Source organism: Cervus canadensis, chromosome 4 (assembly GCF_019320065.1).
Source record: "Cervus canadensis isolate Bull #8, Minnesota chromosome 4, ASM1932006v1, whole genome shotgun sequence".
Taxonomy (NCBI): domain Eukaryota; kingdom Metazoa; phylum Chordata; class Mammalia; order Artiodactyla; family Cervidae; genus Cervus; species Cervus canadensis.
The window spans coordinates 86,574,623-86,645,441 of NC_057389.1; the positions used below are offsets into that span (position 1 = coordinate 86,574,623).

Here is a 70,819-nt window from a genome sequence, read left to right on the forward strand (position 1 = left end):
CAGCACTGGTGCTCCAGGCTGGGCCCCCAGTCCCACTGGCTGACCCTCCCACCACCACCAGATGCACCCCCAAACCAAGGGCGGCAAGACCAGGACCCAGAAAGGATGTTTCCCTTCATGGGCTCAGTCCTCGTCACACCCACGCCCTGTGAAATGGACCCACACCCTATGAAATGAGAGTCTTGCCTGTAGACGTCAAGACGGGGACACAGTGGATGTCTCCTCACACCTTTGCTGCCCCTCACTTCGAGGCTGGTTTGAAATAGAATCCCATGCACCTCATCAGACCTATGGGGTTGGGGGCGGCGGTTCTGTGTTTTCAACAGAATGCCTGCCCAGGTGGTCTGCACATCTGAGGGGCGGTGCAACCTGGACATTGCTCCCCTGATCCCAGTCTGGCCCCTCTGCCGAGATAAGCCAAGTTAAGCACCTTACCTGTTCACATCACCAGTTCTCACCTTGACCCTGGGCCACATCTAGGGACAACTGTCACAACTGGGGGGTGCTCTTCACACCTAGAGGGTGGGGCAGGGAAGCTGCTCACCCCGCCCCACCCGCACAGAGAATGACCTGATCCCAACTGTAGAGAGTTTTCCTTTAAGATAAATTAAGTCTGTGTAATTATTTTGAGAAACTCTACTCTGGGGGACTGTGCAAAGGTCCTGGGGCAGATTTTTGACAACAGATCCTGAGAGCCAGTCAACCAGCTGGGAAGTATCTCAGCCCCAGATTCCCCATCAGGCTCTGTTCCCACCCTCACTGTCTTTTAAGTAACAGCCCAGACCAAGGACCTCCTACCACGGAGCCAATGTGACCAGCTTTCCTCTGCTGATAATAAAATCAAAGTCAGCCTCAAGCATTCCAGGTGCCCTCAGGCACACAGTCTTGGTTTTCTCTGCCATGACCTGTTCCCTGATATGGCTGATGTGTGTCAGGGAATAAACGCCAGGGGTGAAGATTGATCAGGAGGTGGGATGCTAGTGGTAAAGAATTCGCCTGCCAGTGCAGAGATGCAATAGATGAGGATTTGACCCCTGGATCAGGAAGATTCCCTTGAAGAAGGAAATGGCTACCCACTCTACTAGTATTGCCTGGAGAATTCCATGGACAGAGGAACCTGGTGGGCTACAGTCCATGCAGATCACTAAGAGTGGGACACAACTGATCACACACACAGTTGTTGAATTTTAGGTCGTGGAGATCAGACTCAAGTTAGACTGGGCTCTTCCCTACCCCTTGTCCACCGTGGGAGAAAGAGGTTGAGGAAAGTGCCTCTTTGACTCGCAAGAGAGCTGGTGGGGTTTTATTTTTATTCTTTCAAATGACTCTCCCAGCACATCAGAGGGCCACAGGGCTTCAGCATCCTGTCTCCATGGAGACAGAGCCTATCTCCAGCCCAGCTCCACCAGCTCAGCCTGGGGCTGAGCCGAGAACCAGGGGCTGTGCAAGGCCAAGGGGTGGGGTGTTCTAGAAGGACGCTGGACCCCTCACCCAGGCTCTGCTCCTCCCTCAATCTTGTCTTGGGCTGGCTGCTGGTATCAGGCAGGGTAACAGCCATTTATTGAATGCTAAAGGTGCTCCCGGTTTTATGCTGAGCCTCACCTATTAGCATCACTGAATCCATGCCAGGGGCTTCACCCTCTTTAGTCCTAACTTGGCAAATAAGGAAACGAGCTTGGCTGTCTAAAGCATGGGGAAGAACCTGTGGGATTGTGGGAAGCATGTGGATTCATATCCTAGCAGTCTCAGTGTGTGACCTTGCCCAAGTGATTCGACCTCTCTGGGCCTCAGTTTCCCCCTCTGTAAAGTGGGTATAGCAACAGTACCCACCCTTATGCTTGCTATGAGGGTGACCTCTCCTGAGGAGCAAACTTTAAGGATAGAGAAAATAAAGAATATCTTAATACAATAGTTTTCAAAAACTAAAAATAATGCTGAAAAAAATCCATGATGAACAAAAAGGTCAACATTTTAAACAGAATCAGAATTACTGATTTTTCCTTTGGCTCATCACAACACTATGACTGATCCTGTTTTTGTTTCAAAATAAAAAAAAGAAATAGGGACTTCGCTGATCGTCCAATGGTTAAGACTCCATGCTTCCACTGCAGGGGCATGAGTTTGATCCCCGATCAGGGGACTAAGACCCCACATGCTACGTGACCAAAAAATAAATTGTAAAAAAAAAAAAAAAGAAAAGAAGCCTTCTGTATTAAGAAAAAAACACAAAAAACAAAGGAAATAAAATAAGGTCAGTAGACTGACCCCCAGTGGCTGTGTGGTGCTTTTTATCTTACAACCTCTGACCCCAGTTCCTCCAACCCTGCCTCAGGGCCTTTGCATCTGCCTTTTCATTCTTAGCTTAAAGTCCATCCTCTCTAAGCCTTCCTTGAATTTGCCTCCTAAAGCCATCTCTCCATTTCTGTTTCCTCCATTGCATTGAACACAGTCTAAAGTATCTGGTTTAGGGGCTTCCCTGGTGGTCCAATAGTTAAGACTCTGCAGAGGGCTATCCCTGGTTGGGAAACTAAGAGCCCACATGCCTTGCAGCATGGCTAGTGATAGTGAAGTATCTGGTTTGTTTGTCTGTACTCATCCCAGGCATTGTGCTGTGGATTGAGTTAACCACTTAGCACAGAGCCTGGTGTTGGAAAGAGAACAAAGTGACTTATCAGTAAGCAAATAAATATATAATGATGTGAAGAACTGACTCATTTGAAAAGACCCTAATGCTGGGAAAGATTGAAGGCAGGAGGAGAAGGGGATGACAGAGGATGAGATGGTTGGATGGCATCACTGACTTGATGCACATGAGTTTGAATAAGCTCCAGGAGTTGGTGATGGACAGGGAAGCCTGGCGTGCTGCAGTCCATGGGGTCGCAAAGAGTTATATACAAGTGAGTGACTGAACTGAACTGAACATAACATATTAGAATTAAATTAACTAAATTATCATGAGTATAAATGCTATGGAAGAAAAAGGAAGTCTGAGAAAAGAAGTAATGGTGGCTAAACGATTTTAGATCAGGTAGACGCAGAAAGTGACGGGAGATGGAAGGAGCAGACCGTGTACCATTTGGGGGAAGGGCTTTCCAGGCACAGTGGTGCAAGGGCCCTGAGGCAGCCCCACACCTCATGTGTTGGAGGAACAGTGAAGTGGTGCGTGTGTCTGGAGCAGACTGAGCAAGGGAGAGAGAAGGTGGAAGGGAGGGCAGGGAGGTGCTGCAGGAAAGACTCAGGCGTTATTTATTTATTTTTAAGACTCAGGCTTTAATTTGGAGACATCTTTGGATATTTTTTTCATTGAATTGTTGTTGATTTACAGTCTGTGTTAGGTTCAGGTGTACTGCAAAGTGGCTGTGTACATCTGTATATGTACGTATTCTTTTTCACATTCTTTTCCATTATAAATTGTTACAAAATACTGAATATACATAGTTCCCTTACTATAGAGTAAGTTCTTGTTATCTATTTTATATATCTACTAATTATATATATAAATATAATATATATCTATATAGATATAATATAGATATATATCTACTAATATAAATAATATACTATGTAATATATCTACTAATATAGATAATATAATTTATTGTATCTACTAATCCCAAACTCCTAACTTATACCCCCCTTCCCTTTTGGTAACCGTAAATTTGTTTCCTACATCTGTGAGTCTATTTGTTTTGTAAATAAGTTCATTTGCCTCATTTTGTTTCGATTCCACATATAAGTGATATCATGTAATATTTGTTTTTCTCTGCCTGACTTACTTCACTTAGTATAATAATCTCTAGGTCCATCCATGTTGCTGCAAATGGCATTGTTTCATTCTTTTTTATGGCTGAGTAGTATTCTGGGGTATGTGTGTGTGTGTGTGTGTGTGTGTGTGAGTGTGTGTATACACGCAAACATACCACATCTTCTTTATCCATTCGTCTGTTGATGGACATTTAGTTTGCTTCCATTTCTTGGCTATTGTAAATAGTGCTGCTATGTATCTTTGGAATGCATGTATCTTTTCAAATTCAAGTTTTCTCCAAATATATGCCCAAGAATGGGATTGCTGGATCATATGATAGGTCTATTTTCAGCTTCTTGAGGAACCTCCATACTGTTCTCCATAGTGACTGCTCCAATTTACATTCCCACCAACAGTGTAGGAGGGGTCCCTTCTTTCCACACCCTCTCTACCATTTATTATTTGTAGGCTTTATGATGATGGCCAGTGATGATAACCTCCTTGTGGTTTTGATGGAGAGTTTTAGCAGGAGTGGCGTGATGCCCATAGAGCACTTGGCCCAAATGCATCCATTTCTTTCTAAATATTTTGAACAGTATGTGCACGTGGCAAGTGTGACCAAAAGTGTTGCTGAGGATATAACACAATGATCGCTCTTTCTACTCCATAAGTTACAAACTTAAAAGTGCTGAGCATAGTATTATCAAAATGCTCTTTCTTGTTGTTGTTATTTTTATTATTATTAATGTTATTATTCTGTCTGCTTAAACATTCCATGGACAGTCCTGTAAAAGCCAAGTGAGCGCCCTATAGAACGGTGTGCTACTTTTTGTGTTTTTCCTGGTGTTATCAGTGGGAAGACCTTGAGCCACCTCGAAGCCCGGTCGGTCCTGCCTAAAGATTTGCCGTCACCCACCCAGAAGGCAGGGGTTACGAACCCGCTGGCCTCAGTTTACCGGCCGGGACTGGGCGGCCAGGCGGGATGCCGGATGTGTGGGATGCAGGATGATCCAAGTGTGATTCGGGATAGACGATGCGCGTGGGGGCGCCGCCGCGGCGAGGCGCGCTCTGGCCGCCAGGGGCCGCTGCGGAGCCGCCCTTTTGTGGTCCTGATGCTGGCGCGAGCGGGCGCGCGGAGGAGGGAGGAGGGCGCGGGGACCGGGCGGGAGGGAGGCGGGAGGCGGTGTCCGTCTCTCCAGCTGCGAGTCCGCCCGCCGCCCGCCGCCGCCGCCGCCGCCGGCTCGGTCCCGCGCCCGCCGCCCGCCTTCGCCCGCCATGGCACGCCTGACGGAGAGCGAGGCGCGCCGGCAGCAGCAGCAGCTCCTGCAGCCGCGGCCCTCGCCCGTGGGCAGCAGCGGGCCCGAGCCCCCCGGGGGGCAGCCCGACGGCACGAAGGACCTGGACGCCATCAAGCTCTTCGTGGGCCAGATCCCGCGCAACCTGGACGAGAAGGACCTCAAGCCACTCTTCGAGCAGTTCGGCCGCATCTATGAGCTCACGGTGCTCAAAGACCCCTACACGGGCATGCACAAAGGTGGGCGCCCGGCTCGCTCCCCTCCCCTCTCCTCTCCTCCCTCGGCCTCCCCACCCCACCTTCCGGCATCTTCTCCCCGCCACCAACCTTCCTCTCCTCACCTCCTCCCTCCGCTTGCCTCTGCCACGGCATCATTTCTCCCCCCCCCAACCCCGTTCTACCCACCCCCTCCTCCCCCCTCTGGGGGTGCAGCTGACAGATCCGAGCTGGCCCCCTCCCCTCCTCCGCCCCCACTCCCTCCCTCCCCACCTTCCGGCATTCTCTCTCTCTGTCTCTCTCCCTCTCCCTCTCTCTCTCTTCTCTTCCCTTTTCTCTCCTCTCTCATCTCCCCCTACCTCCCATCCTGCCCCCCCAGCATCCTTCCCTCTCTCCCTCTCCCTCTCATTCCCTCTAGACCCCCACCCCTCCCTCCCTCCCTCACCCACTCTTTCTTGCCCCTTTGCTGGGAAGCTGCCTAAACACAGCCACCCTCCCTGTGCCTCCCCCCCCCCCCATTCATTCGGCCTCCCCAGGCCCCGTCGGGGAAGTTTGCACCACTGGATTTCATTGCCTTGGTCATTTTCACAAAGCCAGGCCGGCGGGGCAGGTCCAGCCGGCCGCGGGGGACACGGATGCTCAGGATCTCGGGCTAATCGGTAACTACAAAGAAAGCGGGTGCGGGGGTGGGGGTGCAGGCAGCTAAGCCAGTCATGGGGAGCCCCGGCCTCTTGGGTGGTTCAAAGGCTACCGTGTGCCCCCCCCCACCATGCCCAAACCCTCTCTGTTTGGATCAGCATCCCCCCCATTTCTCTATGCACCCCCCCTCAACACCCAGACTGCCGCCTCCACCTTTGGCTCAAGTTAAAACTGGCCAAGCCTGTTAGCAGTGTGTTGAGGGCTGAGGCCAAAGACGATGAGCCTGGACTGTCCATCTGGCAGAGCCGAGATCCTGGGGTGGACGGGGAGGTGTGGGCGACCTGTGAGCCCAGCAGAGGAGGCAGGTTGGGTGGGAAGGCCTGCCCGCCTCCCTGCCACCTGATTCTCTATTGGCATGCTGAAAGGGAGTGCTGGGGACTCTGGCCCCAGCCCTGGGCTCTGATCATGGCACAGTGTCTGGATTGGGGTGGCCCTGGCAGTTCTTCTGGCAGGGGATGGGGACTGGGGGGTGGGGATGGTGAAGACTTTGTGCTGACACCCCCGGTGAGACCCTGGAGGGGCCTTGGGGTTGGATCAGGGCCCGTGACCTATTTCAGACCGCATTCATCCCTGTCTTCCTCTCTGTGTGGCAGGCATGGTAAGCATGAATATGTGTTTGTTGAATGAATGAATGAATGAATGAATAATGAACAAGTGAATGAATCAATGAATGATGGGTTGGGACAGGCCATAGGGAGGATCTGGTGGTTTGGAGTCCAGGCCTGCCACTTCAGCTAGCCCCTCCAGCTGGTACCAAGGGGGAGGAAAGCAGCTCCTCCCATCCCCCATCTCTTTCAAATCCAACCATCACCAAAAAAAAAAAAAAAAAAAAACTGGGCCTGGAAAATCTAACCGCTCCCTGTGGCCTAGGAGGGCAGAGGGCTTGTGCTCACCCACGAGTCAGGCTGAGGGGTCCACGGCTGTGTGAGTGGTCTTTCCACAACCCAAACCCCTGGTGTGTCCGAAGGGCTCATTTCTAGAAAGATTCTGATGGGGGTGGTGTCCACATGCCCCCCCCCTCCCCAAACGTTGAATGAAAAGCTGCTGGTGAGCTCTGGGTCTCAGAGACATATGGGGCGTGGGGGGATGGAGCCGCCCGGTGGTCCTCCCCTCTTTTCTCATTTTTATATCTCTCCTGGAGAACCCTACCGCCCCCACAGCACGCAAGGATAAGGGAGAGACTGTGGCTGGATTTTCACTGACCTGAGAGCCTCAGTTTACCTGTTGTCGACAAAACAGGGTCTCATGAATGTGTTTTTTTTTTTTTCTGGCTGGAGAATGTTAGGACTGGGGGTGCCTCAGGGTGTTTCCCGTTTGCAGTCTTTCCTTGGAGGGTGAAAATTAAGAAGCTGGGTGTCCATGACATCCACTTTGCAGGAGCCCTAGGCAGGTTAGAGCCCCGGATATAGGGCCTGGGGGTAATGGGGTGGAGGGCCTTCTCCCCATATCCACCTGCCCACCCCAGTACCCTCAGGACACCAATGGAGGCCCCTCCTTATCCCACCTGTGCTGGGCCTGGTAGGACCTTATCTGTGTGAGGGAGTTGAGGGGGTGTTGAAGGTGGGAGTTGATTCAAGGGCCAGCAGCTGGGCTGGCGGCCTGTTGTGGGGGTGCTTATCTGTATGACTGGCCGGTGGCTGTCCCTCTCTGGGCCTCAGCCAACGGGAAGTGGAATGATGCGTGGGGAACTGTGGCGTGGTGGGGAGGTCCAGGCACCTCCTGCCAACACTCATCTGGTTTTGTTTCTGGGGAACCTGCAGGGTGCCTACTGAGGGTGCTGGCTGAGAGCCCAGGGGTGGGAGTGTGGACCTCTGGTTGTGGAGAGAAATCCTCAGAGAGCCTTGGGGGCCCCTGGAGGCTGGGCACCAGGGGAGCTGAGAACACCGATTGTGGTCCCCATGGCCCCTGCACCCAGCAGGAGAACGGACATCCAGTATTGCCTTATTCCCATGATCACCATCTCATCCTTAATTTTCACACTGGGGGGCCTGGTTGATCACTGCTGATGGGATCGTGACTCCCACAGGCTTGTGAGCATCTGTGCATTTCATGTGGAAGGGAAACTGAGGCCAGAGGGGCAAATACTGGGTCCTAAGGACTAACCAGAGCTGCCCTTCACCCAGCTGTCACACACCTGTCTCCCACCCAGGCCAAAGAAGCAGAAGTGTATCTGCGGGATGAGGGAGTGACAAGCCAAGGCGGGATCCCCCCTTCCCCAGGGGTGGTGTTGGGGAAGGGAAGGGAGGGGGCAGGGCTATGACATCTGAAAGCCACGGCCAGGGGTGAGGTGGGGGCACCCCCATTCCTAAGGGTCTGTGCAGGGGGCCTCCCTGCTGGGACCAAGAGAAAGGCAGGGGAGAAGTGGAGGTTTCTCTGGAAGAGGGCAGACCTGTGGGTGCTGGCTGTTTTTGTTTTTAAGATAGAGAGATGGAGACAGAGACAGGTGGAGAGATGGCAGGAGCAGAGGAGAGAGATACACACAGAGACGCGGGGGGTGGGGGGCGCTGACGCAGCCTCCCCCCACCCCCACCCACAGGGGAAGGCAGAGAGAGGGCGGGAGTTGGGGAGAGAGTTGGGGGGCAGGGAGGCCGCGAGACCGCTTCCCCCAACTCAGATCTGCGCCTCATCCAGAGAAAGGCCTTGCCTGGTGCCCCCAGCCCAGCCAGGGGCTCAGGCCAGGAATTAGGGGGGCTCCCACTGATCAGGGTCCAGTCATCGCCCCCTCCAGCCACCTGCTGGGGGGACGGGCCCCCTCTGGGACCCTCCCTCGGAGAGGGCTGTGTGCACGTGCCCTCCCTTCCTCCCAGGTGCCTGGTGTGGCTCGGGCCCTCTCTCGCGCGATCGGCTTGAATATTAATACCCGCCCTGCCCGGGGCAGGCGCCCGCGATCGCTTCGTCCGCTGCCGCCGCCGCGCGGCCCCCTTTATGGTAATCGTATATGCATTTGCATGTTAATGACAATATTTGTCTTAAAGCGGAGGTTGTGAAGGGGGCCGGTGAGGGTGGGGGGGTCGGGTAGGGGCCTGCAGTTTCCATGGGAGCACCAGCTGCTCGGCTGGCGGTTGGGGGGTGACGGGGGGTGGGGGGAGAGGGTGGAGCACGCCGAGCTCCAGGCATGAAATTCCCTGTGTGACGTGCCAGCCCCAGGGAGATGGCGGGCTGGGCTGCCGGCAGGCGCTGCCCGGTGGGGAGGAACGAAGGGAGGGGACAGCGGCGGGTGGGCAGGGAGGGGGTCGGGGGCAAGCCACCAGGACTGGCTGTGTGGCTTCGAGCTGGGCACGCCTCCCTCCAGGCCTCAGTTTCCCCAACCACTCCATCCTCAGGGGGGTTAACAGGCTTTTATGAGGCCCCGGGGGCCTTATGGGTGACCATGACATCGTTTCTGCTTTCCGTTAGGCAGAGTGTATTGGTTGAGCGCCTGTTGTGTGCGCGTCTGAGATTCCAGGCAACAGGAATTCCTGGGGGGCATGATGGAGTCAACAGGCTGTGAAGCCACCTACTAATAGAACCAGTATTTCTTCCAGACCCAGGATACAGTGTCGGGCAAAATAGAGAAAAATTCTCTCCCAGACTCCTGCCACCCCCAGATCTCATTTGGTGGTGGTGTGTGTGTGGTGGGAGGGGGAGGGCACACAGTGAGGAACCGGAAGTTCCAAGGCATTGATGTCAGGGCTGAGATGGTGTATGCATATCTGCAGGGGCAACCCAGAGGAGGCCCCAGCCGACGCAGGTGTGGAGACCAGGAGGGCTTCCTGGAGGAGGCAGCTGATAAGGGAGAGCAGTTAGGATGTCTGGTTTCTCTGCATCTTCTCGGCTACGGAAACTCGGGCAGCTGCCTTCAACTCTTCAAGGCTCAGTGTTGTCATCTGTAAAAGAGTCGTGAGACCAGCGGAGCCTCCCATCTTGAGGAGAGTTAAGGGAGATGAGGGCCAGAATAGTGGTTAAAGCTCTTGACACAGGGCTGGGCGCGGAGTCTATGCTTGTTACACTACTAAGCTGAGACCTGAAGGATCTGTTGATGGGGAAAGGTCATCCTGGCAGAGCTTGTGCAAAGACCCTCCAGGTTGGGAGTGGATGGAGTTTTGCCTTGGTAGGGTAACAGCAGAGGGTCCTGGGAGCCCCCATGGTTCCCTTTTGATGACATTTGCTCTCTCTTTAAACACTGATATTGGCTGATGAGACCCTGGCCATTAAGAGCAGTCAGTAGGACCATACTCATTCATTTAGCCAACACTTCCTGAAAGCCTTCTGGGGCCTTGTGCTAGGCAAAAGAGATCTGAGACCCCCCTAATGAGCAGAGCTACACACTGTCACCTATAGCTGGAATGGTCAGGGTGTTTCAATGGGAAGGGATGCAATGTTGAGAGAACTGGATAGGGAGCTGAAGGCTCTGCCTAGGGAATCCAGCTGGGTGGAGGAGGGGGATTAGAACTGGGGCTCTTAAGGGTGAATAGGAACTTGCCAGGTGGAGAAAGTGTTTCATGTATTTATTCACAGAAGCACTGTCTATGTTATGAGCCCTATGGTGGATGTGAAACACAACAGTGAGTCAGCCAGGTGAATGTCTCTGTCCTCGTGGATGTGGGCAGAGGGAACTGGGTTTGCAAAGGCCTGGAGGTTTGAAGGAGCACAGCTGGAGTCAAGGAGGAATTAGGTGAGGCATGGTAGTTGAGGCCAGGGAGTCAACCTTGAGGTCATGGACTCAACCCTGTGGGGCCTCTTATGTTGGACTGAGCTTGGCTCTTTACTGAGGACACTGGGGAGCCATGGAAGAATTAGAGCAGAGGAGGATCTCAGACCTGTGTGGAAAGAGAGCTTCATGTCCTGTTAACTGTCATTGCTCCCATCAGCCTCTTTCCAGCCTCCCAGCCTTATCTGTGATATGCACACTTCTCACACACCTGGGTGGATACAACAGAAGCTTCCCCTTGGGGTGAGGCTCACAGTGTGGAATGAAAGGGACACAAATAAACAGACACATGCTTAGGTCACAGTGGTTCTTAGAGAACCAGGTCCCGCCCCCCCCCGACATGGATAGACAGGGAATTGGGGCTCAGAGACAGGCGACACCCACACCCAAGTCACACAGCAAATAGTCAGGTGTCACACCTCCCAGCCTGAGACTTGACCCACCTTGGAAGAGAAATAAGGGAAGTAGAGAAAGAGATGTGATTGTGGAGATGTAGACTCAAGGTGAAAGCCATCCAGGGTTGCTCATTCTCCTTGGATTGAAGGTGACCAGAGCCAGAGGAAGGGGCTGCTAGGTTTGGAAGACATTTACCTAGCAATAGTCCTGTTGATCTGGGGCCATGGTGATCATCACTGACGTGTAAGTTCTGCAAGGATAGGGACTGTGTCCTGTTCACCATTTTGAAGTAGAGCATGTGGATGAACGAAGGCCTAAGGGAAGGAGAGGATGAGAGGGTGAGGGGGTGCTTGGGTGTGGTGGGGGGTAGCCTGGCCAACAGATGATATGTAGATGGCTGCAGGCATGAATGGATGGATGGTGATGACTTGGTGGGTGGATAATTGGATTGCTGGATGCGAGAGTGGGTAGGTGGATGAAAGGCTGAATGGATTGATAGATATCTAGGTGTATGAATGGGTGGATGAATAGATGGATGGAGGAATGGATGGATGGATAGATAGATGGAAAGATGGTTGGGTAGACAGATGATGGAGGAATAGAAGCATAGAGGAATGGACTAGGTGAGTGGATGGATGGGTGGGAGGATGGAGAAATGGATGGATGCATGGAGATGGGTGAATGGATGGAGGAATGCGTGAGTAGATGGGTGGAGGCATGGGTGAGTGGATGGATTGGTGGATACCTCCTCAACATTTACTACCTTCCTCCCCAGCAGGTGAATGGGAATGACCATCAGCTTTGCAGCCCAAGAGGCTTTGTTTCTATTCCTGACTCTACTTTTCATTTCTGTTTGATCTTGGACAAACTGCCTTATCTTTCCTGAGCCTTAGCATCCTTGTAAAAGAGAAGAAGTATCAAGAGTTCTCTTACAGAGTAGTTGTAAGAATTAGCATTAATTTGTAGAACGCAAATAATGACATGGTTAATGCAATCCCTGTCAATAGCATCTTGCACATCATCGGTGTTAATAAATGGTCTGGTAGCCAGACAGTTAACAGCTGTCTGTCCAGTCTCTGGGGTGTGCCAGGCATTGTGCCTGGTTTGGGAGGACACAAATCAGTCTGGGGGAAAAGAGGGATTGACACTAAATGAGCAAACAGGTAAGACTTGGGTAGGAGCAAGTTGCTATGGAGGAAGTAAAGAAGGATGTGTCTTGAAGGGTGACAACTTACTGCGGGTGACCAAAGATGTCAGGAAGCAACATCTGGGATGAGCCTTGCATGGCAGATGAGAAAGCTGTTGTTCTAAAGCCAAGAGAAAGGCATTCCAGGAAGTGGACATGGCGTGTGCAAAGGTCCTGAGGTCAGAATGAGTTTGCAGTGTTGGGAGAACGGGGTTGGAGCAGAGTGAGCCAGCAGGAGAGAGGGAGGAGGGGAGGGCAGGGAGGGGACTTTGAGCTTTTACAGGTAGGTTGGCGGGAGCCCTGGAGGGCTGTGGATAGGGAAAGGTCAGGGTCCCTTAGGGAGCTCTGAATCTGGGGAAAGTGGGTCCTCCATTTTCAACGTGGGGAAACTAAGGGACAAAGAGTCCCAGAACGTGGCTGGACATTTCTGCCACCACAGTTGAGCTCAGCTCCTCTGAGGGGCTTCTGAAAGGTGGCAAGTTGCCTGGAGGTGCCCTGAGGGTAGATTATGTGAGCTCCCTCACCAGTCCTCTCGCTTTCCCCAGCAGCCTTTGGGGGTGGAGTTCCCCACACCTGAGAGGTGAGAAGAGGGCACTCATCACATCCTTGTCCCCGACTCTCTGCTAGGAGGAGGGACCTGAGGAGTCATTCTCACCCCAGCTAGGGGTCTCCAGAGCAACGTGATATATGTGGGAAGTGCAGGCTCAGAGAGGGGAGAGCACCTACCCAAGGACACACAACAAGTTCATCACAGCAGTGTCTGTGCTGGAAGGGATTTGTCGTCATCTAGAGCTACCCCATATGGTTAGGCAGGGCTGCAATGTGCTGTGAGAAAGTGGACAGGACGCTGAGCAGTCCTAAGAGTGGTGATGTGTAGTGATTTAAAAAGTCAAATCGTCATCTCTTGGTGGGATCCAATAGGGAGGGACCTGGTGAAGTGGGCCTCACCCAGGGCGATCCTTAACCAGGGAACACTGGGCACCGTCTGGGGATATCTGTGGGGGTCATGACTGAGGGGGCTCCTGGCTGTGGGTGGGGCCAGGGGTGCTGCTCCATCCCCACAGTGCCCAGGACAGCACCCCCCCACAGGATGACCCAGCCTGGATGTCCGCAGTGCCGAGGGGGACCCTGATCTAGGATCACACTAACTTTCTGGCCTGAGCAGTTGGCGGTCAGCGTGGTGTCATGGAGACAAGCCTGCAGTGTGTCAGAACAGGACCTTGGAGTCACCCTGACTCTCCCTGTCTCACACCTCTGCTCCCCTATCCCTCCCTCCTGATGGCTCTGCCTTCTAAACCTCTCCAGTCCACTCATGTCTCCCCACTTCTCTGTCTGCCCCATCATCACCCTCTGGACTAGCTTAGTCTCCTCTCCCCTGGTCTCCCAGCTCCCACCCTCACCCGCCACAGTCTGAACTTCTCCCAGCAAGCTGAAGCTCCCTGTGAGCACCTGAGTCAGGCCCCACCCCTCCTCTGCTCACAGTCCTCCAGGGCTCCCACCTGCCTGGGGGTAAAACCCCAAGTCCTCCCCATAGCCCACAAAGCCCTTTATAACCTGCCCCTCCCCTCCTCCCTCTCTTTCCCTCTCTCACTCTGCTCCAGACACACAAGCTCCTTGCTGTTCCTTCAGTACACCAGGAATGGTCCTGCCCCAGGGCCTTTGCACAGGCTGTGGCTGCTGTCTGGACCACACTTCCTCCCTCGTCCTCTGCAAACCCCACCTTCTCAGTGAAGTCACCCTGCGGACCTAATTTATAATCTCAGTCACTCTCCAACACTCCACATCCCTCTTCCCTGAATCCTTTTTTTTTTTTTCCTCTGTGAAAATGAAAGCTTCTGATGTAATGTAGAGCTTATTTATTTTATTTGTGTTTCTCTCCTCCCAGTAGACTAGAAGCCCTATTAAGATGAGGTATTTTTGCCTTTTGAGTTCACTGCTATGTCTCCAGTGCCCAGAACAGTGAGTGCCTGAAACTCAGCAGGTGGATGTGTGGATGCACGGATGTATGGGTGGATGGAGAGATAGCTTGACATGTGGGTGGATGGATGAATGGGTAAATGAGTGAATGATGGATGGATACATGAATGGATGATAAATGAACAGATAGATGGATGGGTGAATGGATGGATAGATAAGGATGGACAGATGGATGGATGGATGGGTGGATGATGTGGATAGGTGGATGGACCAGTGAATGGTGGATGGACAGGTGGATACCTGGATGGACAGGCAGATGGATACCTGGATGTACAGGCAGATGGTTGGTGGGTGGATAGACAGATGAATGGTTGGACGGATAGGTGAATGGGTGGATGGACAGGTGGATAGGTGGATGGACAGGTGGATAAGTGAATGGATGGATAGACAGGTGAATGGGTGGATGGATGGGTGGGTGCCCTGATGGAGTAACCATTGGTGCAGCAATGGTGACTATATCCGTGGGAGGAGTTGACATGGGCACAGGCCGAAGGTCATAGGTGCAGATGAACCCTGAGAAGCCCTGTTTGTAATGTGGAAACAGAGGAAGAGGCAGCAACAGAGGCTAGGAGCATCAGCCAGGGAGACAGGAGGTCGGGCTAGAACAGCGTGCCTGATGAAGCATGAGGCCTGGGTCCTAGGTCTTGCCCTCCCAGACAGGAGCCAGTGAGTTCATAAGTGGAGGGAGGGGCAGTGAACAGGGGGGTGGGGTCTATCAGCCCCTCTGTTCCCAGTGAAGTGGAGGACAGCTTCAGGATGAGAGGATGGAGGAGGAGGTGGAGAGGGCGGCCAGGGGCAGGGGTGGTGGAGAGGTGGCCCCACAGCAGAAGAGAGTGTAGCCTATAGTGCTAAATGGATGATGTTGTGATTTTATGGATGAGAAAGTGAAGGCTCAGTGAGGTTAAGTGGCTGGCCCTAGAGCACACAGCAGGAAGGCAATGGGCAGGATTGGATCCCACCTTTAATCACCAGATTAGAGCTGAATTTAAAGAACTAGAATCAGGGGTGCCAGTGTGTGGTGAGGGGGTGGGATCAAAAGGGTTTGAGATGAGGGGTTCGCACAGTTGGTTATGGCTGGGGAGGGGAGATGTTGGTGATCAGAGAGAAACAGATCTTTCCTGCCTCTGTTTTCCCAGCACACCTGGCGCATGATTGGTGCTTGGGACTGACCCCATGCTGGGCATGGTGGGGGAGGGGAGGCAGGAAGACAAATCAAATGGGGTCGTTGCCCACAAGGTGGTCTTGATATTAGCAGGTCATCTTGGAAGCAAAATCATTCATTTTGCAGTCAGTATTTACTGAGCACCTACCGTGTGCCTGACACTATTTAGGTACTAGGGACTCAAAACTGAACACCCCCCCCCCAATCCTCTTGGAGTGACATTTCAGTAGGGGAGAAACAAGAGAAAAAAGTGTGACATTTGAGATGGTTCTAAGGGCACTGGAAAATATAGAACGGGGCGGGTGGGGGGGCATGTTTGAGGACTGTCATTTGAAATGGAATGCTCCAAGGAGGTTTCACTGGGGGAGGTGACATTTGAGCCAAGACCTTAAGTAAGTAACAGAGTAAACCGTGCAGAGATCAGAGGGAAAATACATCCCAGAACAGCTCGTGCAAAGACCCTGGGGCAGGACCATTCCTGGTGTGTGGAGGAACAGTCAGGAGGCCTGTGTGTCTGGAGCAGAGTGAGCGAGGGGGAGAGAGGAAGGAGGGGAGGGCAGGGAGAGGAAGGAGCTAGTTGTGCAGGGCCTTGTGGAAGGACTTGGTCTTTTACCCCAGGGAGGTGGGAACCCTGGAGGGCTGTGGGCGAAGGAGGGGCGGGGCCTGACTCAGGCGCTCACAGGCGCCCTCTCGTGGCTTCTCTGGGGAGGACAGAATGTGGGGACGAGGGCGGAGCCGGGGACCATAGGGGAAGGAGAAATGAGCGGTCCAGGTGGGGCTGGACAAGGATGGAGACCATGTACAGTGGCCAAATTCTTACTGGGCATGAGCTGTGTATTGGGCCCAACGCTGAGCACTGGGGACACATCGGTGACATGGACACTCTCAGTCGCCAACCCTCCTGCCCCGGCATCAGCCAGGGATGGGGAGATTTCCTGGAGGAAGAGTGACTCAGCTGGGACCTGCAGGTTGAGGAGAAATGAGCCAGATAAAGATGAGGGTGAGGGTGAGGGTGTGTGGGCCAAGGAAATGGCAAATTCAAAGGCAGGTCAGCGAGAGGCCAGGTGTGGGGTGTATCCAGGGTGGGTGCAGACAGGGACAGCACCAGTGTCCATCGGGATCAGTCCCTAGACCTGTCAAGCTCCCTGGGAAGTGACAAAAATCCCAGACTTATGCCTGAACATGAGAGCTATGAGTAGTAAAAAGGAAAAGGATTGTTTTTCCTTTTATTTATTTTTTGAGTTTATTTTGTGTTTTCTTGGCGGGGTTTTGTTTTGTGTGTTTCTTGGTCACACTGCATGGCTTGTGGAATCTTAGTTCCCTGACTAGGGTTTGAACCCAGGCCCTCCACAGCGAGAGCACAGTCTTAGCCACTGGACTTCCAGGGAATTCCCTGTTTTCATCTTTAAAACAATTGTTTTTTAGTTCATTAGATCAGTGTATTAAGCTCCCAAGACCTAAATCATCTCCAGTGCTGTGGAATTTTCTGGGACTCAGAAGCCCTTTAGCCACCCCCAGTTTGCCTTTAGTAGCAGGGGGTGTTTCCGACTCGCTGTGTGACATCAAGAAAGTGGCTCAGCATCTCTGGGCACGGGTTTGCTCACCTGTAACATGAGGATACAAGTAGTGTGAAGCTCCAGGGATCATAGGGGAGGGGCTTCAGCACAGAGCTTGGCTCCATGTACACAGCTGGTACACCTTCCTGGGCCACTTGGGGGGTTTTTTAGTCAGTCCTGGAGGGTCCTTTCCATAAAGACCTGCAAACCCTCAGATTCAGCAGGGCCCAAACTGGGTTCCGCATCTTCCTTCCAAACTGCTTCTCCTCCCGGGTTCCCATCTGTACTGGTTTGCTGGGGTGGCCATTACAAATGACCACAGATTCTCAGCCCTAAAAGGCAGAAGTCTGAGATCAAAGCTTTGCTCCCTCTGGAGGCTCAGGAAGGGTCCCTCTGGCCTCTTCCAGCTTCTGGAGGCTCCATGCTTCCCTTGGCTTGTGTCTGCATCTGTCCAGTCTCTGCTTTTGTCTTCCCCTGTCCTTCCATCTGTCTCTCCTCTTCTGTCTTGAATAAAGATGCTTGGCATTGGATTGGAGTCTACTTGGTTGTCCAAAATGACCTCATGTCAAGATCCTTGATTACATCTGCAAAGACCCTTTTTCCAGATCAGGTCCCATTCACAGGTTCCTGGAGTGGATGTATCTTTTCTAGGGGGATCACTATTGAGTGCCTGAAGATGCTCCTCATCTTCTGGGATTCCCCCAGCCCTGTATCCCTCACTCTGTCTCCCAGGCTGATGACACACAGGGAGGTGTGTCCATCTCTGTCTCTACCCAGCCTGGGAGCCTTAGCATCACCCATCAGTCAAAGTGTTGTCCCCAGAGCCCCAGCTGAATAGAGACCTGTTGCCGTGGAGGGACCATGGCCACTTCTGCTCCCTTTCTCAGAGAGGAGCATCTCCAGGGCTGGAGAGAGGAGCATCCCTGTGGGCTGGGGGAAGAGCCGTTTGTCATGGGTCATGCAGATATGGGCTTAAGTCCCAGCCCTGTCATTTCTGTGGATGACCTGGGCCACTGGGAACTTCAGTCTCCTCATCTATAAGGTGGACACTCTTCTCCCCACCATCGAAGGCTCTGTGGGGTCACCCTGGGTCTCCACTTTTAGGAAGCCTGTATCATTAATGATTCAGTTTATTCATGCATCAAACAATTGGTGTCTAGATTGTTCATGGCCCACAAGGGTCTTTACATGGAAACACTTAAGCCCACCTTTGTCTTGAAGTATGAAAGGTTTGAAGTGAGTTTTAAGATGGTGGTGGAATTGGGTGCCTCTGCCACTCTGTACTCCAGGGACCAAAACCCTAGAGGTGCAGTGGATGGGAGGGGAGCCCACGGCATCAGATATTCCTGGCTTCAAATTCCATCCCCACCCCTTACCTGCTGTGCAATTATAAGCAAGTCACTTTACCTCCTGAGCCTCAATTCCTCCATACTGTGCATCACATCCACCCCCCACAGGATTCCTGCAGAGAAAAGAGGGGTGTGAAGTAAAGTACCCAGGACAGCGACCGCCCTAAGGCCTCAGTGAATTGGCTGTTTACTGCTACTATTATCATTATCTTATAATAATGGGGGATATTGTGGTGCAGAAGGGTTAGGACTGGGGTTAAACTTCAAAGGTTAAAATCCCACCTCTGTGTGACTTTGGGCAGACAACTCAATGTGTCTGGTGTTTCAGTTTCCTCATCTTAAAATGAGGAGAAAGATAGATACAATGGTATCAATTCTTTGGGGCTAGGCTGAGTGTTCAAAGGGTTCATATGAGTGATGTCCCTGTAAGATGCTTGGCGCTCACTGGACTTCAATTATTACTATCATGTTACAACTTTGATTCGTGAAATCCCAAAAGCTCTGATCTTGGAGCAGAGAACAGAGGATCTTGGTGAGAGGAGGGATCCTCAGGATTTCCCAGCAAAGAAATTTCCTCTCTGGGGATCTGCTGCTTGCTTAATCCCAGTGACAGGGAGCTCCCTCCCTACAAAGAGCACATGATGAGATGGATCAGTTGGTAGACACCTTTCATACATTGAGAAATTCTCTTGTTTCCCAAAGATACCCCCCCCCCCATTAGTCCCTGCTCCATGATGTCAAGAGGTCAACCTTTGTCCAGACTTTGAAAATAGGGGTGGGTGTGGAGGAAATCATAGGGTTGAGCCTTTTGGGCAATTGGTTCTTGGAGGTGGGGCTGCCTTCTTGACTCTCCCCACCTCTACAGACCCCAGGACTTGGCCAGCATGGGGCTTGGGGTGTGTTTTGCTGAATTCCTGGCCCTGCTCTTATCATGGGGCTTCCCTAGTGGCTCAGATGGTAAAGAATCTGTCTACAATGCAGGAGACCCCGGCTCTATCCCTGGGTGAGGAAGATCCCCTGGAGAAGGAAATGGCAACCCACTCCAGTATTCTTGTCTGGGAAATCTCATGGACAGGGGAGCCTGGTGGTCTACAGTCCACGGGGTCACAAAAGAGTCGGACATGACTGAGAGACTAACATACACACTTTTATCGTGGACAAGTCTGGTGTGTGGGGTGAGGGTAACCAGAGCTGGAATCTCTGAGAAGAGGCTCACTCAGTGTGGGCATTGGCTGGGCTGAGAGTTCCCTGGGAGGGTCGCTCTAGGACTAGGACACAGCAAACCAGACCCCCAACCCCCAACTGAAATGTGCTCCATGGCCTCTTCACTATTGGGTCCAGCCCCAGATTATCTCAGAAAGGTGAGACTATTTTAAGATTCCTTTCAGGGCAAGGAAGGCAAGGGCCTGTGGTCCTTCCCATAGGCCCTAGGAAAAATTTTTGGAAAAGATGCAAATTCCAGGTAGTTGTATCCAAGTGGTTAGCACACAGTTCACGGTGCCTCTGATGTTCACTCTGTGACCCTGAGCAAGTCACTTCTCCTCTTGGTACTGCAACCCCTCATCTGCAGAACAAGGACGATGCTAACAGCTCCTTTGTGGGGTTGTTGTGAGGATTAAATGAATCAATATTGAGAATAAGCTTATTAGCATTAAAAACTAGGGAGATTTAGGGACTTTCCTGGTGGCCCAGTGGTTAAAACCCCACGCTTCCAATGTAAGGGGCCTGAGTTTTATCTTTGGTCAGGGAACCAGGATCCCACATGCTGTGCAGTGTGGCAAATAATAATAATAAAGAAAAAAATCTAAGGAGCTTTATTAACATCATCAGAGGTCTGTATTCATTGGGAACTGTATTGTTAGGGCTGCCGAAATAATGTGCTTAAAAAACAGAAATGTATTTTCTCACAGTCCTAGAGGCCAGAAGTCTGAGATCAAGGTGTTGTTGGCAGGGCCAGCTCCTTCTGAGGCTGTGACTGGGTATCTGATCCAAATCTCCGAGCTTCCAGTGGTGCTGGAAATCCTTGCTGTTCTTTGGCTTGTCAATATATCATCCGGATTTCTGCCTTCATTCTCACATGCCATTCTCCCTGTGTGCCTGTCTCTGGATCAAAGTTTTCCCCCTTTATAAGGGCACCAGTCCTATTGGATTAGGGTCCATCCTACTTCCAGTATGACCTCACCTTAACTACTATATCTGCAATGAAATAAGATCACGTTCTGGGGTCCTGGAGATTAGGAGAATGAGTTGAGTTGATGGAGAAGGGAAACAATTCAGCCCTAATAGAAACTGAAAGTCAGGGCTCTGTTTATCAAGAAATGGGTAAATATGACACATTTTCACCAGTTAGAAAAAGAAGCTAAGAGGCTGGAAAGAGATAGGGCCAAGAAAACAAGGAGACATTTCAGTACCAGGGACAGCAGCTCGCGTGTTTTTCTTTTCTTTTTCTTTTTTTGGTTGCTGTTTTTTTCCCTCTATCTGGCTGCAAGCCTTCCAGACAGACCCACAGGCTGGCAGAAGGTTGTTCAGGGGTTATACCTACCCTCCTAGAGCCAGCACACTCTGTCTTCTGAATATAGGGCTTCACAGGCAAGAAAAGACCCAAGGAGAAAGGGTTTTGCCTCTCTTTTACACCTCCCAATTTCTTTCCTGCCATGCCTAATGTCTCTCAGGCATTATGGCTGTTTTCTTAGTGCCTCTGCATTCCTTGAAGACCCTGGAGATTCAATTCAGAAAATAGAAACTCCAAAAAAAAAAAAAAAGAAAAGAAAAAGAAAAAAAGCAGGAAGACATGTGTTGGGAGAAGATATGGGCATTAAATATAACCAAAAAAGGATAAGCACACACAATATATAAAGAGGGTGTGTTTGTAATATCTCCCATTACAAATTTTTATTCTGGTAACATATGCATACCAAAATCTGCCATCTTGACCATTTCTAAGTCCACAGCTCAGTGGTACTGAGCACATTCATATTGTTGTACAACCATCCCCACCATCCAGAACTTTCTCATCTTCCCAAACTGAAACTCTGTCCTCATGAAACACTGACTTCCCATCCCCTCCCCCAGCCCCTGGCCCCACCATCTACTTCCTTCTCTCTATGGATCTGACTCCTCTAGGATCTCGTTTGAGTGGAATCATACTGTATTTGTCCTTCTGTGTCTGGCTTATTTCACTGAGCATCATGTCTGCAGGGTTCATTCATGTTGTAGCAGGTGTCAGAATCTCCTTTCTTCGTGGTCCTTGTATAGATGGACAGCGTTTTGTTATCCATTCATCTGTTGATGGGTATTTGGGTTGTTTCCACCTTTTGGCTGTCCTCAATAATGCTGCCACGAGCACAAGTGTGCAAATATCTTTTCGAGTCCCTGCTTTCAATTCTTTGGGGATATATACCCAGAAGTGGAATTGCTGGATCATATGGTAATTCTATGTTTAACTTTTTTGAGGAACTGCCAAACTGTTCCCCACAGCCGCTGCACCATTTTTACATTCCCAACACAGTTTTTTAAAAAATGAGTGTTAGAAGCTGTCCTCAGCTCTGCCTGGTGCCCCTTCCCCAGGGCCCCAGGGCACCTCTCAGGCCTGGGTCAGAGACTCCTCCCCACCACCAGGCCCAGCTGGTGGGAGCAGCCGGTGAAGTGAGCGCAGCCCAGCAGGACGCAGCTTTAATTAACTCCAGCCTGGGGCGAAAGTGATGCCCCCAGAGCTGTTCCCAGGGGCTCTGCACAGGGAGTCCCCGTCGGCGGAAGCTGAGAGACCATGGGAAGGGAGCTGGGGGTGGAGGACCCAGGACTCGACAGCATGAGAGCAGCCACCGATGGTGTCATTTCAGTCCGTGAAACTGAAGTCCCCAGGGGTTAGAGAGGCAAACCCAGCTCTGAGGCCTGGATCCCTGTGTCCATCCCAAATAATCTGCCTGCATCTCACACCCCGCAAAATATTTTAAAATATCTTTAATCTCATTGGCCTTTCTCTGGGCGCCTCCCTCTGCTCAGTTCTCTTCCGTCTCTGTCTTTCAATCTTTCTTGTCTCTATGGCTCTCATGCCTCGCACCCTCAGGACGTCTTCCAATCACACCCCAGCTCTGGACCACTTTAGAGCCGGCCCCGCCCCTTGCCTCTCCTGATTGGTCCTTCCATTTGGCGCCACGCCTCACCCCTCTAGCTCCGCCCCCGCATCTAGGTTGGTCCATTCCACTGCACCCTCGGAGCATCTGTTCTGATGGGGAAAACCGAGGCGCCCACACAGGTGCAGCGGGCCATCCAAGGCCACAGAGTTGGTTAGTGGCAGAGTCACTGGGCTCCTCACTCCAGTGTTGAGGCCTCTTCTGGTTCCTTGGGGCTGCTAGTGCCCTTCATCATCCTCCTCCCTGGGGCGGCAGCTCTGCCCCTTCCCCCTTCCCCCACCTCACCCCGCTTTTTAGCATCAGCCACCGATTTAATTAACAGCTGATTCGCCTCTCTGCCTTTCCCGTCTCACCCTTTGGGAAGTGTGGGGATGGGAGGGGAGAGCTGAGCTACTCTTAACTGCCCCACGCCCAAGGGGGCTTCAGCCTCCTTGTCTCTGTTTTTAAAATTATAGTGAAATACACATAATTTAAATTTACCACCTTAATCACTTTTCCTTCTTTTATTTCCTAAGTTTTTAAAATTGTGGTTGAATACACATAACAGAAAGTTTGCCATTTTAACCATTTTTGAGTGCAGAAATTAGTGGCTTTAAGTACACTTGCATTGTTGTGCAAACATCTCCACCATCCATCTCCAGAAATTTCTTATCTTCCCAAACTGAAACTCTGTCCCCATTAAACACTGACTCCGCATCCCCTTCCTCAGCCCCTGGCCCCCACCATCTGCTTTCTGTCTCTGTGGATCTGACTCCTCTATGGATCTCCTGTGAGTGCTTCACAGTGGAACTTCCTGTGAAGTTCCAACATGCATGCACAGCCTCCTTTTCTCCTAACACCTCTATTTCTCTCCCCTCCAGGCTGTGCCTTTCTCACCTACTGTGCCAGGGACTCTGCCATCAAAGCTCAGACTGCCCTGCACGAACAGAAGACCTTGCCCGGGGTGAGTGCTGGATGCTGCTGGGAAGTGAAGGGGCAGATGGAGGGGATGCTGTCAGTTTGGGGAAGGCTAAGGTCCTTCCTGGGATCAGCTGTGAAGCTCATCTGCCTCTGAACTCAGAAAGAGACGAATGGAGCAGAGACACAGAAATCATCACCCGGATGGGCATTTCTTGTGTGTTAACTGCATCCCAGGCTGTACACTTCATGTCAGGGTGGTTGTGGAGGTTGCACACTGCATGGGGGCACCTGACTTCACATGAGAGTGCCACTGGAGGATGAGGAAGCATTAGTAGGCAGAGGGACAGCAGGTGCAAAGGTCCAGGGGCAGGATGGTGCCTGGTGTGTTGGAGAAACAGCCAGGAGGGCCGTTTTCCTGGAGCAGAGAGAGCGAGAGGGAGAGAGGGAGGAGGGGAGGGCAAGGAGGGGGTGGAGGCAGATGTTCAGGGCATTGTGGGCCTCAGGGAGGAGACTGGACCCTACCTACCTCTCACCATAAGAAGGGAGGGGATTTTCTTTCCTCTTGTCCTTATGGAGCGAGTAAAGCTATGGCTCCTTATGTGATATTTCCTCCCCAGGCGAGGCTGGCCCAGGCTCTGGGCCTGCTGGTTCTCTCCTGTCAGCCCTGTCCTCTTTGGGTGGGCAGGAGGTCCCTGCCCTCAGGAAAGGATGGAAGGTCCCCCTCAGCCTGCCAAGCCAGGACTCCAGTGAAACCTGTAGCACCCCACCCCATGAGTTTGGGGGCAGGAGGTGTCGCCCTTCCCTCTAGAAATCTCAGGGACCCTTCAGTATCAAGGGGCTTCAGAGGATGCTAGGGTGGCATCTTGCCATTCCTACCGGGAGCATGGATGCCACATAGCTGAGAGTGGACAATCTGGGGTTCACTTGCCAGGAACAAGAAGCTGTGGCATGAGTTTGACTCAACTCTGAGCAAGCATCCAAATATTTGGGGGTGGCCTCAACCTTACCTTGCAGAGCAAAGAGCCCCTCTTTGAAAGATGAAGTGGCAGAAGCAAGAGCATACGCTATGGCAGCCACATCAGTGGGCTCCTTGTTTAGTTTCCACCTGTTGTTGCCATGTGACAATGAACCAGTGACTCAACCTCTCTGATCTTCAGCACCAGAAGATTATAATGCGGTGGGGTAGGGGGAAGAGTGTTGAGGAGGTCACTGAGGGCTTCACTGAGGAGGTGGCATTTGGGAAGAGACTTGAAAGGTGAGGAGGAAGGACAGGCTAGGAGAGGGGACAGGATATGCAAAGGTGAAAAAACACCATCTGGAATTCACTCTTCTCCCTCACTTGGACCTGCTGTCAACACCTCCCCAAACCAACAGGAAACTGGAGGGCAGGTCCGTCCATAGCACCCAGGGGCACAGTGGAGTTCTGTAGATTCTATTAGTTATCTCCCGATGTGTCACAAATTACTCTTCAGGGACTCCCCTGGCGGTCCAGTGCTTAAGACTCCACATTTCCACTTCAGGGGGCACAGGTTTGGTCCCTGGTTGGGGAACTAGGATCCTGCATGCCTCACTGGATGGCCAAGATTTTTATTTACAAAAATAAATAACAGAAAAATAAATAACTAACAAATTACTCCTTAACTTAATGGCTTCAAACAATCAGCATTCATTGTCTCACAGCTGCCAGGGGTCAGGAACAGGGGCATGAGTTGTCTGCATGGTTCTGGCTTCTGGTCTCTCCTGAGGTTGCAGTGGAGTCATCAGCCAGAGCTGACTGTGGCTGGCAAATCTGGCCCAGTGCATGGCTATTGGCTGGAGGCCTCAGCTCCTCTCTGTGGGCATCTCCCCAGTGCTTGCTACTTGAGGGACCTCACAGCATGGCGACTGGCTTCCCGCAGGGCATGTGATCTGAGAGTGAGCCAGGAGCAAGCCAGGATCTTTTTTTTTAAATTATGTATTTATCTATTTATTTGGCTGCACTGGGTCTTAGTTGCAACATGCAGGATCTTTAGTTGCAGCCTGTGGGATCTAGTTCTCTGACCAGGGATAGAACCTGGACCCCTGCATTGGAGCATGGAGTCTTAGCAACTGGACCATCAGGGAAGTCCCAGGCTCAGGACTCTTTGTCCTCTCTCTGCTTACTCTCCTAGCACAATCCAGTTCTTTCATTCATATCTATCCTGCTAGCCAGCCAGCAACCTTTTATTAAGCACCTGCTTAATAGGCCTGATGCTGCACTTCTCTCATCAGTTCTGTGTACAGAAGACACCCCTTGGTGACTCCTTCAGGCACCCCATACCCAGCAGAGCTCAAACTGCCCACAGCATCCCCTTTGAACCAGTTTTTCCTCCCTTCCCCTTGCCCCACCCCAGCTTCTCGTGGTCACTGGCAATCCTTGGCCTGTAATCCTTCCAATTCCTGCGTCTGTTGTCAGGTGGCCTTCTCCTCCATGTCTACATCTCTGCCATCTCCACCGCCTTTCTGTTATGAGGACACCAGTCCAGTCCTGGATGACCTTGTGCATAGATCTGTCACTTAGTTACATCTATAAAGATATCATTTCCAAATAAGGTCTCACTCATAGATTGCAGGGGTTAGGTATTGGACACGTTTTGGGGGAGGACAGCCATTCACTTCACTGCAGGGGGTGACCACAAAATGAATAGCTGGATGGAAGGGTGACCGGGGAACAGTCATCTCAAGGTGACCTGTGGTGATGACCTCATGGAGGGCAAATAGGGCAGCTTTCTGGAGGGGGAAGCATTGGAGCCTAGTCTTAAGTGATGGGGAGGGTGGTGGCAGATGGGGGTGGTGTGAGCACAGAGCGTACTGAGGCATGGAGGCAGGAGTGTGCCTGACAAGCTGAGTGTGGGAACACACGAGAACCAAATGGAAGTTTACTGCCCCCAGGGACACTGGGCAATGTCTGAGGACATTTGTGGTCATCATGACCATGGAATCTCACGGGTAGAGGCCAGGGCTGCTGTCCCACACCCTACAGTGCACAGAACAGACCCCCCCCCCAACAATAGAAAATGATCCAGGCCCAAGTCAGCAGTGCTGAGGTTGAGGAACCCTGTTTAGGAGAATAAGGAGCTGGTGAATGTTCTAGAACAGTGCTAAGAGAAATATATAGAATGCATACCACATACAGCATTTAGATTTTTCTAGGAGCAGCGTTTAAAGGTTAGAAAGAAACAGGTGAAATGAGTTTTAATGCTTTCTTTCATTCTAATGCACTGTCTCAAAAATCCTATCAAGAGGCTGTCAGTAGGGCCCACGTAAAACTTACTAATGAGATAGTTCACATTCTTTTTATTTCATCTCAAGTGTTTGAAAATCTGGTGTGTGTCTTGCACACCCTCAATCCCTCTCAACCAGAACACTTAGTGGTTATCAGAGATGCTCAATGTGGAGTTGCGTTTTATAAAATTGACTACTGAAAAGGTAGATTCCTTTGCTCAAGTTGTTGTAAACCTACTCAGAGCTTTTCCAAGAATGGAGTCAGTTTTTAGACGTTTTTGTAAAGGATCAGAGAACAAATGTTTTCAGCTTTGCCTGCCATACAGCCTCTGTTGCATCTGTTGAAAGCACAAAACAATCACAATGACTGTGGCTAAGTGCCAATAAAACTTTATTGACAAAAACTGGCTGGGGTGAGGTGCAGAAAAGGGCTGTAGTTTGCCCATCCCCATATTGGGCTATCACCATCCAATAGAATTTACTGGATGTTCCATCTCCGCTGTCCAGTAGGGTGGACACTTGCTCCGTTTGGCTATGGAGCCTTTGAAAAGGGGTGAGTGTGACTCAGGGACTGAATTTTTAACATTATTTAACTTTATTAGATGTAAATTTAAACTTCCACTGGCTACATGTGGCTAGAGGCTACCATCCTGAACACTGCAAAATCTAGAATGCTCTAGATCAGGGATCAGCCACCACGTTAGACAGTGCAGATCTAGAATATTCTAGACTCTTCGACTGTGTAGACCTAGAATGTTCTAGACCCAGGAGCATGGTGCAACGTCATTATATGTCTAGGTTAGGGAGTTGTCTGTCTCTCTTTGACACCAGCTCGCAGCTGAGAAGGGGTTAGGGGCCTCAAGCCACCTCTTCCCCTCTCAGGGCTGTTTCCCTGGTATTATCATTGTCTCCCGGCACTTGGGGGGCACCTCATCCAGCTGCCATGTCAGCAGGGCCCTGGGTCTGCTCTGGCCCCATGTGACAGGCACGGGGACTGTGGTGAGAGAGGAGGGGACTTGTCCCAGGTCACCCAGCAGGGTGAGCACTATGGCTCCACCCACCCTCCTCCACAGACCTTGAACCTGTGGCTTCTCTGGTTGAGTTTCCTGTAAGCTGCCCCCTGCTCCCTGGAGGTGAGGGCAGATGTTTGATAAATAAAGAGGAGGGTCAGAGCTGGATCCTGGGAACAGAGGGGCTTGGCTTAAATTTTTTTCCTTAAAATTTGAAAAATACTGCACATTTAGTGAAAAGTGCATGCAACCCAACTGACTATAAAGCAAGCACCCCGTTACCGCTGTGCACCCGGAAACCACCCCAACCCATGTTCCCAAGCCCAAGCCCCTCTCCTCTCATTGGAGGAGCCACTGGTCTGACTTTTATGGCAATCATCCCTTCCTTTTCTTCTGTTACCATGAGGATGAGATTCAATATCATGCCTTGTAGCTTTGTGCCTTGTCACTGCTGTGTGGTATTCCACAGCCTGGATGCACCATTTGTTCATCCATCCTCCTGCTGGTGGACATGTGAGTTGTTTCTAGTTTTGCTGTTAAGGCACAGAGATCCTTGCCAGTGTTTTGCTCTGGGTGGACACATGCCACATTTGGGCCAGTCTCATACACAGGAGTTCGGGATCCCTGAATATGTGTGTCTTCCAAATCTGATGAGAGAAGGGGTTGATTTTGGGGGTGAGCCTCCCTCCACAAGAACACCCACAGAAATGGAACCAGTCTTATAGTAGGAGAGCTGGAGGCTTGCTCACTAATCGCACAAGGAGACGTGGGGACTATTGGACAGGAGAACCCTTTGCCTGTCAGCATGTCTGAGCACAGGTGTCTAAGCCTCCTCCCAGGTGTCAATGCCAGAGGATGGAGCCTTGGCTGCCGGAGAAAGCCTGCCCTGCAGGGTCACCTGCTGCATGTGCCTGCGCACTGCCCGGGAGACAGGGGCCCTGGGCTGGGCCATGTTAGAGACAAAGACAGCCAGCAGCTTTTCTATCCCTGTGTGTGTGTGTGTGTTTGTGTGTGTGTGTGCATTGGGGGACACAGTACAGATCGACACCTCTGTCTCTTCATCTTTTGATTAACGAGGGAGTGGTCCCAGTGGTTTGCCAGCTCAGTGCATCTTCCCCCACCTTGGCACAGCCGACGCCCCCCCTCCCGCCAGTGCTGTTTTCTGCAGCAAGTGACACACACCCCTTCCAATTCCCACCTCGAATGTGACAGCAGAGTCCCTGGGGGATGCAGTTTAATCAAATCTCAGCATTCTGGAATAAGATCCTACAATGAATAACAGAATCCCAGAATAGAACCCAGAATGGACCACAGGACCCTGGAATCCACACGGGGCCAATGCCTCCAATTGTCACAGGGATTCTCTGCTGGCCTGTCACACCCAGGGTGGGGATCCTGGGGATGGAAGAAAGTCCCACTCCAGTGACAAAAGGCAACAGGTCCAGTTCCCACCTCGAGGATGGCAAGGGGTTGGGTGGCCATTGGAGGCAACACTATCTCTTTCTTTGTGAAGGTCTTGGGAGTGAGGGATGAGCCAGATCGGGCAGTAGCCATGCTGCTCGTCTGAGCATTCTGGAAAGGGATGAGTTTGAGTTTGTCAGACTGTGAACCTCCCACAACAGGCCCCTCCCTGAACCCCCTTCTGTGTACACAGGGGTATCTGAAGTGGTCCTTTTTCAGAACCCACCCCCACATCTCATGACTTAGTTCAGAGTTAAGCCAGTCCTGGGAATGAGCAGGAGGCCCCTGAGGTGCCAAGTGTCTCAGGATATGACTTTCGAGGCCTCAGTGTCCTCATCTGTAAAATGGGTTTGTGGTGTGTTTTGAGGGTCCTGTGAGCTGGGACACGCCCGAGGCTGAGCATGCACTTGGCAAATACACAGCCAAATGAATGAACTCATGGTCCCAGGAGAGTCGAGCTGTGGGACTCTGGCCAGTCACGTCTCTTCCCAAGCTCGTGTTCTCCCGTGAAACGGGGACAGCTCAGACACGCCTGGCACAAGCTCTTGGGTTACTTCCCATGCCGGGCACTCTGCCCAGCACGCCTGCCCCACTCTTGCCTGTGGGACAGGAGTCTGGAAACTATAGGTCTTGTCTTGTCTCATCTCGTTTGCCACTTGTGGACCCTATGCTGGGTCTTTCTCAGGAGGAGGTCTTAGAGCCCCTTACCCCAGCCCTGACCCTGGGAACCCCTCCAAAAGAGGAACAGAATGTGTGCTGAGGTGGGGGGAGATGCTGTCATCGAGGCAATGACTGGGCAAAGCAACTGAATCAGGGAGGATGGAGGGGAAGGCTTCGGGGGGAGGTTACATTCCAAGGGGCTTGTTGGGCAAGGATGGGGTGCACAGGGGTGTGTTCCAGTCCATTGTCCTCAGGGTGGGGGAGGAGAAAGGGGCAGAAATGGTTGGGACAGAGCAACAAAGTTGCCTCGGATGCCAGGATGAGGAGTTGGCACTCCACCCCAAGGGCAAAAGGGCGCCATGGCAGAATCTAGAACAGGAGAGGGGCTTGGGTGGGAGAGGAAGAGCATGGAATGCTAGCCCATGCAGCCCAGATAGGGGTTCACCTGCTTCATCCCCCTCCGCACCACCCATAAATAACCCAGTCAGGGCTTTCTCTGGGCCCCCACACCTTCAAAACACACAGCTTTGCAAACTCAGGAGAATATTTGGGGCCCCAGCCTGTCTACCAAAGGATTTTCCTGCAGTCCTTCCCCCAAGTGGCATCAGTTTCCCCATCTTTCATATACATAATAAAGGACCCTATTTTCCCAACCGGTGTATGGCTTGGTTGTAGTCATTTAGCAAGAGCTGGGTGGCAGAGCAAGGACTGGGTTCCAGTCACTTAACGTATGCCCGCCCAGAGCCCTAGTCCACCTGATCCTTGGCTGGAGGGATGGATGGGTTTTCAGAGACCCCCTCTCCCCCTGAGAAAACTGGCAGGAGATCTGGTCTCTGCTTCTGATTTTCTCCTCTCCCTTTTTGATTTGCCCATCTGTAAAAGGGGCACGTTTCCATTTCATAAAGTTGTTTGGAGATTAAATGAATCAATGGACATAGGTATTGCTCCAATTTGTTCCTCACCCGCCCTGCCATGAACTCCTATTCATACTTTAAAACCCACTGCAAATTTTCCATCTTCAGTGCATCTCCAGGAAAGTCTTTGGCTCTTCACTGTTCTCTGCTCTAGGCTCTCCCAGCACTTGACGCCATGAGTCTGGAAGTGTCTGCATATCCTTCTGTTTCCCCCACTGCCTGACTAGTGGAATGCTCCCTGAGGTTGCAGAATTACTCAGCTTGAAGCACATGAGAATGTTGTTGAATAAGTGTAAAGAGGGAGGGAGAGGGCAAGGAAAGGATACAACAATGGGGAGCCAGGGAAGGTAGAGGAGCGAGGAAGGGCATTCAGCAGAGACCTTGGTGGGACAGATGGAGAGAGGGAGCCGGAAGGAGGTGGGCAGAGCCAGTTGGGTGGGCAGGGGCGACAGGAGGGGTGGGGTGAGGGGAGACCCAGCTCTCCCCGGCACGCCTCCTCCCGGCTTGGGCGGGCAGCGCGGGCAGGGCCCGGCCTCTGGCGTGCGGATTGCCTGGGCGTTGGGCGCGGAGAGCGGAGAGCGAGGCGCGGAGCCAGAGCGTGCGCGCGTGTGCGCGCCTGTGCTCTCAGGGCCAGCCGGGCGGGCGGCGGCACATGGATGCCAGCCTGGCGCGCATCTCTAGGCCGGTGGGTAAGGCGAGGCGCGGGTCTGCGGGATGTGGATGGCCGGGCCTCAGAACCTCGACTTTCGAGTTGGGGACTGGAGAGGAAGGGGATGCCCACCAGGCTTCTTAGAGCCAGGCCAGGACCCCTTCCCTCCCGCTGAGCTGACCCAGGAGGGGGAAGGGGCCTCCTAGTAGGAGGCGGAAGGTCCCAGGCTCTGCAGCAGGTGGGGGAGATGGGAAGCAGGTACCCAGGCCGAGAGAACGGGGTAAGGGTGGAGGGTGCCCTGATGGGGGCAGGTTCCCTCCCTGTGGTCCTCCTCCCTCGCTCCCTCCCTCGGCTCATCCATCTCCAGAAGATTATATTTAAATATCTCTTTTGTGCAAGGCAGGAGCTGGGCTCGCCCCTAAGAGGCGGTTTCCATGGCAACAACAATTGCCAGCTTCCGTGTGGTGAATCAGCGTTGCCATGGCAACCCCATCCTCATCTGCCCAAGGTGCTAGGAGGGGGGAGGAGGTGAGGGCCAGCGGAGGCGGGTGGGAGAGGTGCGGGAGAGGGAGACTGGAGCCCAGGTGCCCCCTCCCTCACATCTCCCTTCACCACTTCAGTCTGCCCTCAGCCCAGAAACTGGTCCCATCTGGTTGAAATAATCTCTCCTCAGGCCTCCAGCTAGAGGGGTGTGGTACCCAGGTGAAGAGGGTCCGAGATGTGTGTGCATGCGCGCGCGCGTGTGTGTGTGTGTGTGTGTGTGTGTGTGGTGGGGGAAGGGAGATGTTGTTAGGCCTTTCCCAGGTGGTCAGGGTCCCTCTATGGGTGTGGTTGGGTGGCAGGAGGATTGCACTGGGGAAACTGGGGGCCAAGATGGGGAAATAGAAACCCCTTGAGTTCTGGGGCTCCCAAGGCTGAGTTCACATTGAGGAGGCCCAAATATGCTTCAAACACACACTTGAAATGGGGGAGAATATCAGATGGGGGGGCCCACCAGGGGAGGGGGGGTAGAAAAATACCTCTCCAGGCCTTGATTTTGACATCCGTAAAAAACAGGGTAAAAATTGTGCCTCTCTGAAAACTTGCCGGGCAGGTGTGTTGTGATTAGAAAACACTTACCAAGTATCATCAAGTACCTCCGAAAGGCTGTGGGGATCTACTCCAAGACTGACTTGAGAGGGGGCTGGGACCAGCACTTGTTCCGACCCCAGGCCTGGTGGAGAGGGACCAGGCGCCTTTCTGTGATGGCGGGTGTTGACCACTTCCTTCTGGTCACTTCAGTTCAGCAAACTCCTCTGATTCTCTCCTGTACCCTGCCCTGAAGGATGGGGAGTAATGTGATGGTCTCAGTCTGGAGGGAAACAGAAACATGGAGACACCTCCTGCCCTGAGGCAGAGAGAGGAAGGGGCCCCAAGAGGTGGAAGGGTTGCCTGCATGGCAGCTTTTGAACTGGGATGAAGTTTACCAGAGACACCAGGTTGGGAAGAAGATTCTGTCCTAGAGCCAAGAGAGAAGTAAATGCCACCCAACCCCACATCCCTCAAGTTTGTTCTGAAATACTTGCATTAGTTCATACCCAGGGCTGGGTAAGTTGCAGGAGCGGGAGTTAGGGAAGAATTCTTCCACTGAATAGTTCATTGGTTTCTTCCAGTTTCAGTGCTGGGGGGTGGTGGACAGAAGTGTCCAGAACAATGAGGCCAGACTGAAGGCTGGTCCATTCAAGTATGACAGTTCCTCTGACTTGTGGCTCAGGGAGCTGGCTAAAAGTAGCTGCCTTGGTGTGCCAGTCAGCTGCTGCTGAGTAATAAACTGCCTCAACTATTTTCTTTACTCATGATTCCATGGGTTGGCAAGCCCAGGGTGGGCTTAACTGGACAATTTGGCTGATTCGTCCTTCATGTCATTCGTCCTTCAGAGTCATTCATGAAGCTGTAGTCAATTGGGACTTGACTGGGGTTAACTGGGCTGGGACCCCCATGAGCTGTCTGCAGGGCATCTCTGTGCATGAGATCTCATATCCTCCAGTGAGTCACCTGGAATGTCCACCCTGAAATCTCCAGGGTTCCAAGATGGCTAAGTCTCTTGAGGCCAAGGCTTGGAACTCCCACTACTTCACTTTCACTATATTCTATTGGTCAAAACAAGTTTCATGGCCAAGTCCAGATAGAAGAGGTAAAGAAATAGACTCCAGTTCTCAATGAGAGGAGCCACAGTGTCCCATCATATACAGGGACCACAGGAGTTGTGCCATCTTGGCAAGCAATCTATCACACTTGGGGGTGGTGCAGCAGGGAGACTTCCTGGATGAAGGGGTATTGTTCCTGGGTTTTGAAGGCAAAGTAGGAGTTTTCTAGGTAGCAAGAGTAAAGCCCTGGAGGTAGGACCATGTGTTATTGGGTGTGACTGAGGTGCCGGTTGCTGCCAGAAGCTGGTGGGATGCTGAGGCTGGGGAAGTGGGCAGGAGTGCCTGGCAGGGCTCAGATGAAGCTCCCACCATGCTACCCCCACTGTCCACCTTGACCTCCCTCCCCTTCTCTTCACAGATGGCGCGGCCAATCCAGGTGAAGCCTGCGGACAGCGAAAGCCGTGGAGGTAGTTGTCATCTCTCCATGGCTGCCAGGCTGTGGGTTGATGGAGGAATGGGAGGAGGGAAATCCTTGCACAAAAGGTGGTGGGAGAGGCAGAGGCCCCCACGGGGGTGGGGCAAGGTGGTAGAGAAGGAAGGCATGGGTCCCTCCTCCTAACCACAGGGCCACAGGCCCAGCTGTGGAGGGTATGGCCAGGCCCTGCTGCTTTCCCCTAGAACTTGAAATACCTGATTCGTTTCATGTTGCAATGATGGATATCTTCAGATGCAGAGGCACTGGGGGTCCCCAAAGGACTATGGATTGTTTTCTGGATTGTGTGTGTGCACAATTGGATATATGAGCCAGTGCATATGTGTATGTGAGCATGCATTCCTGGGCATGCCTGTATGCAGATGTGTATGGGTGTGTGCACATGGGCATGTGTTTTCTGGCTGGTTCAGTGCCCGTCTGTGTGCACATCTGTGTGCCTGGGCTGTGCATAGGTGCGTAGGTGTATATGTGGAAGTGTGTGAGCTTGACTGTTCTAGACTGGGAGTGTGGGCGTGCAGGCTCAGTCTTGTGTCTACGTGAGGTTGGACGTCAGGGTGGGTGCGTGCCATCAGGAGATGCTTGACTGTCCCCCATGGGATCCAAGACTAGCCATTCTTAGATACTTTGACCCCTCCTCCCCATCTCAGATGGATTGCAGGCCTGAAGGAGAGCACTCAACCTTGGAGATGGTGTGTGGGGCAGGGCTGTTAGGACCTCTGTGTATGCATAGGAGCATGGTAAAGCCCATCTGGGCTGGGAGCCCGTTTTCACACTCTCAACCTGGCTTCCAGTGGGGGTCAGGGATTGGAGAGGGGGCTCTGCATGTTTTCATCTCTGTCTCTCTTTGTCTCTCTCTCATTCTCTCTCTCCCTCTCCCTCCATCTGTTTCTCTCTCATCTTTTTCTCTCCTATTTCTCTGGTTCTCTCTGAGCCTCTCTGTGTCTCTCTTTGTCTCTTTCGGTTTCTCTTTGCCTATCTCTGTCTCTTGGTCTCTCCCTGTCCCTCTCTCTCCCTCCCACCCCCATGAATGACAGCTGCCAGAGAACGGGTTTCCATAGCAACCCAACTCACCATTCCTCACAGAGGAAGCTGCCTGGTCCCTGATTACAGGGGAGCAGCGCAGCTCCCCCGGGAGGCAGGGCAGGGCTCTAGTCCCTCGCATGGGAGAGGCTGGGCCAGACTGGCACCTGGCCTTAGGCTTGGGCAGGTCCCAACCAGGCTTCCAACCAGTCCCAGTCTCCCCAGATACCTGGTCTGCACACACATGCCTTTATTCATTCATCAGACATTGATTTTTGGCTTCTCCGGAGCCCTGGGAAAGTCCGATGGGGAGCTCTGCTGGGCACTGTGAGAATGCAGGCGCCCTCAGTGCTCACCCCTGCCTAGAAAATTTAGATGGCAGACAGACATGGACCCAGGCCAGGCAAGGCATAGACCCTAGTACTGTGTGTGGGCTTTCTGAAGAACTCAGAGAGGTGGGAGGAGCCCAGAGGCGGGAGTAGACGTTTTGCCCAGAATGGGGAGCAGTTGGGTAGAGAGGGCCTTCTAGGCAGAGGGCACTGAATGAGGTGGGAGGCCTCAGGCACGTGGGCGGATGAGCAACACAGGCAGGGAAAGCGCAAGGCTGCGTCCTCCTTCACACGCGCAGAAGAGGGCCCCCTGGAGGTCCAGGGGCCCAGCTCCAAGCCCTGTGCCTCCGATTTCTGCTGGAGGGATGCGGGAAGTTCCCCGAGGCTAGGACTTGGCTGAGGTGGTGTCTCCCCCCACAGGGGACCGGAAGCTGTTTGTGGGAATGCTGAACAAGCAGCAGTCAGAGGAGGACGTGCTGCGGCTGTTCCAGCCCTTCGGGGTCATCGACGAGTGCACCGTGCTGCGGGGACCCGACGGCAGCAGCAAAGGTGACCGGCTGGGGGCGGGGCTAGCTCCGGGGGCGGGACTATAGGAGGGTGGCCTAGGAGAGGGAGGCTGGATCCAGGGGGCGGGGCCGGGCTTGTGGGGCGGGACTGGCCTGCAGTGGGCATGGCCTGGCACATGGAGAGCGGGCGGGCGGGATGGGGTTCCTCTAGGCGAGAGGGCGGGGCTGGCCCAGGGGGCGGGGCGAGCAGAGGCTGTCTAGTCTCACCGGGTCCCACCCGCCGGCCCAGGACCGTCTGGGGCTACCTTCCTGTGTCTGTGTCCATCAGACTGTTTCTGTCTGGATTTGCCTGTGTCTCCTGGACTGTCGGTCTACCTGATCCTACTTACTCCACCGTTCCTATAAGGTTGTACCATTCAGGAATGATTGTTTTATGATCTTCAGCAACTTGTTTTCTGGTCTGCTCTGTTTGGGTCTTCAGGTGTCTGGTGATCTCTGTCTACCTGATTCTACTTGTTCAGGTTTATCTGTCCAGAACTGGCCTGTCTCTGCCCGTGTGACTTTATCTTACTAGGATGGTCCCTGTCTGTTTATTTGCCTGGCTCTTTTCTAAAAATTGAGATATGATCACATACTGTAATCACATATTGCCAATGCAGGAGACACAAGAGACGTGGGTTTGATCCATGAGTCAGGAAGATCCCCTGGAGGGGGAAATGACAACCCACTCCAGTTTTCTTGCCTGGGAAATCCCATGGACAGAGGAGCTTGGCAGGCTACAGTACAGGGTGTCACAAAGAGTTGGACAAGACTGAGTACACACACACACACACACAGAGTAAAATTCACCTTGTAAAAGTGGACAGTGGGAAAAAAAGTGGACAGTGAAATGCTTCACAAAATTCACAGAACTGTGCAACTATCATCATCGAATTCCAGAACGTCTTCACTCCTCTCCCCCAAATTCGTGTGACCTTTCCATAGCCCTCTGTCTGGAACTGTATCCTGTGACCATCTGTCTGGGTCTGCCTGTGTCTACTGGTCTCTGGTTGTCTGTCTGCCTGATTCTGCCCTTGCCCAATGACTCTTCATCCCCATCCATCCAACTCTGGTCACATGGGTGTATCCATCTGGGTCTGAGTGTAACTCTGCCCTAGTGTGTCCACATCTCTCTTTGTGTCTGATGGTTTGTCACTTTAATTCTGCCTATCTGATTACAACTGTGGATCTCGTGGTATTGGTGGCTGGTGAGGGTTCTCTAATCCTGTCCCCTTCACTTGTTCTAATGGGCAGTTCCTGCCTCCCTACCCTGGGCACCACCTCACACCCTCTGATGATGTGTTGGACAAACAGTTGTCTTACTGTCTGATTCTTTGTTGTCCCACTGTCTGTCTGAACATATGGCTGCCTGTCTCTGTTGTCCGACCTGTGGGCTGCCCATGTCCATGCTGACCTGCTGTGCAGGGCTGCCAGCCCCTCTCCTGTGTCCCCTCACCGCTCCCCTTCTCTCGGAGCAGGCTGTGCCTTCGTGAAGTTCTCCTCCCACACCGAGGCTCAGGCGGCCATCCACGCCCTGCACGGCAGCCAGACCATGCCGGTGAGTCAGAGCTGCCCTGGGCAATTTGGGTCAGGGTAGGCAAGGGGGAGGGGCCTGGCCTGACCATCCCAGCCATCTGGTAACCCCTGGCCCTTCTTCAGAGAGGGGATAGGGTGAGGAGAAAGAAGTGCATCTCTGATGATGGTATGACTGGGTGTATGTATGTACTTGTGTGTGTGTGTGCATGCAAGTGTAGACTATGCAGAATGTCTTGCCAGTGTTTGGTTGCCCATGTGTGAGTATGTGTGGGCCAGTGTGTGTCTTGGTGTGCACACGTGTGCATGTGCCTGAGAGTGTGCTTCCATGCCTGTATGTGAGTGTGTGGTTGTGAGTAGGTGGGTGTCAGTGTGCACATGAAGTGTGTGCAAATGGATATATGTTCATGTGTATGCTGATGCATGTGTACACATGTACACTGTGACCGCATGCATGCAAGTGTGTTGAGTGGGTGTGTTCATATGAGTGCACACATGTAAGTTATATAGGTAAGTGCACATGTGTGTTTGTGTGTGAGTGTGCCCCAGTGATATGGGAGGAATGAGTGCATGTGTGTGCATTTGTAAGAGTGAGTGTGTGTGAAGGGGTGAGCACATGTGTGTGAATGTAGACAAATATGTGTGTGTGTGTGTGTGCAGAAGTATGTGAGAGTATATGTGCATGTATTGTGAGTGTATGCATGTGTGTGAGTGTGGATGGTGAGTGTGAGTCGCTGTGGGTGGAATGCATGTGTGTGTGCAGATGTGTGTGAGCCCCAGAGGAACAGGAAGGGATGGGGCTGGAGGGGCCTGCAGTTCAGGGCCAAGAAGCTTGGGATTCCTCCCAGGGCAATGGGGAGCCCCCCCAGGGTTTCCCCAGGAAAAGGGAGGGGCTGGCTATTTGGAAATGTCTCCATGGGGCCAGTGTGGGAGATAGGCAGGTGCCAAGTCTAGAGCTGGGAAATGGTGGGCCTGAAGCCATGAGAGGCTGGGGGAGACCACTCGGGTATTGGAGGTGGCCCTGCCACCCAGAAAAGTGGCCCTGGGAGCCTCCATCACTGTACAAAAATGCCCGAATCTGCCACAGGGAAGACAGACCTTGGGGAACCCACTCTCCTTTCTGTTGTTCTGCAACATGGTGTGAAGAGCAGGGCAGTCTTAGATCCTCCCTTCTCTTGCTCTCTGGGTCATTGGGCATCAGTTCTAGTCCCTGGAGAGGGAGGAATCAACTCAATCCAAGGTCAGGCTTTCTCCTGCTCAGAACTGTCCACTGATGGAGCTGGTGAGTGAGAGGTAGTGAGCTCTCCATCAAAGTGGGTATTCAATTTCTCAAATGATTGGAGCCTCACCTGTTCTGAGGTGTAGGCAGCTATAGAATCCTCTGTATGGGCCTTCATTGTTCCTTTCCAGCACTTGGGTTCTCCACCTTTTTTGAAAGTGTTGCTGACAGTCAGGTCCTCCTCTGCTTCCCAGAGGCAGCCCCCACTGGGCCTGGGTGCCCCACTTGTGTGCATGGCAGCCTACAAGGTCAAGTGCGAGACCCAGGATGCTGATCTCCAGACTATCCTCACTGTGGCCCCTGGGACCTTGAGGGAAGGGCTGATAGTTGCTGCCACCCACACCCCTACACTCCCCCCCAGGTACCTCAGAGTCCTGGCAATGTCCCCCTTCTTTCCCTCCCTGCTTGCGGCTGCCCTTGCAGGGTGCCTCCTCCAGCCTGGTGGTCAAGTTTGCCGACACGGACAAGGAGCGGACGCTGAGACGCATGCAGCAGATGGTGGGCCAGCTGGGCATCCTGACTCCATCCCTCACCCTGCCCTTCAGCCCCTACAGTGCCTACGCCCAGGCTGTGAGTTACTGGCGGACACACTCCTGTCTCCAGCGGGGCTCCTGACACTGCTGTCTTGAGGGCCCAGCTCAGTGTCTCTCTCTCTCTATCTAGCCTCTGTTGAGTGCCTCTGCCTCTTTGTCTATCTTTCTGTTTCTCTTGCCCAGTCTCTGACTCATGGCCTTATTCTGGCTATGGCTAAGTTCCCAGATCCAGTCCATTTCCTGATCTCAACCCCAGCTTAGCCCCCCACCATGAACTATGCTCTGAGCCCAAGCTGAACCCCAGCTGACAGGACCCCAGGCTCAGCCACCAAATCCAGCCTGAGCCACAACCCTGGGCGAATATCAAATCAAGACCCAGTCTTGGGTTGACCCCCAGATCCTGGCTGTTCCCCAAATCTAGATAAGCCCCAATTCTAGCTAAACCTCCAGGCTGACTCCAAACTGAGACCCAGCCCTGAGTGAGTTCAACATTGGCTGAGCTTGGGACTTCCCTGGCAGTCCTGCCGTTAAGACTCCATGCCTCCAATGCAGGGTGGGTAGGTTCGATCCCACATGCCATATGCATGGCACAACCCAAACAAACAGAACACATAAAAAAAAACATTGGCTGAGCCCTGGTCCCAGACTAAATTCTGATCATAGACTGAGCTCCAGTCCCTGGCTGAGCTCTGATTCCTAAATGATCCTTGAATATAGTCTGATCCCTGATCCTATGCTGAGCCTTGATCCCGGGCTGAGCCCCAGTTCCTAACTGAGCCCTAACCTGACCTGAGCCAAGATACCTGGCCTGACCCCCTGCCCCCATTTCTGGAGGACTGGCTCCCCAACCCCATGAGCCATGATCTAAGGCCAGGTGCCTCTTGGACTGTGTACCTGACTCCCTCTCCACCCCCAGCTCATGCAGCAGCAGACGACGGTCCTGTCCACATCAGGCAGCTACCTGAGCCCCGGCGTGGCCTTCTCACCCTGCCACATCCAGCAGATTGGCGCTGTCAGCCTTAACGGGCTGCCTGCCACGCCCATCGCCCCTGCCTCTGGTGAGAGTCTGCCAGGGGCCCACAGATGGGGGGCAGAGCCGGGGCTATGACTCAGTCTTAGCTGGGGCTAAGGCTCCCCATGATGCTCTTCCGCTCCTCAGGACTGCACTCGCCCCCGCTGCTCGGCACCGCCGCTGTGCCCGGCCTCGTGGCCCCCATCACCAACGGCTTCGCAGGTGTCGTGCCCTTCCCTGGTGGGCACCCTGCCCTAGAAACCGTATATGCCAATGGCCTTGTGCCCTACCCAGGTAACTCGGGTGGTCCCCTGGGGCCGAGGAGAGTGGCAAGGGGCAGGGAGGGTGTCCCTGGGACAAGCATGAATCCCTTTGCCTTGGTGTCCAGGGAATAAAACTACAGGAAGCAGGGAATCTTAGGTTAATAGATACTAGCTATGGGTGCAGAGGGGCTTCCCTGGTAGTTCAGCTGGTAAAGAATCCACCTGCAATGCAGGAGACCCCGGTTTGATTCCTGGGTCAGGAAGATCCCCTGGAGAAGGGATAGGCTGCCCACTCCAGTATTCATGGGCTTCCCTGGTGGCTCAGACAGTAAAGAATCTGCCTGCAATGCAGGAGACCTGGGTTCAATCCCTGGGTTGGGAAGATCTCCTGGAGGAGGGCATGGCAATCCACTCCAGTATTCTTGCCTGGAGAATCCCCATGGACAAAGGAGCCTAGAGGGCTACAGTCCATGGGGTTGCACAGAGTCAGACACGACTGAGCGACTAAGCATACACACACACATGGGCACAGAGAAGGGGGTTAAACATAGAACGTTTGCAGTCAGACCTTCCTGGCTTCAAATTCCAATTCAGTGGCCCTTGTGGGTAGCTTCTTTACATCTCTGAGCCTCAGTTTGCTCATCTGGAAAATGGGACAGATAGTATCATTCATCTCATGATGTTGCTCTGATGAGGCAATCAGTCTGTAAGATGTTAACCTATCTCCTGGTACCAAGAAGGGTGCCATCAATCTTCACTATTAATCGTTACCATTTGGGATCAGTGCCCATATTCATTCATTCATTCATCCAGGACTGACCATGCACTGATTTGTTGCACTGGACTCTGCCCTACTGAAGCAGAGGTCTCACCTTTCTCTACCCTAGCTATACCCTGATTTCAAGGCAAACATCTTCCCACACCTGGCTTAGGTGAAGTTTGTCATCTGGGTTTCCACTGCTGAGAATCTGTTTATTTTTATTTTGCAATAATTGGCGCTTACAGGGAGTTTCAAACATAGTACAGAGAGGCCCTGGTTACCCCTCACCCAGTGTCTCCGGATGCTAACAACAACAGTATGTTGTCAAAACTAGGAAACTGGCATCAGTACAGTATAATGAACTGAACAGGTGTTGGAGACCCTGTTCAGACTTCACTATTTACAGGCACTTGTGTGTGTGTGTGGTTCGTTCATTTTATGTCATTTCATCACAGGTATAGTTTTGTGTAACCAACACCACAATCAACATACAGCACCGTTCCATTACTATGAAGTAATTCATTCATGTGACCCCTTTACTGGCTTATCTCTCTGCCCTCACTACCCCATCTTCTAACAACCTCTCTCCATTCAAGGAGATTTTTAGTTGCCTCGACAAGCCCTCTCCTCCCCCTGTGTCCTCCACTAGGGACTGTCGGAAGGTCACAGTCACATAAGGGATCCATAGGCTGTCTGATGATCAACGTGTGGGGAGGGAAAAGGGGGAAGAGTTGTGAATGGGTGGTGATCAAGAGCCGAGACCTGGAGCCCTAGAGAATCCAGAGAAAAAAGGGGGAGGAGCAAGGGGGTCTGGATGGGGACAAAGAGTTGGGAGTTAAACCTCTCTGGAGTCTGAGAAAACTAGATTTGAGTTGAGTGGCCCTGTGCCAGCTGCTGTTTTCTCACCTGTAAGAGGTTCCCTGAGCTTCAGTTTTCCTCACCTGTGGAATGAGGGTCATACCTGTAAAATGTTTGTGCAGAAATGAAGCCGGGGTGGATGCTGTGGGGTGGATGGAAGACTTCTGCTGTCCCCCGCCCCACTGAGCCCCTCCGTCTGCCCCGCAGCTCAGAGTCCAACGGTAGCCGAGACCCTCCATCCTGCCTTCTCTGGAGTCCAGCAGTACACAGGTAGGGAGGCAGTGCGGCGCCCCCCCAACGCGGGGCACCCCCGCCCCCCGGCCCTCAGTTTCCGACCTGGGCTAGCCACTCCACGCCCCTGGCCGCACTTACATCTGGTTCCACCCCTTAGGGCCGCCCTCTCATTCTACCTTCCCTCTTCTGTCTAGCCATACCACCTACTTTGTGGCTTGGCCCCCGCCTCACCCTCCTTCGACATTTGGCCCTGCCCTTCATAACCTGCCTTTGGTCCCGCTTGTTGTGTCCTGCTCAGACCCGCTCTCCAATGTGACCACGCCCCCTCATTCTTCCCAAGACCGAGCATTGGCTCCGCCCTCAGCCATGGCCACACCCCTCAAATATGGCCCCGCCCCATTAAACACTTCCCTCCCTCATACATCTCTCCCATGTGACCACGCCCCTCTGCCTTCCCCAAACCTGCCTTCCCCACCCTCAGCCACAACCACGCCCACTCTGCCCTTTCCTATGGCCTTGGCCCCGCCCTCAGACTGTCTCTCCCATGTGACCACGCCCCCTCATTCCTAAAATCTGGCCTTGGCTCTGCCCTCTGCCATGGCCCCACCCTTTCCCTTCTACTCTTCCCTGTTGTCTTAGTACTTCCCCTCAGACCAACTCTCCCCTGTAACCACGCCCCTCCACCGTCCCAAGATCCATCTTGGCCCCACCCTAGGCTGTGACCCCGCCCCTCATTCTTAGCCCCGCCCCACGCGCCCACCGGCCTCACGCCCGCTCCGCCCTGTGTCTCGCTCCTGGTCTCTGCAGCCATGTACCCCACCGCGGCCATCACGCCCATCGCGCACAGCGTCCCCCAGCCGCCGCCCCTCCTGCAGCAGCAGCAGCGAGAAGGTGAGGGGGCCGCGACCTCCCCTGGGCGCCAGCCCTGCCCTTTGACCGCCCCCCTCCACCTCCAGGACCTTCTGCCCGGTCTGGTCTGGCCTCAGGGAACCGTTCGGTCTGAGGTCCGGAGAGACGTGCGTTCAGTTCCCGGCATCACCTGGGTGTTTGGGAGGCAACTGAGCCTCCGTCTTCTCCTCCGGAAAGTGGGAACAGGGCTAGTCCCGACCCCATAGGGATAGCAGTGACCCTGTCCCCACCAGGAGCTCTCTCCAGAGTGCAATGACTTTTTTTGAGTTTGAGGTCAGGAGGTGGGGTGATGAGGTATCTCTGGTGAGATGAAGCTTCCTCAGTAAAGTCAAGTGGGAGAGGAGTTAGATTCTGGAGTCGGACAGCGGGGATTCAAATCCACCCAGTGCTGACTTCAGGCATCGTCTGGAAGGCACCTCCCTGCCGCTTGCCTCTGTTTCCTCGTCGGTCACACAGCAGCCACACAGCGACCACCGGTGCCACGGGGCCTTGCTGGGGAGTGAGCAGCACGGCTCCTGACACATAGGCACTCAGCCCGGGAGGCTTTTCCCCGCCTTAATCCATCTAGTGGGGGTGGCGGTGGGGAGCTGGGGCCAGGCAACCAGCCAGAAAAGTCTCCCCCAGGACATGGGAAGTTTATGGATGGCCTGGCCTGTAGACTGAGTTCTGTGAGGTTCTGTTCAATTCCTTGCCCAGCAGGGTGCTGTGGGTAAAAGCTGGTTCTGATGCCTTTGGTGCTGCTGTAACAGGACAGGATATCTGCTTTCTGGGAAGTCACCCGAGTTGCAGAGCCTTACAATACCAACTACAAGGCTCGTGGGGGAAGTTGGATCAGGGTACACCACTCAAAATGTTGGCTGTGGGAGTTCTCTGGCTGCCCAGTGGTTAACTCTGTGCATCCACTACAGGGGCACAAGTTCAATCCCTGGCTGAGAAACTAAGATACCTCATGCAGCCCTCGTGTGGCCAAATTTTTTTTTTTTTTTAGAGGTTGGCTGTGACATGGCAAAAAAAAAAAGACCCTAATAAAAATGGTAGCACAGTTTTATGCATGTTAGGTGATTAAGAAAGCCATGAATAGTACAATAAATTGGGCATTAGAAGTTTGCACAGGGAAGTGGCATCAGATGGGTTGTAGCATGTGAGTTACCGTGAAGTAATGGAAAGCTTCGTCTCAAATCAGACGGAGAGTCGGAACCTCAGACGGGGACAGGTCCTCCTCCGAATACACTTGGAGAACTGAGAAAGCTGATGAATGTTGAAGCTGCGTTTGCACATGTGTGTGCATTTTGCTTTCTTATGAGGTTTCAGTTCAGCTAGGTGTGGTTTTCTGCCTTCACCTAGTATTTCTTGGGGTTGAGTTAGCACACAAGCAAACACAAAATTCATGTTTGCTCACAATTGTTCTGTAACGTATCAGTTGTGTGGAAACACACCTGTATTTTAAAAACAAGCACGTTAGGGAATTCCCTAGAGGTCCACTGATTAGGACTCGGCGCTTACACTGCCTTGACCCCGAGTTCAATCCCTGGGCGAGGAACTAAATTCAGGCAAACTTTGCAACACGGCCAGACAAATAATCAAACAACAACAGCAAACAAGCACATTAGCAGAACTGTGGTCCTCATCAGGAAGGTAAGGGTGGATGTGAATGTGTAATCTTGAATTTTGTATTTTCTGGGGTGGGAAATGTTCATTGCAAGTGTTGGGATTTCTTGGTGGTTTGAGGGTTACCTTTGTTTGGGGGGATCTGGGAGAAGATCATCTGTAGGTTTGGGATTAGCAGCAGGTTTGAGGACTAAACTGGGTAATCAGTGTTTTAAAATGGTATTATTATTTATAATTCTTATATGAGCCATGCACTGGGGATTCTTTGGGAAGGAATGATTCTGACGGTTAGCTGTGCTTTAAAAAATTATTTCTGGTTGGTTTAGCACATCATTTAAACATGACCAGTGGTTTCAGGATATCTGAGATTCGGGAATGGAGAATAATCTTTTATTTCCCTACATTTTATTTTTGCATCAGTTTTGAAATGATCCAAGCTTTTAAAAATTAGCCAAGGTTTGGAGGGTTATCCAAGGTTTTGAAAATTATCTGGATGTTTGGGGTTTGGGACCAGGGAGTTACTCATCTTATTCTAATCTGTGATCATTAGACTTTCAAAAATGAACCTTTCCATTTAAACCAGTTTTAGATTTATGGAGTGATAGCAAAGACAGTACAGAGTTTCTGTTATACCCTACGACCAGTTCATCTGAATTCTGTCAGTGACCAGGAGTTTGAGGTTTAAGAGTTTTCTGGGGGGTGTTGAAGTTGTCTGGGAGTTTTGGATTATCTGTGGTCTGGGATGAAAGGCTTTATTTCAGTTTGGGGGCTAGGGATCATCTAAAGTTTGTCAGTTCTCTGGGACCTGAGGATCAGCAGAGGTTTTGAGCATCTGAATGTGGGATTTTATAGACAAGGGCTCAGGGCACCCTGCCTCCCCTCCCCGCTGTTTCCATGCCCCTTCTTTCCTGGTGTCAGGGTGCACCCCTCCCCCAATAGCTGGAGACACCAGCTGTGGGCTCCGGACCCGTGCCCCTCCCCTGGGGGTCGGCCTCCTCTCCTTGGGGGCTTTATGTCTTTCTCTCCCCCCACCTGCAGGTCCCGAAGGCTGTAACCTGTTTATCTACCACCTCCCCCAGGAGTTTGGAGACACGGAGCTGACGCAGATGTTCCTGCCTTTCGGCAATATCATCTCCTCCAAGGTGTTTATGGATCGGGCCACCAACCAGAGCAAATGTTTTGGTGAGTCCTTGCTGTGGGTGCCCCTTCTTGCTTGCCGCTCCCTGAACCGCAGGCCCCTCGCCCTGGGGGGGGGCGGGATGTGGTCAGCCACCAGACAAGTCTGGTCTGAGGGAACCACATTCGGGGGCTTCCCTGAAGGTCCAGTGGTTAGGACTCTGCGCTTTCACTGCTGAGGGCCTGGGTTTGATCCCTGGTTGAGGAAGGAAGATCCCACAAGCTGTGCAACGGGGTCAAGGGAAAAAAGAAAGAATCACATTTATGATCAGAACAAGTACTTATTAAGCACCTACTGTGTACCCAGCACTTGGCATGAGTCATTTCTAAGATTCCCTTGTTCATTCATTCATTCATTCAGCAAATAAACATATAGGGGCTTCCCTGGTGGTCCAGTGGTTAAGACTTCGAGGTTTCACTGTGTGTGTGTGGGGGGCACAGGTTTGATCCCTGGTGGGGGAACTAGGATCCCACATGCCACCAGGTGTTGCCAATAAATAAATATATAACACAAGCCCTATATAAGATTAAACAAAAAAAAAAAACCCAAATAGACATACAGTGCACCTACTGTGTGCCAGTGCCCAGCACAGTTCCTGGCACAGATCAGTGAAGGAAGCCAACAAAAATCACTGCCCTCTGAGAGCTCACGGCCCTGCTACCCTGCCTGTAGAACTTTCTCTGAGGAGTTCTATATCCCCACTGTCTGAGCCATCCACCCCATGTGACTGCTGAGCATTCGAAGTGTGGCTAGTGTGGCTAAAGCACTGAATTTTTTATTTTACTTCATTTTAATGAATTTCAATTTCAATAACAACTTATGGCCAGTGGCTGCCAACTGAATTGGAAAGCGCAGGTGCAGGGGAGGAGGTGGAAATCAACAGGCACGACTACTGGAGTGGGGCGCCGTTCTCTTCTCCAGGGGGTCTTCTCCACCCAGGGATGGAGCCTGAGTCTTCTGCATTGCAGGCAGACTGTTTACTGTCTGAGCCACCAGGAAAGCCCAGGATATAGGCCAGGGAGTTATCAATGGTACAGAGAAAAACAAAACAGGTAAGAAGATACAGACTGATAGGAGGAGGCAGTGCTTCACCTGAGGCCTGAATGATGAGGAGCCAATCATAGGAGTGTCTAGAGGAAGAGTGTTCTAGGCAGAGAGAACCATGTGTTCAAAGGCCCTGGGGCAGGACAGGGCCTGCTGCATTGGAGGAACAGTGAGGAGGCCCGAGTGTCTGCAGCAAAGTGAGCCAGGAGGAGAGAGGAAGGAGAGGAAGGCAGGGAGGGGAAGGACAGATCGTGAAGGGCCTGTGGGCCATGGGGAGGACTTCCTTGTCCCCAGACACAGAGGATGTTAAGGCTCAGAGACGTGTAACTTGACCAAAGTCACAGCCAAGAACCTAAATTAGACACAATCTGTTTGACTTCAAAATCTGGACTCTGAACCCCACCCTTTCCTCTGGGAATGGCTGATTCTTGACTGTTTATTAAGCTCCTGCTGTTTAGTCACTAAGTTGTGTCCAATTCTTTGCAGCCCCATGGGCTGTATACCGCCAGGCTCCTCTGTCCATGGGTTTCCCAGGCAAGAATACTGAAGTGGGTTACCATTCCCTTTTCCAGGGGATCTTCCAGACCCAGGGATCGAACCCAGGCTTCCCGCATTGGCAGGCAGATTCTTCACCACTGAGCCACCTGGGAAGCCCTGCTATATATACTCATTATCCAACCATAGAAGGGAAGAATTGTCTCCATTTACATGGGGAGGAAGGAGAGGAACAGAATGGTCAAACAACATGCTTGAGGTCACACAGCAAGTTAGGAACAACACCCCACCCCCACCAACCCAGTACCCAGCCCCCGTGCTCCCACATCCTGCTTCTCAGTTCAGTTCAGTCACTCAGTCATGTCCGACTCTTTGCAACCCCATGGACTGCAGCACACCAGGTTTCCCTGTCCAACACCAACTCCCAGAGCTTGCTCAAACTCATGTCCATCAAGTTGGTGATGCCATCCAACCATCTCATCCTCTGTTGTCCCCTTCTCCTCCTGCCTTCAATCTTTCCCAGCATCAGGGTCTTTTCAGATGAGTCAGTTCTTCGCATCAGGTGGCCAAAGTATTGGAGTTTCAGCTTCAGCATCAGTCCTTCCAATGAATATTCAGGACTGATTTCCTTTTGGATTGACTGGTTTGATCTTCTTGCAGTCCAAGGGACTGTCAAGAGTCTTCTCCAACACCACAGTTCAAAAGCATCAATTCTTCAGCACTCAGCTTTCTTTATAGTCCAATTCTCACATCCATATATGACTATTGGAAAAACCATAGCTTTTGACTAGACGGACCTTTGATGGCAAAGTAATGTCTCTGCTTTTTAATATGCTGTCTAGGTTGGTCATAGCTTTTCTTCCAAGGAGCAAGCGTTTTTTAATTTCATGGCTGCAGTCACCATCTGCAGTGATTTTGGAGCCCCCAAAAATAAAGTCTGTCACTGTTTCCATTGTTTCCCCATCTATTTGCCGTGAAGTGATGGGACTGGATGCCATGATCTTAGTTTTCTGAATGTTGAGTTTTAAGCCAACTTTTTCACTCTCCTCTTTCACTTTCATCAAGAGGCTCTTTAGTTCTTCTTCGCTTTCTGCCATAAGGATGGTGTCATCTGCATATCTGAAATTATTGATATTTCTCCTGGCAATCTTGATTCCAGCTTGTGCTTTATCCAACCTGGCATTTCACATGATGTACTCTGCATATAAGTTAAATAAGCAGGGTGACAATATACAACCTTGACATACTCCTTTCCCGATTTGGAACCAGTGTATCATTTCATGTCCAGTTGTAACTGTTGCTTCTTGACCTGCATACCGATTTCTCAGGAGGCAGGTAAGGTGGTCTGGTATTCCCATTTCTTTAAGAATTTTCCACAGTTTGTTGTGACCCACACAGTCAAAGGCTTTGGCATAGTAATAAAGCAGAAGTAGATGTTTTTTTGGAACTTTCTTGCTTTTTCTATGATCCAACAGATGTTGGCACTTTGATCTGTGGTTCCTCTGCCCTTTCTAAATCCAGCTTGAAGATCTGGAAGTTCATGGTTCACGTACTGTTGAGGGCTGGTTTGAAGAATTTTGAGCATTACTTTGTCAGTGTGTGAGATGAGTGCAATTGTGTGGTAGCTTGAACATCCTTTGGCATTGCCTTTCTTTGGGATTAGAATGAAAACTTGACTTTCCAGTCCTGTGGCCACTGCTGAGTTTTCCAAATTTGTTGGCATATTGAGTGCAGCACTTTCACAGCATCATCTTTTAGGATTTGAAAGAGCTCAACTGGAATTCCATTAACTCCACTAGCTTTGTTCATAGTGATGCTTCCTGAGGCCCACTTGACTTTGCATTCCAGGATGTCTGGCTCTCGGTGGGTGATCACACCATCGTGGTTATCTGGGTCATGAAGATCGTTTTTGTATAGTTCTTCTGTGTATTCTTGCCATCTCTTCTTAATATCTTCTGTTACTATTAGGCTCATACATTTCTGTCCTTTATTTTCTCCATCTTTGCGTGAAGTGTTCCCTTGGTACCTCTAATTTTCTTGAAGAAATCTCTAGTCTTTCCCATTCTATTGTTTTCTCTATTTCTTTGCATTGACTAAGGAAGGCTTTCTTATCTCTCCTTGCTATTCTTTGGAACTCTGCATTCAAATGGGTATATCTTTCCTTTTCTGCTTTGCCTTTAGCTTCTCTTCTTTTCTCAGCTATTTGTAAGGTCTCCTCAGACCATTTTGCCTTTTTGCATTTCTTTTTCTTGGGGATGGCCTTGATCACTATATCCTGTACCAGTGTCATGAACCTCTGTCCATAGTTCTTCAGGCACTCTGTCTATCAGATCTAGTCCCTTGAATCTATTTGTCACTTCCACTGTATAATCGTAAGGGATTTGATTTAGGTAATACCTGAATGGTCTAGTGGTTTTCCCTACTTTCTTCAATTTAAGTCTGAATTTGGCAATAAGGAGTTCATTATCTGAGCCACAGTCAGCTCCTGGTCTTGTTTTTGCTGGCTTTATAGAGCTTCTCCATCTTTGGCTGCAGAGAATGTAACCAGTCTGATTTTCGTATTGAGCATCTGGTGATGTCCATGTGTAGAGTCTTCTCTTGTGTTGTTGGAAGAGGGTGTTTGCTATGACCAGTGCATTCTCTTGTCAAAACTCTTAGCCTTTGCCCTGCTTCATTTTGTACTCCAAGGCCAAATTTGCCTTGCCACATATCTCTTTACTTCCTACTTTTGCATTCCAGTCCCCTTTGATGAAAAGGACATCTTTTTTGGGTGTTAGTTCTAGAAGGTCTCGTAGGTCTTCATAGAACCATTCAACTTCAGCTTCTTCAGCTTTACTGGTTGGGGCATAGACTTGGATTACTATGATATTGAATGGTTTGCCTTGGAAACGAACAGAGATCATTCTGTCGTTTTTGAAATTTGCATCCAAGTACTGCATTTCAGACACTTTTGTTGACTGTAGGGCTACCCCATTTCTTCTAAGGGATTCTTGCCCACAGTAGTAGATATAATGGTCATCTGAGTTAAATTCACCCATTCCAGTCCATTTTAGTTCACTGATTCCTAAAATGTCAATGTTCACTCTTGCCATCTCCTGTTTGACCACTTCCAGTTTACCTTGAGTCATGGACCTAACATTCCAGGTTTCTATGCAGTATTGTTCTTTACAGCATTGAACTATACTTCCATCACCAGTCACATCCACAACTGGGTGTTGTTTTTGCTTCTGGAAGCATCCTGCTTCTAGGAAGAAGAAAGAAATTTCTGGAAGAAAACCTCCATAACAAAAAGAAAAAAAAAGAAAACCTCCATAACATTTAGCAGTCAGGGGGTCACATGCCTTCTCTGAGCCTCAGTTTCCTCATCTGTGTAATGGGAGGTGTGAGTGATATGAAGACACCCCCCCTACCCCATTTCCAGATTCCCCTATGGCTCCCCGTGGGCCTCAGCCAGACCCCTCAGCCCTGATCCCACCATCTCTCTGCCTGACCTCTCTGCCTCTCCCACGGATCTCAGGTACCCTGCCCCTAAATGCTCACACATGTGGTTCCCCTCCCCCTGGGGTGGCCCCCAGCCCCTGTAGCCTCTGCAGAGCCCCCCAGGAAGTCTATGAGAACCAACAGGTAAGGGGTAGGAGTAGGGCCGGATGGAGGGAATTATGTGGTGGAAGCTTAAGGTGTGTGTGTCAGGAAGTGGTGTGCTGGAGTGTTTCTGATGGTCCAGGTTGGGGGATATCTGGGGCTGGAATGACTGATGGTGGCAAAGAGAGAGGCAGACACAAAAAGAGAAAAGAGAGGGAGGGAGAGACGTAGAGAAGAAACACAAAGACACACACACAAGGAGAGAAGAGAGACAAGGACAGATAGACACGGAGACAGACAGGAAGAGTCAGATGGACAGACAAGACCCCAGATGGATGGAGCACTTAGAGGAGGCAAAAGGTAGGGATCCAGAGCCTAGAAGGAGGTGGACCTGGGGTGGTGGGGGGAGACCGTGGCATTCCCTGGACCCCCAGAAGCCCCACCTGTCCCCCTCTCCCCCCATCAGTTGGGAAGCCTCATCAGAGCAGAGCCCAGGGAAGGAGTGAGTGCCCCATCCCCAGAGGCATGCAAGCCCCCAGGGTTGTCAGAACCAGATCAGGACTGCTGTGCGTGTTCTGGGAAGCCCCCCTACCTCCCTGGGTCGTCTGCTCCTGCGAGCGCACACCCCCACCCCCAGGACCCCACAAGCCGGGCAGCCAGGGCTGCAGCACTGGAGCGAGCCGAGGACGCCCGCGTTGCCCACCATCGCGGGTCCACCCCGGTCTCCGCAGGCTTCGTGAGCTTTGACAACCCGGCCAGCGCGCAGACTGCCATCCAGGCCATGAATGGCTTTCAGATCGGCATGAAGAGGCTCAAAGTGCAGCTGAAGCGGCCCAAAGACCCGGGACACCCCTACTGACCGGGCCCACAGCCACTCAGAGGCTGCGGGCTTGGCCCAGGTGAGCCGCTAGGCGGCCCCGCCCCGGCCCCCCCCACCCCGTCTTGTCCGCACCCTCTCCTCATTCTCCAAACCCTCCCCAGGCTGGGGGGATGCTGCAAGAGGCTTCAGGGAGCCCCCAGGTTTGGTTGATGGGGACAGAGCTGGACAAAGACACCCACCCACCCCAGTTCCCTCAACCCCCTACCCGCACCCCATGGTCAGGTCTGGAACCGGAGCAGTAAGATGGGGGTGGGAAGGGCAGTTAGGGAATCTTTCCTGGAGAAGGCTTTGAAGGATGAGTAGTTCACCTGAGAGGTGGGCGTGGTCTGGGTTGAGGCAGGCCATGGGGAGGGGCTTTTGTCCTGTCCTAAGAATCAGTTCTCCCTGCTAAGCCTCTTTGGGAGCCCTTCCTTTGGCATAATTCACACCCAGTGGGTTGATGAGAGAGTGGAATGTTTGCCCCACCCAGGGGCATGCCAGGGGTGAGGGTGGGGGGGAAATCCCCTGAACAAACGAACAAATCCCCTAATGTCTGCACCATCAGAGTGAACGACCCTGTCAACTCATCACTTCTTTGGAGGCATGAACCATCATGAGCCTCCAGGGCCAGTGGGGGAACTTATAACTGTGCTCCAGCCTCGACAAGCCTCATCTGTGAAATGGGCTCATGCACGTGGCCTCCCCCAGGGGCTGCGGGGTGGATTCACACGGGGCACTCGGTGTTTTTCCAGCTGGGCCCAGGACCCGCCACCTGGAAAGCTCTTGATAACTTATTTCGATTTTTCTCCGCTAAACCCACCGTTGCCGCGGTCATCACAGAGGCTCCCCACCTTGGGGTCTGGTGTGAAGTATGTGTTCAGTGAGGGTCTGCTTCCAGACCCTCTGCCAGGGCAGCACCCACAGATTCGAGGGTGTTCAGCACCCACAGATTCAAGGGTTGTGGGTCTTTGGGGGCATGCTCGGAGACCCGCCACCGGAAGCCAACATCTGTGATCCGCGCGCTTTGAACACTCTGACAGCAAGTCTTTACTAAGCACCTCCTGTGCACCAGGCACTGTCTCCAGCGCCACGAGTGAACAGAAATGGGGGCGGGGTGCTGCTTCATGGAGCCACAGGGAGTGGGGGAGAGGAGACGGAAAGAAACGAATATTTGTGCCCGGTGGCCAGACGAGGACACCGGGCTTAGCGACCCCTCCAGGCCATGTGTGTCAACCTCCAAACCCCCAAATGGACTCTTTCTGCAAAGATAGGGGTCCTTGGGGTCCCAGATCCCAGTCTGGCCAGGGCAGGGGAGTGGGTGGGAGGTGATGTGTCGACCTACGTGCCCACCCTCCCCCTCTCTTGACGCGGCGCCCTAACGCCCCTCCCTTCTCCGCCAGGTGAGGGGCCTTCCCACCCCAGGAGGGTTTCCCGCTTCCAACTGATCCAGGACTTTTCCGTAAATTACAACAGAGTTTGGACACCAGCCCCCTCCCCTCCTCTCCCTTTTCCCCTGCTCCCCTCCCCAAAATGTGAAATGCTGCCCAAGGCCCCATGGAGTGGGGAAGGGGCTTCGTGGTCTTCAGGGGACTCCTGAGGTGGGGGCCAAGGGTTCACTGCCCCCTCCATGGAGATTTCCTCACTTCCACCCCCCTTCCCACACACACAACCTTCATGGCTTCCCCAAACGAAATCGCAACTTTTCCTATATATATATATGCATATATATATAGAGCTATAGACAGTATATATATTTTTTGAGTATAGATCATGGGACCAAACTTTTCCGACTTCTTTCCATCCAAGAGAAGGTGACCCTGGGCCAGTCACCCAGCAGGGACGCTCAGAAGGGCTGAGGCTGGTGGGGCAACCCAGTGTCTCCCCACCTCCCGCTGTCATGTCAGACCAGGGCGCCGGTCAAGCACTGGGAATCAGCCAACGAACGCGATATACCTCCAGGACTTTTGACCCCCCCGCCACCGATAATTCTCGTGGGCCTGAGGGCTCAGCCGGCTTCAGTGTCCCTGGTCCTAGCTGCAGCTTCCTGAGCCCCTTCCCCCGTGTCCCAGGGCCCTGCCTTCTCCGGATGTAGGCACAAAAGAGACCCCTTGGCCTCCCCCGACCCTTCCCCCCACCCCCCAGTCATAGCCTTACTCATGTGGCCAATAGCCCTTAGCTTTCCGTCGGGGGCAGACAGGGCCGGGGGAAGCCCCCCCAGCCCTCGAGCCCCCTCCCAAGGGCAGGCAGCCACCCTCCCTGCCTTTGGATCACCAGCCTGGAATTCACAATGTCATGACCAAGATCGCCACGTGCACCGGAGGAGCCCAGTGTGCGCTGGCCCAGCACCCCTTCACCGGAGATACCTCTACAAAGATTTTTTTTTTTTTTTTGGTCTTTCTGAGCAGGTACAAAGAAGAAAAGAAATGGGGGGAAAAGCAAACGACAATGGATTTTTTTTGTTTCCTAGTTGGGGCGGGGAGGGATATCCCGTGGGGCGCCTCTGTATAGCCACTCAAACCGTGAAAACCCCCCTTGAAGCACAGAGTCAAGTTCTTTTTTTTTTTTTTATTGGACATCCGGTGGGGCCTCACGCCAGAGGAGGCACCAGAGAACTTCATAAGCTCAAGAGAAAAAAAAATTTTTGAAAAGGAAAAAAAAAAAAAAGCATTCCCTTTTGTTTCTACCAAAATGTGTTGACGGACCCAGAAAAAAACAAAAAAGCAAAAAAAAAAAAAAAAAAAAAGGAAGAAAAAAAAACAAAGCAAAAAAAAAAAAAGAAGAAGAAAAAAAAAACTCTTCTGACAAACCTGTTTCGATATTCCAGAGTTTGATAATTGTTCCGAGACCCTCTCTAGTGTGCCTGTGTTCTGTGAGTCTGCGTGTGTGTGCTCAGGGGTCACGGGGCTTCGGCTATGTCCTGCCCCACCTGGCCCCCGCCAGGCCTGCTTGGGACTGCGTGCCGGCGTGCAGTGGTGTGTGTCCTTTGGTCCATGTTTACTGGCTGTAAATACCATTTTTATACTCCACATCAAAGACCGACGTGATTTGTACGATGTACTTTATTTCTGCTACGAGTAATTTCATGAAGTTTCAACTTGCAAAACTGACTTTTGGAGACAAACCGCCACACACACACACACACACACACACACACATACACACACACAGAGGAGAAAAAGACTTGGAGGGAACTTTGAGTTGACTTGCTTTGAATCTCGAGGTCCTTGTCACTGTGGCGTGTTTCAGGTGAGAAGCTGCAGTCATCACCTTCATGTCCAAAACGCCTCTCTTTGGTCTGGAGAAACTGAAAGTTTATTTAATAAAAGTTTTACTTGCTAAAGGACTGGGCCCACCCTCATTTGCCCTCCTCTCGTCGATAAAGACCACGTGCTTCCGGTCAAGCAGGGTGCCTGGGTTAGAGATGAACCCGGATTTAGAGTGAGGGGTGTGTGGGGAGAAGGGTTTGATGTTCCCACAGCTGAATTCTGACAGAATCATCCAGACACTGAAGAAGTGGAGCGTTCTTTCTCAGGAAGAGCAGGTGCCTAAGTTTGTTGATTCACACGTTCATTCATTCATTCAACAAATGTCTACTGTTTATTGAATACCAGCTGAATGACTGTGGCTTCCCTGGTGGCTTAATGGTAAAGAATCCACCTGTGAATGCAGGGGATGAGGGTTCAATCCCTGGATAGGGAAGGTCCCCCTGTAGAAGGGAGTGGCAACCTACTCCAGTTTTCTTGCCTGGGAAATGCCATGGTCAGAGGAGCCTGGTGAGCTACAGAACATGGGGTTGCAAAGGACTCGACACCACTCAGCGACTAGAACAGCAGCAACTGAATGACTGACCCCATGCTGGCCATCAGGGACATAGCAGTGACCAGATGGTTCTGGGCTCTGGCCTCAAGGAGGCAGCCAGGGGTTGGGTGGGGGAGACACCGTACAATACATATTTTTGTAATTGGGGTAAAATTCACCATTTTCAAGTGTACAGTTCAGTGTCATTAAGTACATTCACAATGTTGTGCAACCATCACATCTCTCTAGTCCCAGACGATAGAGTTCATCACCCCAAAAAGAAGCCCTGTCCCCATGAACATTCCCTGCCCAGCCCCTGACAACCAGGAACCCACTCTCTGCGGATTTGCCTGTTCTGGACGTTTCCCATCAAGGGAATCACACACTGTGTATCCTCTTTTTCTTTTTTAAAAATTTTATTGGGGATGTTGTTGATTTACAGTGTTGTTTTAGTTTCAGGTGTGTAGCAAAATGACCTTGCTTCTTTTAGAAAAAATATATTTATTTATTTATTTGGCTGTGCCAGGTCTTAGTTGAAGCACATGGGATCTTTAGTTGCGCCATTTGACTCTTAGTTTCAGCATATGGGACCTAGTTCCCTAACCAAGGATAGAACCCAGGTCCCCTGCATTGAAAGCATGGAGCCTGAGCCACTGGGCCACCAGATAAATCCCATGGCTATGTGTCCTTTTGTGTCTGGCTTCTCACTGAGCATTGTCATCCTGTTCTCAAGGTCTAGCCACATTGTAACGAGTGTCAGTGCTTCTCTTCTTTTTAAATCTGAATCATATTCCGGTCTGTAGATGGACCATTCATCCATTGATGGGCATTTGGGTCTGCTTTTTGGTCACTATGAATTACACTACTGTAATTATTCGTGTGTAAGTTTCTGTCTGAACACCCACCTCAGTTCTCTAAGGTACATACCTAAGGGCAGAATTGTTGGGTCCTGGTCACTATGTGTTCCCACCAGCATCTCATGAGAGTTCCCATGTCTCCACATCCTCACCAATACATGTTACACAACAGATTCAAATTGGAATGTGGAGGGAGAAATCCCCCCATTGTAGCTGAGGTAGTCAAGGACCCAGAAGTGTCCTGAAGAGGTGAGACCTGAAGGAGGTAAGATCCAAGAAAGGAATTGGCTTTGGCTGAAAAAGCACATATAAGACAGTCTGCAGACCCTGCCCCACTCCAGTGAAGTCCTCAAAGGTCCTTAAAAAAAAAAAAAAAGAAAAATCCTGAGACCTGGGATGCAGAAGAGTGGGCTCCAGGGTAAGAGCCTGTAGTGGGGATGTGAATAGAGGGGGTGGCCACACCCAAGCTGAGCCTTTCCAAATTCATGGGAGGGATACTAAACACTTAATTTAATGAGCTACTCATGTCCTGCCAGGGGCTTTGCAGAAACTATGTCTTTTAATCTTATCAATGACTCCATTTTACAGTTGAGGAAACTGAGGCTCAGAGACAGGAAATGCTTGATCCAGCTCCAGCAGAGAGGCCCAGCTCGGGTGGGAGTTGGAAAGGTGAGTCCGACTTCACCTGGAAGGGTTTTCTGGGTGGAAGGAACAGCGTGGGCAAAGGCTCAAAGGCTTGGGATATGGTTTTTAGTTGGGCCACTGGCTAAGACCACAGCACTGGGTGAAGAGATGGATGCAGAGGTGATGGGTTACAGAGGTTCTTTTGTGACTGAACAGTACCATGTACTGGACCTTGTCTCTGCCCTACAAAGTTGCAGTTGAGGAGAAAGTACTTATAAGACAAAAAAAAAAAAAAAAATCAAAAGTACTCCATCCCCACAAGAAAAAGTAATTTGCAATGTGCTAAAAGTAATCACAATGAGACCAACAAATCTGGAACATTACCTTTTTTTTTTCTTTTGGCAATGGCATATGGCATGTTTGATCTTAGTTCTCCAACCAGAGATCAAACACATGCCTCCTGCAGTGGAGGTGGGGAGTCCTAACTACTGGACCACCAGGGAATTCCCTGAGACATTATCTTGATGTCAATAGGGAGTCACAGAGGATTTTGAGCAGGAGAGGGGTGTAATAGGACACCTAAGGTGACTTCTGTGCTGCTGTTGAGGTGTAAATTGGCATTCTGGAGAACAACTGGGCAGGGTAATATTTCTATCAAGCATTTATTAAGCACTTACTGTTTGCCAGGTATTGTTGCAAGCCTATGTCATCCAATACAGTAGCCACTGGCCACCTGTGGCTATTTAGATTTCGATCAGTTTATCAATCTGTAATTTCCTCAGTCACACTAAGCCACATTTCAAGGGCTCAAGAGCCACTTGTTCATCACTTCTGGAGTTCTCTTGGACGACACCAGTCTAAACATTGCACATGACATAACCTGACACAACCTTGTGAGGTGTGTCCTATCAATAGCCTCACTTTATGAGTCAGTAATCTGAAGCTCAGAGAGGTTAACTAACCTGCCCGAGGCTGCACAGCCGGAGGTAAACCCAGGATCTCAGGTCGGTCTCAACCACTGTGCTATCCCATTTCCCTGTACTGTGTAGTGGCTGAAATGAGATGTATTAGATCTTAGTTCAAGTTGTTATTTGAGATAGTAAAATTTAAGCTTTTAAATTTACCTCAAAGTCATTAAACATTTAAAATGTGCACCTGTACAAGACAGCAATTGTACCTGAGGATCGCCATAGAGTGACTCAGGGGTGTGCTTAGGATGGCTGAGTCTTGGTTGTGAGGTAGGGTGTTTATCCTGGGAAAGTAGGCTAAGTGACATGCAGGTTGTATCAGTTAGCTGTTGCTGCATAACAAATATCCCATCTTCAAATTAGCTGCTAAAAACACCCCACACATTTATTATCTCACCCAGTTTCTATGGATCAGAAATCCAGGAGTAACTTAACTGAGTTGTTGTGGTTAAGGGTCTCTCACAAAGTCAAAGTTAAGACATCATCTGAGGCTCAACTGAGGCTGGAGGAGCTGCATCCAAGCTGGCACCCTCACATGGTTGTTGGCTGGAGGTCTCAGTTCCTTACTGCATGGACCTGCCCACAGGGCTGCTCATGTCATGGCAGCTGGATTCTCCCAGAGAGAGCATGATCCAACATGGGGGAGAGAGAGAGCTAGAGAGAGAAAAAAGAATATACATATTTAGAACATTCTCTCTGGGGACATGTATATGATTGTAAGAATGAGAAGAAAAGGCTAGAAGTATATTTACCAAAATACTGATGGGGTTGGTTTGGGGAAGTGAAGAATTGGAGGCCCAGATGAAGCAGAGTTGAACCTCAGCTGCAATCTTTACAAGGTGAATATATTATTATTTAGGAAATTAAGAATTAGTTTTAAATATTCTTTTGTAAAAAAGATTTTTTTATGTGGACCATCTTTAAAGTCTTTTATTGAATTCATTACAACATTTCTTCTGTTTTATGTTTTGGTTCTTTGGCCACAAGGTATGTGGGATCCTAGCTCCCTGACCAGGGATTGAACCCACAACCCTTGCTTTAGAAGGTGAAGTCTTAACCACTGCACTACCAGGGAAGTCCCCAAATATTCTTTTTTTGAAGATGAAAGAATGGAGATGACAGGTATGAGAGTTGTTTGGGGGAAATACCTGCATTTAACTCAAGTGCTCCACTGTCCAGAGAGGCCCTCAGGGCAAGGAGTGGGTGGGGAGGGGGGCCGCCTCCAGCCAACAGCCTGCAAGGAACTGGAGCCTACCAGCAGCCACTTGGGCTTGGAAGCAGATCCTGCGCCAGTCAAGCTTTCAGATGAGACACCATACCAGCATAACACCTTGATTGCAGCCTGTGGGAGACCCTAAAGCAGAGAACCCAGCTAAGCACCCCTAGATTTCTGAGACTAGGAAATGTTTTAAGCCATGAAGTTTTAAGGTAATTCATCATGCAGCAGTGGTAAGTAACACATCAGCAAAAGCTCCTCAACTATGACAGAGACTACTAAGTACCTGGAATAAACCTCAGAAAAACCTGTAGACAGAAAACGATAAGATCTTACTGAAAGACATAAATAGAAAAGCAGACAAGTGGTGAACTGGGTGACGGAGGTACCTGGGGCAACTCACGATCTTAAGGGATCAGTTCTCTCCCAGATGAACCTTGAACTTCATCACAACTCAGATCCCTACAAAGTTTGCTTGGAACTGGATAGGCGAATTCTCAAATTCATGTGGATCATTGAATTGTAAGGGAAGCAAGCCTGGAATGTCCTGAGATGAATGGCTGTTTATTGAGCATATACTATGCATTGGGCACAGTTCCCAGTGTACTATTAGGTGTAACTCATTTATCACCCCAGGAGGTGGGATCTCTTTCACATATGGGGAATACAGAGAGACTGGGTGACTGGCCACAGTCTGCCCACTGAACTGTGATAAAAGAATCCACATGACCCTACAGAACAGAAAGACAAGTTATAAAACTATAAAAAAAAAAAAAACAACTATAGTAACTAAAATTGTACATCATCAGTGCCTGTCCTGTTTTATTTGCTCTTCTGTTCCCTAGATCCCAGTACCTAGTATATGCTCACTGATTGTCCTAAAATTATAGTGTTTAAACCTGGAGGCTTAAGCTTAAGTCTAGAGACTGCCCAGGGTTTGAATCTCAATTATGACATTTATCAGGCCAGTGGCTCATCTTTCTGAGGCTCAGTCACCCCCACGGCTGGAATATGAGGCTAAATGGGCACACAATCCTGAGCGTTGTTGTGTGAATGAGTGAGTTAATATCTATAAAGCCCGGAGTAAGTGCTACAGAAGTGTGGAAAAGAAATCAATCCCATAGAAAATTCACTTTCCAGAGACTTGGTTTCTGGCCACCAGCAGGGGGCAACAGAGACTCACACCTTCGTTCAGTAGTATTGGCGCCTTCACTTGAAATGGAACAAGCATTTATTGAGCACCAAAGGAGGCTTCCCGGTTTGCTCGGTGGTAAAGAATCCAACTGCCAAACAGGAGAAACGGGTTCGATTCTTGGGTCGGGAAGATCTCCTGGAGAAGGAAATGGCAACCCGTTTCAGTATTCTTGCCTGGGAAATCCCATGGACAGAGAAGCCTGGCAGGCTGCAGTCCAGGGGGTCGCAAAAGAATCAGACACGCCTTAGCGACTAAACAACAAATGTATGTTGCACGCGTGCTGGGGGCTGGATGAGGTGGTGAAGGAGACCCCTGGGCTCTCTCCTGGGACATGAAAGCTACTTTGCTCAAATTTCTTAGCCCATTCCTTAAAACCTGTGGGATCAGTCCCACCTCCCTTCTGTCCCCTCATCTCTCCAGCTGCCAGGCCTCTCCATCTGTGGTTTCCTTCACTGGGAAACCCTCCCACCCCGTAGTTCTGAGATGCTGGCTTGGGATGAGGGCACAGGAAATCTTCTGAGCACAGGGAACAGAACCGGCCGAGGTGGAGAGGTGGCAATGCCCTAGGTACTAGTGACAGAACAGGGAACCCTTCACCCTGGTTGGCCTCAAAGCTACACGGAGGATGCAAGCAGGGCATGTGGTGGTTAAACATGATGACATAGGATGTGAAGCCCACGAGGACAGAGACCAGTATGCTTACGTCTGGATCCTCAATATTTGTCATTCTCTCTCCAACCCTCAGTTTCTTCATCTGCAAAGTACTGTGCACCATCCAGGATTGTTGAGACAATCAAGATTAATGCATACGAATAACAGCCGTTGTCATTATAATACAACACTGATAGACAAGACAAGATCTCCTGAATCAGAAAAGTGAACACTGTGGATTCGAATGTCAACAGGCATTTATTGAACTCTGGTCGTGTGCCAGGCGCTGCTGTAGGTAGGTCCTGGAGACACAGCCGGGAACAAAATGAACGCGCGCGCGCACACGCACACACACACACACACACACACACACACACACACACACACACACACACACACACACACAGAGCCCTGACCACGCCCCCAGCCCCTCTCCACGACCCCACCTCATCTCCGCCCCTCTCTTTCCTGAGCCTACCAGAACGAGGTGGAGGTGGAGATTATCTACATATTCATGAGCCCATCAGCCAATCCACAGCCTAAACTCAGGCCTGTCTTTAGAGCCTCGGTGGTTGTGACCCCAGAAGTGACGCAGTCAGCGATACTTAAAGGCGCAGTAACCTCCTGTAGAGCAGGGAGTTTGGAACTGACTTAGAGCAACACATACCTCTTTTTAGGAGTCTGTACAATACAGGTTGGGAAACCAGTGTATACTAATAGCAAAGAAAGAGCGTTGCCGTCGTGCATGAAGTCAGGGATACGTTTGGAGCGCACACTCCCTGCCAGGCGCTGGAGTTGGAGTTTCAGCACCCGGGGTCGCGGACAGCTCCAGAGCCCAGATGGAGGGCCCTGAGTGGGTGGGTGTACCGGTGTGTAGAGGGTTCTGGGGATAAGGTCCAGAAAGAGCGTCCCAGGCCCTCAGCCAGCCCACAGGTACAAGGGCCTACTCTCTCTCTGCCTGTCTGCTCCGCCCCCAATAAAAAGCCTCAAAGGAGCCCAGATGCCTGAGTCCACTTGGCATCTTCAAGTGGAAGTTCCTCAGGTCAAAAATGTTCCTGGTCCTTAGTCCTGCTACTCCCACGTAGGCTCCATGTCAACAGATGGCACTTCCATCCTTCCACGTGCTGGGCCCACGTATGTCGATGTTATCCTTGACATTTTGCTTGCTCTTTCTATAACCAATCTATTAGCAAGTCTGTCGCCTCTGCCTTCAAATATCCTAAATCTGCCTACTTCCCCCGCGCTCCTCTGCCTTCACTTAACCCAGCCCTAGAATCTCCCACCTGGACCAGCGCAGTCCCCTCCATCCAGGTCCTTGGCTCGTCTTCACTGTCTCCTTCCCTCGACCCATCTGTCTTACCTGAAGCAAACTCCTCAGAGGGTGCTCATGAGCACCTGAGTCAGGCCTCAACCCTCCTCTGCCTACAGACCTCCTGGGGGTAAAAATCCAAGTCCTACCCCCGGCCCTGCATGACCAACCTTGTCCCCTCCCCGACCTCTCCTCCCTCTCTCCCCCTCACTCACTCTGCCCCAGCCACACAGGCCTCTTCACTGCTTCTCCATCATGCCAGCCATGGCTCACAGTCTCTGCACTGGCTGACCCTTTGCCTGGAACCCTCTTTCCCTAGATAATCACCTCCTTTTCCACTCACAGAAACTAGCCTGGAGGGAGTGGGAGTGGGATAAGTTAGCAGGGGATTAACTGTCAGGCATCACAGGCCCTGGAGACCTGGTGGGGATGTCAGTCTCTGTTCCAAAGGCAATACGGAGCCATGAAGGGTTTTATAGGAGGGAGGGGTGAGGTGTGCAGTCACATCTGCATTGTTTAGTCTCCTTCTGGCTGCTGTGTGGAGAACATAGTGCAGGGGAGACTGTGTAAAGAGAAGAGGCTTGTTCCAGCTCCCAGGTGGGCAATGGTGTGGCTTAGATGAGGTCAGGGCCCCCCAGAATTTCCCTCAGCAGAATCTGGGGTCTGCCTTGGTTGTGCTATGTTCCCCAGAGCTCAGTACAGGACCTGGCATACAGCAGGTGCTCAACAAAGTTCTGATAAAGGAAAGAAGGAAGGAATGTCCCATGCCCAGAACCCTGGCTTGGACACATTTGACACTGGATTGACTCTAACAACAAAGCTGCAAAGAGGACATTGTTGGACCAATTATACAGATGAGGAAATTGAGTTTCAAGCAAAAGAAGGGATTTGCCTGAGCAAACCCAGGCTGATTCAAGACTCAAGTCTTCTGGTGGTCATGGAAGGTTTCCAGGGGCTAGGTGGCATTTAGGTGGAACCTAGAAGGATGAGGATGAAGGTCAAGGGCCAGAGGTGGGCACTCCTGGCTACAGAAAAGGCATGAGCCAGTGTCAAGTGGTGTGATGGAAGGAGGATGAAAGCCAGGTTGGAAACCTGATGGGTAAGGCTGGATGATCAAGGAGAAGGTCCTGAGCTGGGAAGGTCTCTGCAGAGATGAACTTCTGTGTCAGTCCTGCCCACAGCCCTGGTGTCACCTCTGCCCTTGAGTATGGATGGAGCTTGTGACCTGTTATAACCAATGGAATATACAAGGTGATATATCAAGGTGATGGCCTCATTCCCATGGTTAGGTTACTTTTTCTTCTCTTGTGGTTTTTCTGATTGTAGGTAAATATATGTAATATAAAATTTACCATTTTAACCATTTTCAGAGTGCAGCTCCAATGACATTAAGTACATTCACCTGATTTATAATATAAGCATTTAATGCTATTATTTTTCTCCTAAACACTGTTTTAGCTGCATCTCACAAACCTTGATTTTCATTTTCATTGAATTAAAAGTGTTTTCTCATGGTGCTTCCATCTAGGTTATTAAGAAGTTTATGGTTTAATCTCAAAGTCGTTGGAGATTTTTTTCCCACATAGCTATTACTGATGTCTAGTTTAATTTTGTTACATATTTTGGTTGGTTTGACTTCTCTTAAATGTAAGGTTTGTTTTATGACCCACCTTGATGAGTATGATTAAAGAATATGGGCTGTCTTGGTGTATGTTCCATGTTCACTTGAAAAGAATGTGTCTTCTGCTGTTGTTGGGTGGAATGTTCTAGAAATGCCATTTCAAGTTGGTTGATAGTATCGTTCAGGTTTTCTAGATCTTTGCAGATTTTCTGTCTACTATTTCTATCCATGGGACTTCCCAGGTGGCACTAGTGGTAAAGAACCTGCCTGCCAGTGCAGGAGATGCAAGAGACACAGGCTCAATCCCTGGGTTGGGAAGATCTGCTGGAGTAGGAAATGGCACCTTACTTCAGGATTCTTGCCTGGAGAATCCCATGGACAGGGGAGCCTGGTGGGCTACAGTCCATGGGGCTGCAAAGAGTTGGACAATGTTGTTGTTGTTTTCCATCAACTGCTGGGAGCATAGTTTGAAGTCTCCAAGCATACATGTGGATATGTCCATTTTCCTTTCGGAATCATCAGCTTTTTTCTTGTCTTGACTGTGTATTGTTGGATTGTTTGCTGGTTGTATGTGGCAAGATGCATACACATTCGAGATCAGCGAATTGGCCCTTTTCTCATATATGTCCCTTGTTAAGATATCTGCTTTGTCTGATTTTAATATGGCCACTCAAGCATTTTTTTAAGTTTAAAAAGTGTTATAATGGTTGATTTACAATATCATTCAGTTCCAGGTGTTCAGCAAAGTGATTTAGTTATACATATTCTTTTTCAGATTCTATTTATTACAAGATATTGAATATAGTTCCTTATGCTCTGCAGCAAATCCTTGTTGTTAGTCTACTTTTTTAAACAAAAAACTTTGGTATTTTATTCATCATGGATTTTTGTATTATATTTTCTTTTTTTTTAAAATAGTGTAGGAAATATGGTTTACTTACTGAGTTGTCTTTTGCGGGCTTCTTTTTTTTTCTTTTGGCAGCTCCTGGTGTATGTGGGATCTTAGTTCCCCAACCAGGGATCAAACCTGAGTACCCTGCAGTGGGAACTCGGAGTCTTAACCACTGGACCCCCAGAGAAGCCCCCTGTTAATCTATGTTATATAGAGTGGTATTCTGGTACTTTTTATTTATTTATTTTTGGCTTCATTGCATCTTCCTTGCTGTGTGTGGGCTTTTCTCTAGTTGCAGTGAGTGGGGGCTACTCTCTAGTTGCAGTGTGCAGGCTTTTCATTTTGGTGGCTTCTCTTGTTGCAGAGCATGGGCTCTAGAACATGGGCTCAATAGGTGTGGCACCCAGACTTAGTTGCCCCAAAGCATGTGGAATCTTCCCAAACCAGGGATTGAATCCATGTCCCCAGCATTGGCAGGCAAATTCTTAACCACTGGACCACCAGGGAAGTCCCTCTAGTACTTTTTAAATGCTTATTTTCTTGGTATATTTCCCGCATACTTTTACTTTTATCTATGTCTTTATATTTAAAGTGGGTGTCTTGCTAATCATGAATTTTCTCTGTTTTTGTTTGCTGGAAAAGCCTTTATTTCTCCTTGATTTTCAAATGGTGTTTTCACTGGGCATAAACCTCTGGCTGGCCAGTATTTTCCTATCAGCACTTTAAAGACACCTTTTGTTTTTGTTTGTTTGTTTACATAGTTGAGTCTGATCATTTTTATCTTTGGCCCTCTGTATGTGTGTGTCTTCTCATCTGCCTTTGAGAATTTTCTCTTTGTTTTTAAATTTCTGCATTTTGAGTGTGACATGTCTGGGTCTGTTTTGGGGGGAATATTTGTCCCCTTTGGTATCTTCTGAGCTTCTTGGAACTGTGATTCCATATCTTTAATTTTGGGAAATTTAGCCATTCTCTCTTAAGATATTCTTCTGCCTGCTTTTCCTTATCCTTCTGGGATTCCAATTACACATCTGTTAGATCATTTGATCTTGTCCTATGGCCTTCGGGGGCCCTGAAACTGTCATCAAGAGCAAGCTTCAGGCTTGTCCTCTGGTTAAGAGTTGGACAGGATTGAGGAGGGTTTTTTTGGTATTTATCTTTTCAGCTGACCTTGACTGGTGGCAGCCTGTAGTGGTGAGCTGTAATTTTTAAATACCTCCAAGTCTTTTGGTAGAAGTGGTTGGATTGCAAGAAAACTGTTCAGTCATACTTGGATACAGACAAAAGATGGAGGGTGGTCTGAGTGGCAGGAGGCTGAAGGGGGCTTCCCTACTTAACCTCCTCCTTTAAAATTTTTTTAAGTTTATTTACTATCGTGGTCCGGGCATGGGTTGGAAAAGAATTTCCAGACATGAGACAGAATGAGAGGGAAATAAAGCTTATTAGAGTGGGAGATGCTATTAGAACAGTGGGCCAGCTCAAGGGAGAACCGACATCGAACAGGGGTCCTTACTCCACATTTTATTTTTAAGTCCACTTTTATAGTCAGGGTATAAGGAGTGGGATAGGGGTCTTGTAGGTCATTTGCTGATTGGGTGAAGCACGTATACTGGCTGTGGGGAAGAGTAAGCCAAATACCTTCTCACTATGGGGTAGGAGGGGAGACAGGTTATACTGCTCAGGAGGACCTGAAATCCACTAACAGTTACAACATGGAGGAGGGAAGGACGATAAGGGTCTGGTTTTTCTGTTCCTGCTTTCTAAGACCCTCCTTGGTTTTCTCTGCTCTTTCGTTCTTGGGTCACCACATTCCTCCCTCGCTTTATTTTTAGGGCCAATTCTTTGGCCCCTTTTGATACCCTGCCCATGTCTAACTATCTACCTCTTTCCCTTCTCAGGCATTTGGGAACCCAGTCTCAAAGAAAAAGGGGCGATGACTGCTCTGATTTCTTCAGGCTGTACAGGGGTGTCGTGGGGCTCTGGGTTCCCTTTGCCTGCTCTCTGTCAGGGTGCATTTATGGAGGGAGATGAGAGGCCATGGAATGATAAGGTTACTTGTTTCAGCATCGTCTGGCTGTTGGTCAGGGAATATTCTTGTCATACTACCACTTGAGATTTGTTGTATTCTAGAAGAAACAAACTTAACACTAAAGTTAAAGGCACATGGCCCAAAGATTAATAGAAGTAGAAAAGCTGCTCAGGGGCTAGCCAGGAGAACCAGGACCAGACATTGGTTCATGACATTAGTGTTTCACTAGGTACAAAAAGATGCAAGAATTTGGGCTCATAAAATCTTTATCTGAAAACATCTGACTGTCTGAAGGCCAGTTCTTCTGGGTTTTTCCCAGAGCACGGAGTGCCTTATTTCTAATCTCCACCCTGAACTCCTTTCATGGGGTGTTGAAGTGGTCATTAGCTTGCAGTGGTCATGATGTAATCTTTGTAGCGGCAGCTGGCAAATGCCAACTTCCAGTCAGCTGGGTCCCTTCAAAGCCACATATTTGACCATGCTTTGGGGGCATTTCATGGTCATTGTGTCCCGCAGTGCTGGAAAGGCTCATTCCCAGGTCTAGGGAAGATTCCACTGATAGGCCACTCAGTGTGCTGTTATTGGACCAGGCCTTGAGAGTAGCAGAAATCTCTGGACTATACCTGTCTTACTAGCCTCTTGGTCCAGGAAAATATTCCCTCTTGTTACTTCTTCCAATATCTAGAGTTACGTCATTACAATCATTGCTCTTATATGGAGTAACGTAAGAAACAAGCTTCTAAAACAAGCGACATAGAAAATAATATAGCTGCAGTTACTGATAAGGTCACAAGCAAGAATTTAAGTCAAGAACTTTCATTAGGTATAGCCCAGTATTCCCCAGGTCATCTGGCTGAGTTAAATGATTATAGCCAGGTGTGAATCTCCTGGTTGTACTTCATGGAGCATCTGACCTTTATCCAAAGATTGGTTATTGAGATTAGCTTTAGAAACAAACTTAGAGTGTCCTTTTTAATAACTTAATTAATTAAATCTTTTAGCAATATAAATAGCAACAAGGAACAATCTCAGGAGGAAGTTGCAGTAAACACAGAGCTTAATTAACAAAACTAGAGCTTAGCATTAAGTGAAATATAATTTTTTTGTCATTGTGAGGGCATTAACCCTGTAGCCAGGGAAGATTTTAACCCATCAAATAAAAATGAGGTTTGTCAGGGAGCCAGGAAAATCCAAGAAGCCGTCTTGGATTTCCCATAGCTCTGACTCTTTGATTTACAGCTATTGTCCATCCAATTTTAATTCCCTGGTTTAGGAGTAGACTGTAGCCATGTTTTAAAGACATCAGGATAGCAAAAGTCTAACTGCGAGGGCTTATTTTTTCATAGAAGCAGAATGAGCTTTGTCTACATGTACCATAATCTTAAATAATGTTTATTTACTTTACCAAAGTAACAAAAGATTTTAAAAACAAATATAAATCACTTAAAGGCAAAGAAATTCATAATCTGTTATCGAAAGCTGCATTCTAAGAAAACTTTGTTCTCTTAACATAGACAGTAGACTAAATTCCAGTCTGTTACCAGTTTACCAGATAACAAACAAACAAAATTTGTTTATCGCTTAATCTTAGTCTTTTCCATAAATCTTGAAGTGGCAGTATTCTTGCAAAGGCATCAGAGTGAAACCATAGAAGGCATGTTTAAAATCTGATGAAATTGCAATTGACAAAGTAGCTTGGTCATTGCTGTGAAATGTAACACTTTAATATGATAACTAGAATTATAACAACATTTTACCAGGACGTATCAGATTTTCATGAATTTCACATAATTTCTAGGATATCTATATTAGTAACATCAACCATACAATATAACCTGAGAAGATTCATCACTCCTCCAACAATACTTCCCATGTAATTTAGCATGTCAAATGAACTCAGGTAGTTTAATATTTCTCTTTGGGATGTTTCAGGGGCTCTCTGAAGCATCCCAAAGTTAGCTAGAAGTCAAATGATTTAGGAAGTGTTTTCAATAAATATCAAAAGGGTTTATAACACTCAGTCAGATAGGATCGTATAGGTCACTGTGAAACAATATATTCATTTAGCCAAAGTAACAAAAGATTTCAAAGGTAAACATAGAACAGATCACTTGAGAGGTAAAGAAACTTAAAATCCATTATTAAAGGCAGTTCAACATCTCAAGAAAACTTGTATTTATGCACAAAACTCTTCCCTTGGAGTCCACTTTCCCTAAAATTTCTTATCACTTTCTGTACCCATTACTTTGTTCTCCCATCCTGAAACAGCCACCTGTAAGTTAGACCAACTTCCTTTTCCCTTCATAAAATGTAATTTCATTCCTCATACCTTCTTTACTGAAATCACACATCCTACTTTCCTTAAGCAACCAAGAACTGACCTTTATATTAGCATTCTATAGATTGGTGAACACAAATGCCAGTGATAATTTCTTTTTAAAAAAAATTTTTGCTTTCTTATAGAGAACATCTCAGGATGGCATCAAACATTATTCATCAATAGTCCAAAATCTTTAGTTTCTCTGTAAGAGGAAGTTAGTGTTCAGTAATGAATGTTTCAGAATCTTACTTTATTTGGAAATGACCTAGCTATTCAATAAACTTCCGTCACTTAGTTTAGCACAACCCTAGAAATTCAGGTTACCAAAATCTAGAGAGACTGTTTTAGACAGACATTTTTAATCTTTATAGAGTTTATCTAAAAGCTCATATCTCATTTACATTTTTTTTTGAAGTTTCTTCACTGGAGGTACCTTCCTTGCTGACAAACTTGTAACAGATATAACAATATAACAATATTTAACTTATAATAAACCTAGGCACAATGAAAGTATTATGCTTAAGATTAATGACTCTTAGACATGTCTATATTAGATTTGCAAACAAACATTTATACTAGATATTTAGTATTATATTTCCCAGTTCATTCATGTGAATCTGAAATTCATTTAGGTTAATTTCTCTTATATTTAGAATTGTCTGATTTGTAAGCGCTTTCTTTTCTTTAGGCCAATTAAATTAGAACTCATTTACAACTTCAGCAATATTATTTTAAAAAAACCCAAAAGACACACACTGAGACATACATAAATCCAGACAGACAGGCAGAGAGAGATCTCAGAGTTTTCCGCTTGAGATTTAAAATGTCTCTTTTAACAGTGCCGCCCCCCCACTTTTTTTTTTTTTTTTTGGTTTGAAGTTCTACTTTGCTCAAGGTTGAGGTCTCAGTCAAAGTTGGCTGTGTATTTCAAGGACATGGAAGGGGTTAACTTCAAGTTTTTCCCTAGGCAGGCCTTTTAACAAGCTGATTGTTTTCAATTTCATATCCAAAAAGAACCAGTTTTGCAGTTTCCAAGAAAAAAATTTCATTTAGTTTTATAGCTAAAATATAGACCAAATAGTCCTCAAATTGACTGTGATATCAGGGGCAGATCAGCTGATAAAATCTTGGATTGTCTGTCTGGTGGGAAGTGAGGTCTTTGTCCCATCAGAAGAATCTAAAGGGTTAAGGAAATTTGCAAGAGTGGGGGAAGCTTGGTCCTTCCCCACCCTGAGAAACAGGAGTAGTTAGAAGGGAATTCTTTAGGATGTTCAGGAATGGGGGAAGCTTGGTTCCCTCCACACCTGAGAGATAAGCTAGTTAGAAGGGGATTCTTTAGAATGTTAGGAGAGTTTTTGATCCTTCAGGCTTTTGAATATAGGAGAAAGACCTGGACCAAAGGGAACCTCAGAATCCTTTCCTCAAGATCATGTGGATATGAAA

General features: G+C 50.2%; 1 protein-coding gene across 7 annotated transcripts; it reads left to right on the plus strand.

Annotated features, from left to right (window-relative positions):
* Positions 1-4,911: 4,911 nt before the first annotated feature.
* On the plus strand, positions 4,912-55,242 carry CELF5 (CUGBP Elav-like family member 5). Of its 7 annotated transcripts, XM_043466136.1 has the most exons (13): positions 4,912-5,279; positions 23,264-23,346; positions 33,785-33,836; positions 35,629-35,757; positions 37,232-37,311; positions 38,989-39,135; positions 40,015-40,156; positions 40,258-40,404; positions 42,199-42,261; positions 43,033-43,116; positions 45,781-45,924; positions 51,772-51,939; positions 53,300-55,242. In XM_043466136.1, the coding sequence occupies exons 1-12, from the start codon at positions 5,021-5,023 to the stop codon at positions 51,897-51,899; spliced, it is 1,458 nt and encodes a 485-aa protein (XP_043322071.1). In that variant the 5' UTR covers positions 4,912-5,020; the 3' UTR covers positions 51,900-51,939; positions 53,300-55,242. The 7 variants fall into 7 exon arrangements, with proteins under 7 accessions (XP_043322071.1, XP_043322070.1, XP_043322075.1 ...); XM_043466135.1 differs by having other exon boundaries at positions 51,772-55,242; XM_043466140.1 differs by having other exon boundaries at positions 45,822-45,924; positions 51,772-55,242.
* Positions 55,243-70,819: the final 15,577 nt, after the last annotated feature.

Coding starts and splice junctions, on each gene's coding strand:
- CELF5 (XM_043466135.1), top strand. CDS start 5,021: ATGGCACGCCTGACGGAGAGCGAGGCGCGCCGGCAGCAGCAGCAGCTC. Junction 43,117..45,780: donor GCAGCAGCAGCAGCGAGAAG/GTGAGGGGGCCG, acceptor CCCCACCTGCAG/GTCCCGAAGGCTGTAACCTG. Junction 45,925..51,771: donor CAACCAGAGCAAATGTTTTG/GTGAGTCCTTGC, acceptor CGGTCTCCGCAG/GCTTCGTGAGCTTTGACAAC.